The 72089-nt window shown below is 30.1% G+C and overlaps 5 protein-coding genes across 6 annotated transcripts; 2 read left to right on the top strand and 3 right to left on the bottom strand.

The window, feature by feature from the left end:
- Window positions 1–10522: 10522 nt before the first annotated feature.
- LOC133689804 (trimethyltridecatetraene synthase-like) lies at window positions 10523–13117 on the top strand. Its single transcript, XM_062109856.1, has 2 exons — window positions 10523–11479; window positions 12337–13117. The coding sequence occupies exons 1-2, from the start codon at window positions 10574–10576 to the stop codon at window positions 12961–12963; spliced, it is 1533 nt and encodes a 510-aa protein (XP_061965840.1). The 5' UTR covers window positions 10523–10573; the 3' UTR covers window positions 12964–13117.
- Window positions 13118–26776: 13659 nt separating this feature from the next.
- Window positions 26777–29193, bottom strand: LOC133688386 (serine/threonine-protein kinase RIPK-like). Its single transcript, XM_062107857.1, has 5 exons — window positions 28452–29193; window positions 28147–28282; window positions 27901–28037; window positions 27680–27803; window positions 26777–27522 (listed from the first exon to the last, which is right to left on the bottom strand). The coding sequence occupies exons 1-5, from the start codon at window positions 28836–28838 to the stop codon at window positions 26936–26938; spliced, it is 1371 nt and encodes a 456-aa protein (XP_061963841.1). The 5' UTR covers window positions 28839–29193; the 3' UTR covers window positions 26777–26935.
- Window positions 29194–46373: 17180 nt separating this feature from the next.
- Window positions 46374–49157, top strand: LOC133687875 (thiol protease aleurain-like). Its single transcript, XM_062107213.1, has 8 exons — window positions 46374–46613; window positions 46707–46828; window positions 46919–47034; window positions 47128–47201; window positions 47276–47540; window positions 48029–48160; window positions 48533–48668; window positions 48870–49157. Exons 1-8 carry the CDS (start codon window positions 46423–46425, stop codon window positions 48908–48910), a joined length of 1077 nt encoding a protein of 358 aa, XP_061963197.1. The 5' UTR covers window positions 46374–46422; the 3' UTR covers window positions 48911–49157.
- Window positions 49158–49265: 108 nt separating this feature from the next.
- LOC133687874 (pentatricopeptide repeat-containing protein At2g06000) lies at window positions 49266–53017 on the bottom strand. 2 transcript variants are annotated; one of them, XM_062107211.1, is made up of 2 exons: window positions 50846–53017; window positions 49266–49592 (listed from the first exon to the last, which is right to left on the bottom strand). In XM_062107211.1, exon 1 carries the CDS (start codon window positions 52599–52601, stop codon window positions 50964–50966), a length of 1638 nt encoding a protein of 545 aa, XP_061963195.1. In that variant the 5' UTR covers window positions 52602–53017; the 3' UTR covers window positions 49266–49592; window positions 50846–50963. The 2 variants fall into 2 exon arrangements, with proteins under 2 accessions (XP_061963195.1, XP_061963196.1); XM_062107212.1 differs by lacking the exon at window positions 49266–49592 and adding an exon at window positions 49670–50104.
- Window positions 53018–55131: 2114 nt separating this feature from the next.
- On the bottom strand, window positions 55132–63167 carry LOC133687871 (uncharacterized). Its single transcript, XM_062107207.1, has 15 exons — window positions 62737–63167; window positions 61993–62253; window positions 61614–61738; window positions 61301–61517; window positions 60911–61036; window positions 60560–60816; window positions 59671–59778; window positions 59253–59394; window positions 58990–59155; window positions 56945–57102; window positions 56410–56733; window positions 56221–56295; window positions 55910–55979; window positions 55636–55793; window positions 55132–55442 (listed from the first exon to the last, which is right to left on the bottom strand). Exons 1-15 carry the CDS (start codon window positions 63004–63006, stop codon window positions 55293–55295), a joined length of 2607 nt encoding a protein of 868 aa, XP_061963191.1. The 5' UTR covers window positions 63007–63167; the 3' UTR covers window positions 55132–55292.
- Between the last annotated feature and the right edge of the window lie 8922 nt (window positions 63168–72089).

The raw sequence follows: 72089 nt of genomic DNA, 5'->3' as shown, positions 1-72089 counted from the left end.
TTGTGAAAATACATTAAAAATAGGGACGTTACATTGAGAAAGTTTGTAGTATCAAAGTTGTATAATTCCCTTTTATATTTCTTTTGACACCAAAGTCGCTTAATTTAGATATCTGTAGATAAATTTATTCTTAATTTATTGAGACATGTTCGTGAAATTTCTATTAAAGAAATTTCTTATTCATATAAGAGAAAATTTCACTGTTCTCTTTCCTTTCTTTCCAAAATATATGCACAAGTCCAACCAAACCTTTTCAAGGTGAATTTTCTCATATAGTTGGCTTCTAAACATGCTTTCTCGATACCATAATCCTAAATCCAACTAGGATCAATGGTTAGCTAGAATTCAAGGATTGAATATTAATTTTTCTCTCCAAAGTACATAATTTCATGAATTTATTTCTTGCTACATAAAATAGATAAAATAAATAAAAACTATATATAAAAAAAACTAAAGATAAAGTAGCACAAAATTAAGGGTTAGAATACAGTAAAAATCACATAAAAATTAAGTATATAAGTTGTGTTGGTTGTTTTGATTTGGGATTATGGTAGCAACATTTTATTTATAGGACAATGATGTATCGATGGCTTTCATTATGGTGAGCATATGCTTCGTGATGGGTTCAATTATGATGGATGTTTAGGTATGGTTCGTGTTGTATGGTCACCAAAAAGGATAATTTGGTGAAAAAAGGATTTGTAGTGTGGAGGCTTGTGGGTTGTTGTGATGGCTATTTGATGGAGAGGGAAGAACGATAGAAGAGAAAGATGGTGGTGGTGGTGGTGTGGCTTGTTTTGAGATTTAAAAAAAATATAAAATATGTTTTAAGATGAAAATAGAAAAAAAAAAAAGTGTTGTGGCAAAGAAGCAATATATGAACAAAAAATAAAAAAAAGGTTAAAAGTGAGGACCACTATGAATTGAACAAAGCAGCAATCCACAATAATTTTGAGTTTGGCATTACAGTAAATTAAATAGTGTTTTTTCTATTTTCTTTTAGCTTTGTTTATAATTTATGATTTACATAACCTATAATGAGATGTTTTAGTAATAAACAAACAAAAAAAAGGGGTGAAGTTTGTTTTTGAGGTCATCGTTAAACCCTAGAAAACACTCAAAATTAATAAAAAAATCCATATTTGAGTTGTGTACTTTGCAATCTTATGGTAGTGTTTGGTTACTGTCCTAAGAAAGAATAGACAAATACAATAAAGACAAAAATATATTCAGTTAAAAAGACAAAAACCTATATATTAAAATAAATCTGTCTCTAAAACAATTTTGAAGTGAATTTCTGTATTCCAAAATAAGAGTTATAGAGGGTACATGTCTTTGAGGATAATATTTTTTTTTTATTTCTAAAATATCCTTGTAAAAAAAATTTAATTTCAAAATTATTCTTTAAAGACATGTAAGAATAAAAAAGATTATTATCATAGTTTTAAAACCTAACTCAATGGTTGATTTGGGGCTAAGCCCGGGTCAAGAGTCAAGTTGACCCGGGTTTACCCAAGTTAGCATAAGAATAAAAATAATTATTATCATAATTTTAAAACTCAATTTGAGGGTTGACCCAAACTCGGGTTAACCCAAGTCAGCATAAGAATAAAAGTAATTATTATCATAATTTAAAACTCAATTTGAGAGTTGGCCCAAACCTAAGTTAACCCAAGTAAATGTAAGAATAAAAGTAATTATTATCATAGTTTTTAAACTCGTTTCAGGATCGGCCTAGACTCGGGTTGACCCAAGTCAGCGTAAGAATAAAAATGATTATTATCATAGTTTTAAAACTCAATTTAGAGGTTAGTCCGAGGCAAGGCCCGAGTCACGAGTGTGGTTAACCATTAACCCGAATTAACATAAGGACAAAAATAATTATTATCATAGTTTTAAAACCTAACTTGAGGGTCAATCAAGGCAACGACCATATAACAAGTCAAGAGGGTCAACACAGGTTGACTCAAGTCAACATATGAATAAAAATAATTATTATCATAGTTTTAAAACTTGACTAGAGAGTCGACCCGAGACAAGGTTTAAGTCATGGATTGGGAGATCAACCTGTCAAGTCGGTCCTGATTTTATAATTAGGATTATTATAATATTATTAATTTCAACACTCAATATAAACTAAACTAAAATAAATATCTAATTATTTTTTAAAATATGTAAGTTTGACAACAATACATATTAATGGTAAAATGAATTTTATTTTATTTTATTCTGTCTTATCCACTATAACCAAACAGGATACAAAAACAGTCACTTTATTTTATACATCACTACTAATCACAATTATGTTTGCCTTCTTTTCTATCTTGTTTATGTTGATTCCATTATTTTTGTTTTTTTATTTTGAAATAGCAACTAAACGCTAACTATAAATCCTTAATTATATCTTGATTTTGGGTGATCTTTGCTACAAGGAAAGCTGAGATTACATGCAATCAAAAGCAACAAGGATTTGATAACAATAATATAGTATAAAAGGCTTTATATGCCTCCAAACAACACCCATCTTGGTAAAAAAAAAAAATTATTATAAAATTTTCTCAACTTATAACTCTGAAAAGTATAGAAAAACTTTGAAGAAATTTTTTTTTTTACAAATTTGGTACAAATTTCATGCTATTTGATTTACTCTATATGAGAGTCAAAATTCAGATATAAATATGTTTGAATATCTTTTTAAAATAAAAAAGCAATATAGGCATAAAAAAAAATACACAAGACATCCAATAAATAAATAAGCACTCATGTAACTTAAAGATCCCACTAGGTGTATTAGAAGTGAGGATTGGATCAAATAGTTTGGTTGGACCAAAAAATGTATCTAAACAATTTTTTTTAAAAAAAATTAAACCAAACTATATAAAAGAACTAAACAAACTGGTTTGGCTTAGTTTTATATTTGTTAAAACTGAATAATTTCAATTTAAATTAATGTTCCTTTTGTTAGGCTATTTTTTTTATAGACTTTAATTTAATGTTACTTTATTTCATAATGATTTTTTTTATTTGGTTTTTTTTGATTTGATAGAGTTGTTTTTTAAAAGAACATTTAAAATCAAAACGAATTGAACCATGGAGGAAATTATATATTTTCTATAACTTATATACCTTTAACAACTGTCTGAGTTTTTATTTTGGAGAGATTTTGTTATTTAGGATGAACACTTTCCTAATCTAAAAGGGTGTTTGGTTTGGAAGTGGCTTTAGTTTTTATTTTTATAGGATACATGCAAAAAACATGTATTTTTAGTTTTTGAAGACGTGATTTATACTTTAAAAATATTATATTTTTAAAAAATAACTATTATACCTTCAAACCAAACACTCTCTAAATCTGACCATAACCAATGACTCGAAAACCATTGTTGCAAGCATCCTGGTGGTACTTTTCTCAGAAACAACACTGGTAGTCTAGTGGGTCATTTGGAATTTTTATGAGTTTTTTTTAATAAATAAAAAATAAAACAAGTGATAAAAATAATTTGCAAAATTGCTATGCTAAGAGTATACTGAGGGCAGCGCAATCTTTAAGATTTTAAAAGGTTACGCTAACATTAAAAAATTAGAAGTCATGAAGATTGTGCTACTGATATAGTGTCATCTTCACATTCTAAAAAATATTGTGAAGGTTGCCTTACCAGGTGTTTTTAATTTTTATTTTATATTTTTAAAGGATGTGCTATTTTTAATAACACGATTCTTTATTTATTTATTAAGATTTTATCAGGTTGTTGTTCTACTAATCAAAAATTTAATTTTTGTTTTTGCTAAAAAAATTTTTGTGTTTTGGTTCGTTTTGATACGCTGATCTTAAAAATAATTTTTAAAAAATAAAAAAAATATATTATTTTGAAGCATTTCAGAACGAAAAGCACTGTGAAAAGCAACCGCAACTATACTCCCAAACAGACTACTATTCCCCCATTCCTTCTTTTTTTTTAATGGTGCTTATTTGCGAAAAAAAATTCTCATTTGCTCTCTTTAAATAAAAAAAACTATTAGTTAGACCTTAACTAATAATTTGAACTATTATTAAATAGAAATAATTATTAATATAATATCAGAAACTTATTGATCATAAAATATTATAAACTTGTATAAATTTTAAATTTAAAAGACTTTCGTTCAAATAAGTGTGTTAGCCCAAAAGAGTTTTTATTCAAATAAATAAATTAGAAAATAATATAAAATTATTATTAAAACCAAAACTAAAAACTTAAATCTGTGACCATAGTTATTTGACATGTTGGCAACTTGTTTTATGGAAAAAAAAAAAAACATTTTAGACTAGCGGTGCTCGCTTGTTCGCGATCTGCGGATGAGAAACTGGTGGCGAAGCCAGTCTAGCCATTTATATTTGGAGAGTCGGTACCACATGCCTTTAAAAGAAAAGAAAAGGAAAGAAAGCTAGAAGCCAAATTGAAGGTTGGTGTGTTCATTTAATGACAATATACAATAGGCTTCCCATTTATTGCCATCATCGCCGACCGGCACAAAAATGAATTCGGTAGGGTCATCCTTCACGTCAAGATGTATGTATGGTTCACTAATCGATGCGATGCAGGTTTTTATTTATTTATTTTTTAAAAATAAAATCAAATCAAATCAAATAACAATTACACTGGGAAATACAAGCTCTCACTCTCGACACGTGTGTGATGAAATCCTGAAGAATTAATTATATGCTAAAGACTTTTATGTAATGTGTGACGAATTAGTGTTGATTATTTGCACTGTCGCCGTATATTCTAGATTCTATTTCTCGAACGAAGAGAATTCTTAAGAGATTTTGGAATCAATGGTTTAAAATTTATTTTTAATATTCTTGATTTAAAATAATATTAAATAAAATAATTCAAATATTTTCGAGATTTTATTCCTTGAACAAAGAGAACTTTTGAGAGATTTTGGAATTGAGGTTTAAAATTATATCTTATGTCTCTATATTAAAAAAATTAAAAATTTTAAAAAAACATATTTTGAATGAAAAAAAAAACAAACAGGTTTTTCGATTATTCATTTTAACTCTTGTCGGATCTTGAAGATTCTACTTCCCTACTAAAGAGAACTCTTAAGAGTTTTTTGGAATTGAAGATAGTTGAGTTCTTCATGATCACTGATGTAGAATTTATTTGGAATTGTGGTAATGATAGTGATTCAAAATACTTTTCGTTTAAAAATATATTAAAATAAAAAAATATTTAATTTTTTAAAAGTTATTTTTAATATCAGCACATTAAAACGATCTAAAAACAAAAAAAAATATTTTAAACAAAAACTAAATTTAAAATTTGTAAGAACACGGTTTGGTCCACATTCAAAACATATCCATAATTGATTTGTATGTTACTTGGAAGGTTGCTGTTGGCGGCAGAGTATTCGATTGAATGGTAAAAAATTCGTTTTCTTTATCTTTTTTCCTTAAATTCTGCGATCAATATTCAGAAGATTTCTTAAATTTTTTGAAATATATCTTAATGATACGCAGTGTGCTTTTAGAATTATTGAGGGAAAAATTAATTTTCGAATGGACACGAAAATTATCAGGAGAACACCCTTTATTATTAAATAAAAAACAAAACATAAAAAAAACATGGCAAATTAAGTTACAAGTAGAGCCAGACATGCATCCATGTCAAGAATTGAATGTTGGTTGAGTTGAGTTGAGTTGAGTTTGGTAAGGCTTTTTGTATATTAAGACTACCATTAGTGCTGACTTCTTGTTAAGCCTAACGGCCACGCTTCTTCGACCTTCGGTTTCTCTTATCTTATGACAGGAACCCTTCTTTTTCTTTCTTTTTATTTAAGAATAGAAGAGCATGTTTTTTTCAAAAGTTGTGAGACGTTTTTAATATTGTAATAATCTATAAATCTGCTGTCGTTGAATTTTTTATATTTTATTAATATGGGTATCCGGGTTAGCTTGCGCCTACTTCGACTAATCTCACAGGTCCTGAAGTTAACGGCCATATAAGTCTCTAGTGATCATTATATTAACAACTATAGGGTTCGAATCTGAAACCACAGAAAAAATAAATTTTTTAATCTTAAATTTTTATCATTGAACCCTTAGTGATGTTCCCTTGTTGCTTTCTAATCACATAATGTAAATGCCAGCTAAAATAAAATAGCTAAAAAAAGGATGGTCCATCAGAATTTTCAGCTACATAACACTCTTGCGAGTAAGGCCACGAGCGGGGTTGTTGAATTAAGTCTGACAGCCAAACAACTACTTCCTCTTTCCAGGGGAGTTTGTGGGTATAACAGCCCTTTTTTTAGATAGTTTTAGTTTAAAAATATATTAAAATTATTTTTTTAATTTTTTTTTTTTAAAATTTAATATTTCAACATCAAAATAATATTAATTTGAAAAAAAATAAAAAATTTAATTTTTTTTAAAACACAAAAACAAACAATATTTCAATTAAAGATGAGAATCAACCAGTACAGAGAGCCGGGCTTAAGAAAGAAACTCTACTACCCACAGTGTATATATTGAGAGTCTAAAATCTATAACAAAACAAGATTCTCGTAATGTTTTGGTGAGAGCAGCGTGCATGATAAACAAAGTATGTAATCTTTTTTTAAATGTACGGTTGAAATGGTGTTTTTTAAATATTTATGTTTTTTTCTTTTAAATTAATTTATTATATATATTTTTAAATTATTTTGGTGTACCGATATCAAAGATAATTTTTAAAAATAAAAATTATTATTATTTTGATGTATTTTTAAGTGAGAAGTAATTTAAAAAACAAGATTTAAAAAATTATTTTACTCTTTCAAGAAAAGAAATAATGAAATGTTGAGAAACAATTCTTTTGATCATCCAATGGTTTTAACTAAGCAAAAATGAGAAAGTTATATTGATATGAGTTTGGTAATGTTATGTTTTTTCACCGGAGTAATTTTTAATTAAAAATATATTAAAATTATATTTATTTTAGATTTTGTTTTATATAAAAATATTTAAATTATTGAAAAACATGTAAAAATATTAATTTGATATTTTTTCAAGCAAAATTCTATTTAAAAAGTAGTATAAACCGCGTTACCAAATAGAAAATACTATTAATTTCTTACCAAAGTGAAAATACTCTCTCTTTCTCTCTTCATTTTCCTTTCTTCTCCATCCCCTAAACAAACATCAACCCTCTCTTTATTGTTTACACAAATAAAATACCACTAAATTTTTTATACTTCTATTAAATATTTTTTTCACTAGAAAATTAAATCACCATTTGTTTTTTTGAGCAAAAATATTTTTGAAAAATATATATTTTTTTACTTTAAATATTTTTTTATTTTTAAATTGTTTTGATGTACTTATATTAAAAATAAATTAAAAAAATATTTTAATATATTTTAAAATAAAAAAATACTCCTTGAATCATAGTAATAAACGCACTCTAAGTTATGCATTCTTTTTTAAAAAAAAAAAAAAAAAAAAATCTTACTACCTTTCCTCTGACATTTACCAAACCCAAAAGTGTTTTCTTTTGCTCGTGTTGTCTGGTTCGTTCCGTCACTTCAAAAAAAAAAAAAGTATTTTTTTCTCCTTTTGTCTCTCAGTGTCTCGACAAACTATAAGTATTACAGGCGAATGATTCCGGTGATTGCTTGCTTCTGTAATAAAGTGCTTCCTTATATTTTTAAAGGAGATTTACTGTTCTGGTTTGGTACGTAATTGCATCTCGAATACTAAAATCTTGATCGGATTCGGTTAATGTAAAGATTCTCTCAAATAAATTTCTTGGGGATTATAAATTATATAGATTCATTATTTTCTTATGTTTAATTTTCAACTTAATTAAAAACTAATAATGAGATTTTTTATTTTTGGTCACAAGCTTAAAAAATACTACTTTTTTAATATATCCTTACATATTTAATTATATTAACTATATATTTTTATTTAATTTACCAAATAAGTTTTTTTTTTGTTACAAGGTGTATAATTATTCAATTTATCAGTTTAAATTTCTTAAGAGTCATTAAAAATTTATATAACTGTTAACTTTAAAATTCATAAAATTAATTAAAATATTTATAAAATTTAGCTACACATTCATATTAATTTTTTTTAAAAAATACACGTTTCTAGTAATTGTTGCCATAATTAAAGTACTGTTTAGTGTTGACTAAGGGTCTGTTTGGCTGTGCATTTCAACCTGCATTTCATTAAATTTTGATTTGTTTTTGTTAAAATTGAGTGCGGTTTGTACTTTTTGGATCGTTTTGATGTGCTGATGTTAAAAATAATTTTTAAAAAATAAAAAAAATACTATTGGCATGTATTTCAGCACGAAAAGTTATTTGAAAAGCAATCACTTCCACACTTTCATACACACTCTAAAATTACATGGCATGGATGTTAAAAACATCAACTTCGGAATTTCCTATATATATATATTTGGGTCCTCGAATTGACATCGCTCAATCAAACACCTGTAAAAGGAGAGTTCTTCAAAAAGGCCCTCCTCCCTCGAATGAGTGATGCTTTACGCACAAACCTTTTATGATAAATTTGTATACAAAAACATGTACGTACCAGTTACTTTTCTTTTTCATATGAAATGAATTATTTATACTCATATTTGATTATTTATAAATTAACACATCAGCTTGTACGAAAATTTAATCTGTATGTCTTTCTCTCCTTAAAAATGGTCGCGTTTCACTAGTGTATTACACAATTTTAGGAATTACCTGGGATATAGTTTTATCAATAAATAAATTTATTTAGTTTAAATAAATTATGAATAAATAAAAAATTAATCTAAAAAAACCCTTAATTTTTTAGATTTAATTCTTCATTTATAATAACTAATCAAAGATCAATAATAATATGAATTAATTCTTATTAAATCTTTACCCTTTTAACTTTTAAAACTCACTATAAAACATAAATGAAGAGTTTCTAACTAATGTTTGTTAGATTTTTAAACACTCTTTCTCAACTTATATTTTAGTTTTTTTTTTCATTTTAAACTTTGATTTTCCTTTTAAATCTAGAGCTTTGGTTCATCTTGTTGAGAGGTATTTGAGTTATTTTATTTTGGTTCAATGATCTTATTTAAAAGTTCATCTAAATCAAGATGATGTTGTTGGAATCTTGAGAGACATATTGTAAGCATTCTAGTTGCATAAATGATGAGCAATAACATCTTAAGGATGAAAGAATCATTATTCACAACAACAAATGATTTATTTACTTTAACGTGTTTTAACAAATAAGTATTATTTTTTTTAAATTTAAACATGTTTATCTTGAGTTTATAGATTTAAACATATATAAACTCTGGTATTTTCTTGGACATCTATTATTTAGCATGTATTTGTAATAATAAACTAAGAAATCCATGTAATAAAGTTTTGATGTCCCTTTGTTAAATTTAAATTGTGGTAAGTTGTATGTGATTAGTTGAAAGAGATTGATATTTCATAGCAATTATTGATTAAATGTTCATTCCTTAATCTACGATGATGCTATGTTCGATTGTGAAGGTGATGTGAGAAAAACGTTTCCACTTTGGACGATCCTTGTTGGGTAGTTTCAACGTGCTTTTGATGATGTTCATGAAAAAACCTATCACTTTTGATAATATTATGTAGAATTTTATCAAATTGTTTTATTACGTAACAAGTTGAGATTTTGATCTTGGTATTTTCGATCATTATGCCACAAAGATGTTTATGTATTTGTGTAATTTAAATCATCGTTGAATTAATATCTAATTATAAAAATATTTTGAAACATAGACCTATTTTAAAATATAAGAATTTTGGAGAAAATTAATTAGGATATGTTTGAGAATGAGAAAATAATTTTGGAAAAATCATATAGGCTTGTAAAATTATATAAATAAAAGATTTATAGATTAACCCGTGAAATTAATAAAAATATCATTGAATTTTTATGTGGAGAGAAATAATAATAATAATAATTAAAAAAAACATATGTACAAAAATGTTGCAACTGCTGGTTTATGCTTTGCTGCAAACAAGGCAGTACTGAAAATCTATGTTTTGTGAATATATATGAAAACTTAATACAGGGCTAGCTATGCATGTCAGTATGTGCAGAAATGTGAGTATTTATTAATGGTTTGAATTTAGCTAGGTCAAGAGAATTTTATAAAATTATTGTAGAGATTGATTGGCTAGCTAATTATGGTTTATCCAAGAATTTATTTGATAAATATTCTTCTAGTATTTTTAATGATTTTCATATGATTTTTTAATTGTAGTTTGTATTATAATTTTATTGGATCAACGTTATCTTGTTTAATTTAGTTGGATTTTCAGCTCGAATTTAACCCAAAAACATTTTTGCAATTTTTTTTTCATAAATTGTAGTCACATATACTCTTTGCTTTTTTGTTCATTGCATTAAAAAAGAACGAATATAAAACACAAACTAGAAATTTACTGCCTTGACTCGGTAGTCTGGACCACTTGCCACCTATATTTGCAAAATTTATCTATAAATATCATGCAAAACCCAGTCTCAGTGACACCACCACCTAATACAACCACGAATTTGATCTCAACAATGGATGCTTTCTCGTTGGTTGTTTTGGTATTAGCATGGGTTTTTGCTCTTCTTTACCTCCCAAAGTTTTTCAAATCCTGGCGTAACCCATTGAAACTTCCACCAGGTCCTAAACCATGGCCAATTATCGGCAATTTCGACCTTCTTGGTCCTCTCCCTCACCAGTCTCTTCATCAATTGTCTCTCAAGTATGGTAAAACGATGCAGCTCCAATTTGGGTCCTACCCAGTTTTTGTTACCTCATCACTAGACATAGCAAAACAGATCTTGAAGACTTATGATCACATGTTTGCTAGCAGACCTCAAACTGCTGCTGGCAAGTACACAACTTATGAGTATTCCGATCTAGCTTGGGCACCCTATGGACCTTACTGGCGCCAAGGTCGTAAGATTTACCTCACTGAGCTGTTTAGTGCGAAAAGACTGGAGTCTTATGAGTATATGCGTATAGAGGAGATGAGGGAATTTACAAGACGTCTATATCGCGACTGTGGTAAGACTATTGAGCTTAAAGATTATCTCTCTCATTACACTCTTAGCATTATTAGCAGGATAGTGTTGGGAAAGAAGTACTTTAGCGCATCGGAATCCGATAAAGAAATAGTTACACTTGAGGAATTTCAAGAAATGCTCGATGAGTTGTTCTTGCTTAATGGTGTGTTGAACATTGGGGACTGGATCCCGTGGCTAGATTTCTTGGACTTGCAGGGGTATGTCAGGAGAATGAAGGAGCTCAAGGTAAGATTTGATAGGTTCCATGACCATGTCATTGATGAACACAACGCAAAGAGAAAAGCAACCAAAAATTGGCAGCCCAAAGACATGGTGGATCTGCTCTTGCAGCTTGCTGATGACCCTGAGCTTGAAGTTAAGCTAACTAGAGACAACATAAAGGGGCTGACACAGGTATTTTTTTGTTTTATATATATATATATATATATATATATATAAATATAATTTTTTTTTCTTTTAATTGTCTTTTCCTCTTCTTTTTGTTTCGTTTTCCTATAATTCATAATTCAAAAGTAACCTCGTTTTCTAAAAAAGAGAGAAAATCCTTCACTTTTTTAATCACATGGTCGTCTCTATTTCATACAAATTATGATTTGATGGGGATAAGCAGGAATCTACCTAATCTTCCTGCCATCTTACTGTTTCTGTGTCGATTTTTCATACACGAATGAGTTTCAAGACTGTAGAGTGGGCACTAAATTTAGGGAAAATTTCAAATAAGTCCTCCAATTATATAGGGATTCTTGATTAAGTTTCAAATAATTTTTTTTTGTCTCAATTAGGCTCTCAAAGTATTAGGAACCTTTCAGTTGAATCACCCATCCAAGCGTAATTTTTTCGTAAGAAATACTAACGTTATTTTGTATGGAGATTGATGTTTTGTGTCGAAACACTTCTGAAGAGTACATGCACAAGATGAGAATTTTTTAAAATCTAAACGAGAGAATTTTTTTTAAAGAACTCAATGAGAGATTGGTTAAAGATTGCGAGCTTAATTAATTTGGAGTTTGCACATCAATTGAACCTCAAAGAAGCAGCATCTTGACAGCTACTGGCACCCGCGCGAGCTAAAGTGGAATATAGATAGCAGTAATTGTTTACCACTAGCCAATTATTTATAGACCATATATCTTAAATACATCGAATTAGCTTTCAAAGACTTGCTTTATTGCCAAAAAAAGAAGAAAAAAAAACGATGTCAGAAACAAAAAAACAAAATGTTTATGGTTGTTGTTCATGTTGATGGCTAGGACCTGATTGCTGGAGGAACAGATACCGCTGCTACAATGGGGGATTGGTCAATGTCAGAACTCTTGAAAAAGCCCCAGTTATTCAAAAGAGTAACGGACGAACTGGATAGAGTTGTTGGGAGAGATAGATGGGTGGAGGAGAAGGACATCCCACAACTTCCTTACATAGAAGCAATAATGAAAGAGGCAATGAGGATGCATCCATCTGCTGTTATGCTTGCACCCCATTTGGCCCTTCAAGATAGCAAAGTTGGTGGCTATGACATCCCTAAAGGAACTAGAATCTTCATTAACACATGGAGCATGGGTAGAGACCCTGATCTGTGGGAAGATCCTGAAGATTTCAGGCCAGAAAGGTTCTTCGGTAAAGGAATTGATATTAAAGGACATAACTTTGAGTTGTTGCCGTTTGGTTCTGGGAGAAGAATGTGCCCTGGCTATCCCCTTGGGACGAAGATGATTCTTGTTAGCTTGGCCAACATGCTGCATGGATTCACCTGGGAATTGCCTCCGGGAATGAAACCAGAAGATGTGAAAAGAGATGAGGTTTTTGGATTGGCAACACAAAGAAAGTACCCAACTGTTGCAGTGGCAAAGCCTCGACTCCCCCTTCATCTTTATAATTAGCGTATAATATTATTGTAAACATGTTTTACTCTCATCAAGGGTCGCAGCCATAGTCTTTTCATCTACATATGCACTGTATCAATGTGGCAGTCGTTTGCGAGCCACTTTATCTCAATGGAACTCTATCAGAAAAATAAATGATTCATTAATGTTATGACCTTGTTGTTGTGTTATGTTTGCAATGAAGCAAGTCTCCAAGCTAGTTGCAGGAATAATATTGATGCTCCCAGTTAAGAAGCTGCAGGTTACAACAGCCCCACCTCAATGAATTCGCCGCATCAATATTTTGACTTCTCATTTCTTGTCCTTTCGTCGAGAAGGGGCTATTAACAAATCATCCCCGTAACAGTTAACTCTGAGTAGAGTAACTGTTAGCTTTTGAATTTATTTTTCAGAGGTTGTTAATTAAAATTTTATAAATTTTAGAATTATTGAAGTTTTATATTTTCATTAATTTTAAGGTTTTTAAAATTAGTTAAAAAATAAGCTGACATGGACACCCACATTAATAAAAAAAAATAATTTCTCACTGCTAGATATGAAAGGAAGTTATAAAAAGAGGCTTCTATTTTTTTTGGATTTTTTTTTATTGTGATTAAGATTTTAGTATATATTATTTTTTAAAGTATTTTTTATTTGAAAATGTATTAAAATAATATATTTTTTATTTTTTAAAATTTATTTTTGACAACAACACATTAAAACGATTCAACAACATTAAAAATATTAATTTAAAAATAAAAAATTGAAATTTTTTCAAAATAAATGATAAAATCACAATCCCAAACTCCCTATACTTAGAGTGACTTCACAATTCAAAATTTTTATCATACATTTAAATGTTAAAGCATTATTATTATTATTATTTTCATGAAAAAATCAAACTTTTTCATTAATTTTAACTTTAAGCAAATGAAAGAAACACATGTCAAATGTCAAATTTCTATGGACTCTAATTTTTTGAAAATAATTAAAATAAATACGAAACTAATTATATTTTTTGCTTTATTTATTTATTTTTCAATCTGAATTGAGATATTATTTTGTTTTTAAAAGCCAAAAAAGTTTTTTTTAAATTGCTCACTTCTTTTTTTAATTTTAGATGGCTAGATTTTTTTCTATTTTAAAAGGTCAAAATAAAAATGTTAAGAAAGAAATAAATTATATGTAAAAGATATTGAAAAACCTAAACAAGAAAAGTCATGCCTAAGAAATAACACATCTACCATCATCTTATCTTTCAATGAATATTATTGGATTATAGTTTTATTTACAAGACCCAAATAATCACTATGGTTAGCTAATTGATTTGTTAGTAATAAAAAATATATATTTATTTAAGAATCAGATCGGGTTTAAAAAAAATAAGAGAAAAAAAAAACTTAGCTGACCCCGCAACCCGGTTGACTTGGGAAAATCCGGTCAAAAACCTGGTTGCAACCTATTGACTATTTATTTTTGTTTATTTTTAAATAACTTTTCTTCTTCATGAATATATATATATATATATATATATATATATTTTAAACATGAAAAATGACTATCTTGCACATATATATTAAACAGAATATAATTTATTAATTAAAAATATTATGATTATCCATGTTACAAAATCCCTCATTGTATCTAAAATACTTTAATTTTTGGCTAGAAAATTCTTTATTATTAAAGAGGATCTCTTAAAAAGGATATTTTGGCTAGAAAAAGAAAATAATATTGTAATATTTATTTAAACAGAGTTTTTGTTAAATACTTTAATTTTTGAATAATTCATATAATTTTATAGTACTTAAAAAGATTTTTTTAAAATGTGCCCCTTTGATTACAAGTTGTCTATGTTAACTAGGTGACGACTCCTTTACACAATAAACAAAAAAAAACCTGAAACCAATTAAGGATCGTCGCGCTTCGCCGCGAGGGTGCGACAATACAGATCATTTTATTTTGTCTGTAAAGTAAAAGAACTCGACAGAAGTGAAAAACAAACCTGGCAGTGTAGATTATTTGCAGACTAAACCAAAATGGCTCGAGCAAAATCCAATTTTGTCTAAGGTGCAATGAAAAAAAGACAGTCTTGCAAAACATATAAAGAGTCCATTAAAACCAAGAAGAAGAAGAAAAAAACTAACTTTAAAAACACCGGATGAAAAGAAAACCAAAGAGCAATGAAATAAGCAGGCAATTTCGATCACCAGTAACTAAATGAACAACCCATGTGCACAGAAAAAAACAACATTAAAAAAAACAGCTGAAAAGAAAGACAAAAAGAAAGACAAAGAGCAATGAAATAACTTGGGAATTCTGATCACCAGGAGTCAAACAAAAAGCTACTGGAAACCGAGTGTTCTCTTGAGTGCAATGGAAGAAGCAAACCCTTCAAAACAATTAGAAAGAGGCCAAACATCCCGTGAGTTAAAATAAAATAAAATAAAGAAGCCACAAAAACCATAATAATTAAAAGAGAAAGAACAAATACACACCAATTAAAGAAGTTGCTGGAAAAACAAAACCAGAGCTAAAGGCAATGAAAAGTGCATGAAAAAAAAAGACAGTGGTAAATTGTCAAAGCATTTAAAGCATTTGATGCACCATCATGTTCTCGCTTGTGCAAGTAAAATTCTTTCCTACTGTAGATAAAAAGAAAAGACCCAATTGCAAAAAATAAAGAAAAAACAGTGTAAATTTTCAAAGCATTTAATACATAAATATGATGATGTCGATTTTGTAAATCAAATATTTTCCAAGTTACTGCTAGCTACAGTTCTTTTAATAATATAATAATAACTATGTAACACCCTCAAATTATAATTAATAAGCTTAAGGAAACATCTAAATCAAACATTAAATCCAAACTTATCATGCTTACCTATTGCTTTTCTTCCAATTTCTCTTCTCTTCCAAAGTTAGCTGAATTTCCTTTCTCAAATCCTCCTTCCTTCACTTGATTTAGTGTTTTATAGGTTGAACTTGCAAATTTATAAAGTTATTTTCTCAATTTTCTTATTGTTTTTCCTTACTTTTCTCTCTGTCTCTCACGTTATGCTTTGTTTTTTCCTTTCAACCTTTTGTTTCTGCCCATTTGGCAGTTAATAAAAGAGAAGGAGAGCTTATATGTTTTCTTTTCAATGGCAAATTACTATGATATCCTTACTGAATATGTTTGCCTCTATTTGACGGTCTTTATTTTTTTGCTAGCACTACTGAGCTCCATTCATTTTAAAATTTTAACCAGATTTTATTCAATATATTTTAGGGTTTCTCATAAAATTTCAGCTCAATCCGATGGTCAGATTGAAAATTACATCCAATAAAACGGTTGAATTGTGTTTTTTCGTCAAATTTCTGAATTTCTCTAAAATTTCTGAAATTTTAACCCAAGTTAAGGTATCATATTAGAAGGCTCCACGTAAATTTTCAAAAGTTTTTGATAACCCAATCAAGAGTTATGAATTTTTTTGTTTTATATAAAACTAGTCAATTTATAATTTTTCACTCGAAGATTTTACAAATTAACAAAGAAAATTGTTCTATCAGAAAGTACAGTACTTTCCCCATAAATTAACCAACAAAAAAAATTGTTTTGTGGGGGGAAAGCACACACATTTTAGAATTCTTTTAATAACCATATGATCGAGTCACTTATGTTAATTACTTTTAGATTCACAAGCCTATTTTTTTTCTTCAGATAAAAGAAAAATGATATAATAAACTTATAGCATTATTTGGCAGCCTGCAAATTATTATTGTTTTTATAAAAGGATATCAAGTATTCATCATGACTTCTGAGGTGATTTATTATGGATTGTAGCAGTTAATATTATTATTTATTTATTGTTTCATTGTTTTTAATTTTTCTTTAATTAAACCCAAAATTACATGCCCATATTATTTTATAACCAATTGTAAATTAAATCCTTTCCCGATTGTAGCCCAAAACTTTTTCTTCAAAATCTTTTGTTCAAGAATGATTTTTTAAAAAAAAAAGACAATTTTTTTTTGATAAATTTTGAGGGCTTAAAAATTGTGTTTTGACAACAGTTATATTTGATAATGGATTTAAGTTGTGATAAATTTTATATAGTGGTTGATGATAAATTTTAAAAAAAGACAATTTCATATTTAAATTGAATGTCAAGAGTTCGATAGGTTTGTTCCTTTCCTTCCATGTTTTTCTTCTTCTTCGCTTCCTTTGAAACTGCTTCTACAGTAAAAACATGGCTGCTTCATTGCTAATTATTACGCCTTTTTTAACTCACAGATTCTCCACTTTTTTCCCTTGTCTAGTTAGCATAAACTAGTGATATTTCCTGTAGTTCTTAATGAGTGTTTTTAATAATTTATTTTTTAATTATACAATGATAAAAATAGATATTTATAAGAAAAACAACAAATAATTATGAAAGAGAAATTTTTTTTCGTTAATTTTTCTTAAACTTTCTTTTTGTATTGACAATAAAATGATTTTGTTTTACTATTATTAGCATATTTCATTGAATAAAAAAACAAAATAAATAAAAAAAATATTCATAAAAATTATATTAAATATTTAATAAAAAAAACCTAATTTTCTCAATGCATTTCTTTTTTATTTCAATTAAAAATAATACATTTTTTATGAGAAGAATTGTTTTTCATTAAAAACTTATTATGACCATGAAAGAAGTTTTATTAAAAAATAAATCATGGATCGATTATCTTTACACATATATAGAAGAATATTTAAGAACAATAAATTTGAGAAAATTACATAAAATATTTACCATAAAAAGTTTAAAAAATTGATATTTTATTCTCATTAAATATTAATGAGAAATTTATTTTAAATTTGTTTCATAATTATTCATAAAACAATTGATAATATCCTCGTAAGAATATCGGTAATCTTCTTAAAAATAATGACATAATTAGTGGTCAATTAAATATTATTTTAATAAATTTATTTAAAAAAATTATTTTGTTAAAAATAAAAGGATATCTAAAACAAAGCCAAGAGAATTTGGCTCTGGCATTTCAGGATAGGCACATGTGTCTAGTTTTTTTTTAACATACATATGACACGTCGTCCAACCTTTTGTAAAGGACATCTCGACAAGCTATATCTAAAAAGGGTTAAAAAAAAAATGAGAACCTAGTTTTACGGTAACTAGAAAACCCTCACTGGTCTTTTAGAAGTTCTAGGTAAATGATTGTTTATGTAATAGAGAATATAACAATCACTATATACATCCTACCTATAGTAAGTTGCTTAATGTTTGTTTATAATGACAAATGTGCTTAATGCATTTAGACGTCAAGAGTTTGCCTAAATAGACATATGCGTGTTTATTGTTAAAGGTAAAAGGACTATTATGATCTAAGATAGTGATTTGGGACCTAAGCCATGTAACAAAGCCCAATCCTCACGTTCAAAATGCAAAAATGATATAACCTGATATAGAGTCTTGCTTTGATACCAACTGATATGAATCTCGTGGACATAAAGATCTAAAAACCCACAGTTAAATCGACTTTGTCCAAGAAAGCTAAGATCAGGTTTGAAATTGAGCTTGATACAATGATATCTTGTACCAAAACACCAAAACTTTAAGTAATTGAATCTCCACTCAATGCCTATAAAAAGAAAAGAATGAAAGTATAAAAAACACCATGAAGATTGATCAATTCTTTGATAAGTCAAAATAGTTCAATGAAGAATTAAAAAGTATGAGCACAACCTCACGCATACAATAATAATTGTTGAAAATCAGTGTTTATCCTAAAAAAACCTAATTACAAGCTAAATAACCATATTTATATTAGGTAAAAACATCTTCAACAATGCTAGAAAAATAATAAAATAGGAAAAATAATCATAAATCAATTAGGAGACTAATATAATTCTTGCACTGTAGCTTATAGACCTTATCACAAAGCCTTTCTAAGGTCCGATTAATTTGAAATTTTAACCTAATATAAAATAAAGCCTCTAGAATCTTATATTAAACTTTGAGCCTAATCTAATGGTTGGATAAAAAAAATATACTTGTTAAAGCAAATTTATGCATTAGGAAAAATAAGCTTCTAACTGCCAAAATTAATTAGCCCATAAAGTAGATAGATCAAACCTCTTTCGTATATAAATTAATTTGACTAAGGTTTGATCATTACTTGTTAAAGATGTAGCCTCCTTGAAATTTACATTGATCTAAATACTCTGAATAAGCTCATTGAATACATCTTTGAGCTTCTTTGACGTTGATCATGTAGTTGGCCTAACTAGAACTTCTAATGGATGCTTTGGTGAAGCTTGGATCACATCAAAGGTTTTTAAAAAGATTAAATAGAGAGATAACTAATGTGGTTAAGTTGCAATACTATGTTGAGTTTGAAGATATGGTTCATATGGTTAACAAAATAGAAAGGTAGTGGGAGAAAAAGAAAATACATGTGAAAGAGGTAATTCAAGTTCCTTTTCAGCTTAGAGGCTGAATTATAGAAGAGAGAGGGCTACCACATCAAAGTCGAATATTATGGGTAACAAAGCCAAATCATTTAAGGTTTGGAGGAAATATTCGGCCACTGAAACAAAAGATAAAGTCGAGACCTCATTTAATCATAATCATGATATTAAGTGTGTTAGGTGTTTGGAGAGTTGACATATAGCTTTATAATATCCAAACAAAAGAATTATGGTTATGATAGAGTATAGGGATATTGAATCTGAAAATGACAAATTTGAGGAGGATAGGATGCAACCATTTATAGATTGTAGTGATGTTGAGTATCCAGTTAATAGAGAGGCTATGGTGATTAAAAGATCAATTAATGTTAAAAAAATGATGTAAAGCAACAGAGGGACAAAATATTTCATGCTAGATGTCACATAAATAATAAGGTCTATAGTATGATTATTTATAGTGAGAGTTATCTTCATGTTGTTAGTACTATATTAGTTAGAAAATTGAATTTGAACAATATTAAACATAAAAAGTCTTATAGACTTCAATGGTTAAATGACTGTGAAGAAGTAAAAGCTATTAAACATGTTTTATGTGATGTTGTACCTATGCATGCTACTTGTTTATTATTGAGGAGACTTGGTATTTTGATAGAAAGGCCAAACATAATGGATTTAAGAACATGCATTCTATTGAGAATGATGGGAAAAAATTAACATTGTAACATTGTTTCATAAACAAGTGTATGAAGACCAATTGACATTGAAAAGAGAAAGTGAAGAAAAAAAAAAGATCAACCATGTGAGGATGTGAGGAAGAGTGAAAATAAAGTGGGCTATGAGAGAAGAAGGTTAGATTCGGCCAAAATAAAAATTAGTGTGGATTTTACCGAGAGAGGAGAGAAGCAAAGAGGAGAAATGAAGGATGAGTAAAGAATAGAGCGTGTAAAAGATAAAGAAACACGTTATTTTTTATGCAAATGAGAGTGAGAGTGAGATTAAGAATGCTTATTTTTTTCTAACATGCCTATGATTTTGCTTAGGTATAAGGAGACATATTTAAACACTAATGACCTTGATCATTATCTTCCTAATATTTGTGTTTTTTTATTACAAGATTTTAAAAACATCTTTCCTGATGAGATTCCTTATAGGTTGCCACCTATTAAGGAAATTGGGCACTAGATTAATCTTGTTTTTAAAGCATCTATACCTAATCGGCAAAACTATAAAATTAATCCCAAGAAAATAAAGGAACTTCAAAGGCTAGTGAATGAATTGATGATAAAAAAGATATATAAGAAAAAACATGAGTTCTTGTGTTGTTAGTATCGAAAAAGGATGAGACTTAGAGGATATGTGTTAATTTTTGTGCCATCAATAATATTATGGTAAAGTATAGACACTAAATTCCTAAACTTGATGATACGTTACATAAATTCCGAGGGTACTATATGTTTTCTAAGATTGATTTGAAAAGTGGATATCATCAAATAAAAATGAAAATGAGAGATAAATGGAAAACCATCTTATACTAAATACGGTTTGTATGAGTGGTTAGTATGTCTTTTGGACTTACTAATGTACCTGTTACTTTCATAAGAATAATTAAACATGTTTTGTGTAATTTTATAGGTAAATTTGTTATGGTTTATTTTAATGATATTTTGATTTATAGCAAGAATTTAGATGAATATGTTGAACATTTAAGAAATGTATTAGTTGTTTTGTGAAAATATATATATGCTAATCTAAAAAAGTATAACTTTTGCATGAAAAAAATTATATTTCTTGGATATATTATTAGTGAAAAAAGTAATGATATAGATGAGGAAAAAGTTAAGATTATCGAAGAATGGCCTAAGGTAAGAAGTTTCCATAGTTTTACTAATATTTATAGAATATTTATTAAGGATTTCAATACTTTAGCTACTCCTTTAACTAAGATAGTTAAGAAATCTATGGGTTTTTAAATGAGGCAAACAATAAAAGAATGCTTTAATTTATTAAAGGAAAAATTAATTTTAGCTTTATTGTTATCATTGTTTGGTTTTATAAAAACTTTTAAGATTATATGTGATGCCTCAATATAGGTATTTGAGCTGTTTTAATACAAGAAAAAAAAACTCATGGCTTATTTTAGTGAAAAGTTCAATGGTGCAACATTGGATTATCTTACTTACGATAAGGAGTTTTATGATTTGGTAAGAACTTTGGAGATTTATCAATATTATTTATGGTCTAAGGAGATTGTAATTCGTACTGAGCATGAATTATTGAAACATCTTACAGGTCAAGGAAAGCTGAATTGTTGGCATGCCAAGTGAGTATAGTTCATTGAAACATTCTCATATGTGATTAAGTACAAACAAGGTAATGAATGGTTGATGCACTATCGTGAAGGTAAAGCTCATGAGAGCAGATTAATGTGACACTTTAGGATTGTTAAAACTTTAGATGTTTTGTATGAGTACTTTTATTGACCTAAGATGAAAAGAGATGTGCAAAACATTTATGATAGATGCATAGTATATAGACAAGTTAAGTCTAAAGTGTTACCTCATGGTTTATATACTCCTTTCTTAGTGCCTAAGAAACCTTAGATTGATATATCTATAGATTTTGTGCTAGGTTTTTCTTGGTTAAAAAAGGTTAGGGATTCTATTTTTATAGTTGTGGATAGGTTTTTTAAGATAACACATTTCATATCTTGTCATGAAATTGAGGATGCAACTAACATATCAAATTTATTCTTTAAGGAGATAGTTTGACTCCATAAGGTATATAAAAGCATTTTGTCTAACCGTGATGTTAAGTTTCTTAACTACTTTTAAAAGGTTTTGTGAGGGAAATTAGGAATAAATTTTTTATTTTCTACTACTTGTTATCCACAAACAGAAGGTCAAACTGAAATAGTTAGTAGGACTTTAACTACATTATTAAAAACTATCATTTAAAATAATTTGAGAAATTAGGATGATTGTCGGCCATTTATTAAATTTGCTTATAATAGAATTGTGCATTTTACTACTAATTATTCAACTTTTGAAATTATCTATGAATTTAATCATTTAACTGCTTTAGGTTTGTTTTCTTTATCTATTGATGTCAGAGTTAGTCTTGATGGCAATATAAAAGCACAAGTAATAAAGGCTCTCCATGAAAATGTGAGGTGAAATAAAGAGCAATATGCATTCAAAGCTAATAAGAAAAAAGAAGGTTATTTTTAATCAGGTGATTAGGATTGAGTACATATGCAAAAAGATAGATTTCTTGAACAAAGAAGATCTAAGTTGATGCCAAGAGGAGATGAATCATTATAAATTCTTTAAAGAATTAATGATAATGCTTATAAAGTAAATCTACTAGGTGAGTATGGTGTTAGTGCTACTTTTAATGGGTTTTTTTCTTTCTTTGTTTAATGTATATGACAATTCAAGGTAAAATATATTTTAGGAGAGAGAGGATGATGTGATCCAAGCTTCACCAAATGATTCATTATACGTTCTAGTTGGGCCAATTATAAGATCAAAAGCAGATAAGCTTAAATATGCATTCAATAGGCTTATTCAAAGTATTTGAGCCAAAATAAATTTCAAGGAGGCTACATATTTACAAATGGTGATCATACTTTAGTCAATTTAATATATTTACAAGAGAGGCATGATCCATCTACTTCAAAGGCTAATTAATTTTGGTAGTTATAAGGTTACTTTTTCTGTTATATAGTTTTACTCTAACACGTATGATCTTCAATCCAACTGTTGAACTGAGTTGAAATTTTAATAGAAGCTTCTAGAGGCCTTGTTTTATATTAGGTTAAAATCCTAGGTCAATTAGAAATCAAGATGAACTCGAGCCATAATCTATTGTGCAAGAATTATATTAGTTTTCTAGTTGATTTAAGATTATTTTTCCTATTTGATTTAGAACTCTTTTATTATTTTTCCAACATTGTTTAGGACATTTTTACCTAGTATAAATGAGGTGTTTTTAGCTTGTAATTAGGTTTTTTAGGACAAACTTTGATTTTCAACCATTATTATTGTGTGTATGAGATTTTGCTCATACCTTTTGGTTCTTAATAGAACCACCCCAAATTATCAAATAATTAGTTCAGTTTTGTGGCATCTTCTATACTTCTCGTTCATGTCTTTTTATAGGAGTTGATTGAGGGTTCGGTTACTTATAATTTTGGTGTTCCAGTATAGGTTATTGTTGTGTAAAACTCAATTTCAAACCTTTCTTGGGAAAAGTCGATATGATTGTTATTTCCTGAATCTTTATATCCATGGGATTCACTTCACACATGGATAGTGAGCAATTAATGGGCAGAAGGCTATTCAAGATTATATAGATTAAAATTGATCTGAATGATACCACTAACACTTAATGAGCCTGAACAAGATCAATTTATCTCAATTCAAAGAGACCCTAATATATTAAACTCAACACAAACAATGATCGAATTAAAACTAAAATAATCACAAATTAACAACTAAACCTAATAAAATAAAAATAAAAATAAAAATAAAAATAGTGTTTATATATATTTCAAACAAACCCTAATATGTCAAACTCCATACAAATAATAAAAAAACTAACAAAATTAAAGGGTTATTTGAGAAAAAGTGTTGGTAGGGCCAACGTGGCACCAGTGTTTTTTGAAAAATTGCTAGTGCTATTAGAAGTTTTTGAAAAATTAAAGTATTTTTTCGCTTGTGTTAGTTTCTATTTAAAAAAAAATGTGTTAATTTTTTTAAAAAAATACTCACAATAAAGTATTTTTTTAAACGCATAAGTTGCCACGTATAATCGTCCAAAATAGCTAATCTAACTCAATTATTGGCTTGCACATGCTAGATTGTCTGTCGCATGTGCATGCCCGCCAAGTCACCCAAGCAACAATGCACATAATTGATGCATGTGGTGTGTTTTGGGCTCAATCATGGTCGGTATTTTTTAAAGTACTTTTCTTTTGAAAATATATCAAAATAATATTTTTATTTTTAACATTTATTTTTTATATTAACATATCAAAACAATCTAAAAACACAACAAAAAAAATTAATTTTTTACAAAAACGCTTTCCAACCGCAAAAACAAACAACAAGTTTTAATTAAGCTTTCATTTTGGTTTTGTAAGGCTAGTTGGTAATCAAGGTTGTCAAAAATATTTTTTTGATATAAAATGAAAAATACAATATAAAATCAGATTGTAAAATCATAAGTAATTTTTTAACTAATTATATATTGACAATTTTAGCCAAGAAATTAAATTATATTAAAATCTAATAAAGTGAGTTAACAATATTATAATTAATGAGTGATCTAAATAAAATTAGAGAGATAAATAGTATTCAAAATTAAATAAACCCTAAATAAAGTCTAATATGCTAGAAAAAATCAAATTAAAAATAATTTTTTAAAATTAAATAAATAAAAAAATAGAATAATAAAAAAAGTCTTCATGTGAAAATTCTTCAATGTAACTCGAATCTCCAATTTTCACATATTCTTAGCAGATTTGAATCTTGATTTCAAACATATTGTTCTCTCTCGTTTGGATGAATTACTAGGCCTATGATATATGGTTAGAAAGCTTCAAATGTCTAGTTTTCATCCCAACATTAATTGCAGAAACATTCCTCTGGTAGCTCCATATATGTCCTAAACAGTACACGAAGATCTAGTTTGATATATTTGATAAAATTCATATACTAACTTTGACCCTATGAAATATTATTTTTACAAACTTTGTTTGACTTGAAAATTTACCACAATATATTTTCATGTGATTAATATTTTCCTATAAAGTTTCAGCTCTATCCAATGTATAGTTTGAAAGATAGGTCTAATCTTGTAAAACTAGTCAGGTCAAATTTAGACTTGACTTGGTTCATATCTTAAATTTAGTAAACTTGTAAAATCTGTATTTTTTAATCTGATTTTACATTTTAAATATATATTAACTTGTAAATATAGTTTTACAAGTTAATTTATAATTTCAACACCGATGGTGGTAATTACTGGACAAATAATTGTAATTTACCTGTCGTGATCTACTATTATTTATTGCTCAGTTGTAGGCGAAAATATTGAAATTTTCAACAAAAAAAGAGAGGCTATGCTACAGGCAGTCAGTCTGTCTTGTATGGAAGTTCAATTAGCACACACCTCTTTTTCCTGATGAGGAGGGCATAAATTATATGTCCGAATCCAATGCTCCAACGTGGAGCATCAAGTTCTTTTAGACATTCAGGGCAATTCTTTGTCTGTTTGCTTGTTTAGTACGATAAATCACTGATTGAATTGTCCCATGTCGAAAAAGCAAATAAATTATACAGTTCAAGCTGATTGTTTATTGATATTAATTACTGGTAGGAGGCCTCCGCCTGCAAAATTTTAGACAATCAGCCAGCGAATATATAGCAGTGCTGGAAGTTCATTAGCTTATTATCGTTTTCTAAGCATGCGCTTGGCTAGCTCTCTTGTCTATAGTTGTGAGGGGTAGTTATGGTTATTTTAAAGTTTTTTTATATATATAAATATATTAAAATAATATTTTTTTATTTTAAAAAAATTATTTTCAATATTAACACATTAAAATAATATAAAAATTTACAAAAAAATTAAACTTTTAAAAAACACGGTTCTCAATACATTTCCAACCTCGCGCGTTTTCTTTTGCTTTGAAATGGAGGTAAGACACCAATGATAAAGATTTTGGATGTTCAGTCCTCATTTTAGTTAAAAGATGGAACTTGAAAAAAAAATAAACAAAAAAATCTCAAAAAAATAATTTTAAAAACAAAAATTCAAGTTTTTAAAAAACACCGGTACAAATACAATTACAACCTCACGTTTTTCGCTTTTGCTTTGAAATGGAGGTAAGACAGTAATGATAAAGATCTAGTCTTTAGTGTTTAATCAGTCTCTAAATAGAATAGTGGGTTATTGAGGAGGATTCTTGGTACAATTAGTCCTGTGGTCGTTTTGCTTTCCAGTGAAGAGATTTCTTATACAAATCAAAATTGATGGCACAGCTGTAAGCAGTCAATGTTCTCGACAAAAATTAATAATGCTTACAATAATGTAAACACAATTTGGATTAGTGGGAATTTAATCACAAATATTGTCAACGCGTTTTATATTTCAAATTGCTTAGCTGTTGTAAAGAATCTTTGAAAATCCTGCTCGGCAAAACTTGCGTATATCTAATTAGGTTGCTGCTTTTTTTTTTTTTTTTGAATTGGTCTCTTGCCTGGCTCAAAAAAGAAAACTGAAAGATCATGCGAGTCCCAGAGAAAAAAAAAAGAGAGAGGGTAGGTTGTCTTGTGTTTGAAAGAATCAATTTAAGGAAATGAAGAAGGTGTCTTGTGTTTGAAAGAATCAATTTAAGGAAATGAAGAAGTCCTCCCACAATAACTCTTACGCTTCAAACTAATGTTTGGGTGACAATATGGAACTCAAGGAAACTAGCGAGCTAGCTCAAAAAGGAAAATGCATTTACAGTAATCAAGATTTACAGTTTGACTAAATATTGTTTAGGCTCGATCCCCTGGCTTTATGGTGCAAAGGAGAGTGCAATCCATTTCCATGATTTTGGCTTAGAGCAGTTTCTGAGTGAATGGTCGGAGACCTCGGCCGGGATCTACCTTGACGCTTTTGGCCTCGATGGAGTTGATGCCTTTGGTGCTGCTGCCCGTTCTTCTCTTTCTTCGTCTGATCCCTCTTGGTTTCACACTCCTTGTTATCATCTTCTTTAAGATTTTCAGTTGGAACTGTGTACACAAAAGGTCCAATAGGAACGTCTTCAAAATCCTTGAGTGGATCCAAAGTGTTAACAACTATGCTCATTGTTGGTCTATGTTTTGGCCTGTGGCTCAGACATTGATAAGCCAATTCAGCTGCCTTTCGAGCTCCAGTTTCTGAGTATTGACCCTCCAGTCTCGGGTCCATTATCCGGCCGAGTTTCCGGGGATCATTCAACATGGGCCTTGCCCACTCTACCAGGTTCTGTTCTCTTTGGGGACGGCTTTTGTCCACAGACCTTCTCCCTGTAAGAAGCTCCAGTAGTACCACTCCAAAACTATACACATCACTCCTTGATGTCAAGTGACCTGAAACAATCAATGTCAAATTAGATTTCTATATGTATGCTGGCTGGGCAATCAAATGAATGCCAAGGTCAAATGCAACAATCACACAAACACACACACACACACACGTATGATTGAGTATTAGCTAGCTTAAAATTAAACATATATAATATATTACCTGTCATGATGTATTCAGGAGCGGCATAGCCTTGCGTTCCCATGACTCGGGTGGAAACGTGTGTGTCTGACCCTTCAGGACCATCTTTTGCTAGTCCAAAATCGGAAAGTTTCGGTGTATAATCCTGTGGAGAACATTCGGGGAAACATCATTATTAGAAGGTTAATTAATATTGCGTAAGCTAAGACGAGTCTTGGTTAAAGAAATTAAGAGATGCTTACCGAGTCCAGCAAAATGTTGGAAGCTTTGAAATCTCTGTATATGACAGGCTTTTCTGATTCGTGGAGGAAGGCTAGGCCCTTTGCAGCTCCAACTGCAATTTTCGTTCTTGCTGACCACGGTAATGATACCGAATATCCTAAAAATTCAAAGAATACCTGTCAGCTCTCAGATTGCTTTTCTTATTGTAAAATGATTATAGTTTATTTGCATAACAAATTAAACTTGGGATTTCCAAAGAAACATACTTCTAAATAACTGATTCTCTAAACTTCCCCGGGGCATGTATTCATAAACCAAAAGCCTATGCTCCTCCTCGCAACAATAACCAATCAACTTCACAAGATGTGGATGCCTCAGTTGCCCTAGAAAGATCACTTCCGCCTAACAAAAAAATTATTAAAAGAGAAAGAGACAGAGTTAGTTAATCATCTTACAGCTTGGATAGTGGAAGCCCACTTTAATTAAAAGTAGCAAGGATATTTTAAAAATATATACGAATGTAGGTATAATACACAATACATGCTAGAAATGATAAGTTCAAAGCGCTCACCAACCACTCCCTGTGTCCCTGCGAGCCATCCAAGTCCAAAAGCTTAACGGCCACAGGCTGAGCCTTCAAGCCAGGCCTAAGCTTGTCATCGATGAAACCTTTGTGCACCGGTCCAAACCCTCCTTCACCGAGAAAGTTGCTTGCAGCGAAATTCTGTGTGATCACCTTCAACTCGGGGAGTGTAAAGACGTGAAGGTTAGAACCAGCGAGAGATATTGAGAGATCCTCAGATAGTGTGCTGGGATTGCTCAAATCGGACATTGAAAGCCTCTGGAATGAAGTTTGTTTCGTAACTATTTTCTTGGGTTTGGATGGTGAGATCTCATTAGGCTTGAAACAGCTTGAAACCATCGATCTCCATGTGGTTTTTTCGACCGTCATTATCATCAAGCTAACGATGCTTCAGCTTGTAATGATATCCGTTTTCTGGGATCAACAGGAAAATGATGATATCCTCGTTGTTGTCGAAGGGATATATATATAGAAAGAAAAGCAATAAGTGTTCTTCCCAAGAGCAGAAGGAGGATTGGGAAGGAGTTAGGTAGGAAGAGGAGAAGAGATGTTGGAGATAGGGTGATGGGGTAATGGCTTAAAAGGGGGAGGCAATCGGGACCTAAACAATAATATTCAAATTAATCAGCAATAGGTAGCTCTCAAAACGCGGACATGGAGAAAGAAGTTATCAACTCCTTTCTCCGCACACACGTTTGATTCTTTCTTTTATCTCCATGTCCATTTCTCAAAGCATGGAATTAAAAATATAATATAATGTGGAATAAATCAAGATTTATTCATATTAAGTATACCATATAGTATTATTAGAATCAATCTACATAGTTGGTTGAAGAGAAAATGACATGGATACCCCGCCTGACATTTCTTCTTCCTCTGACAACCAAGTTTTCAAGCCAATCATGCGCACCAGCTATACACCACAAGCACAAAGTCAGTAAAGTCAGAGGGCACTTTCGTCCAAACAAGAGATGGGTGATTTTGACAAAGGAAGCTAGGTTTGGTCGGATAGCAAAATAGCCCGTAAGCTTCTAGAAAGAATATCTTAGAACTAAAGAATTGTATTAACAGCGAATGACATGCACAAAACAGCCTCTGAATACATCATTGTAAGCTAAGAATATCATCACGATCGCCGATTATCTGACGTGGACTTTTCTAATCTTCCCTAATATCAAATGGTCGTCAATCTCCCATCCAAGTTGACCCTTCGGTGGGGCCGTAAGCTAGTTGTTGAGCAGTCATCTCAACCATCTTGTTTACGGGATGTTGGAGTGTAGTAATCTTTATTTTTTTAAAAAAAATTATTTTAAAATATATTAAAATAATATTTTTTTATTTTTTAAAAATTAATTTTAATATCAATATATCAAAATGATTTAAAAATATAAAAAATATATTAATTTAAAAATAAAAAATAAAAAATATATTAAAAAAAACACTTTCCAACACAGTATTTGCTTTTAATATTTTTGGGATGGTGATGATCATCATCATGAATATTGATAATGTGAGAGACATCAGTATAAAGATGGAAAAGATCATGTATATATTTTCAAATTCAAATTATAATTAGGGTGTCTGTGAATGTGATATTAGTTATTTTTTAAAATATTTTTTAGTTGAAAATATATCAAAATAATATTTTTTATTTTAAAAATATTATTTTTGATATTAGTATATTAATATGATATAAAAATATAAAAAATTAATTTTAAATAAATTGTTTATATTTCCCTTTTGAAAGGCAATAGAAAAGGTGGCTTAATCTCAATCATCCTATTTGTTATGTTTTGAGTACCATGAAAGAAACTACTCTCATAAGGGGTAGTTTTGTCAATGAGGGAGTAGGTAAGGTGGGGTTCAATTTGATATTGTCGTCACTTATCAAAAGTCAATGAGTGTTGTTGTCATTTTGCGAAATAAATCGACCACATCGTCAATTTTCGTGTCTTTTTATACGGGTGTTTATACCAAGCTAGTTATTATTTCTAAAAGTATTTTTTAAAATTAAATTTATATAAAATGTCATTTCAACCATGTTCTTCAATTATGCGAGTGTGAGTTTGGTAACCATGGTGTAGTTAAAAATATTTTTAAATAAATATTTTTTAAAAAAATAAAAATATATTAAATAAATATTTTTTAAATTTTTTTTATATCAGTATATTAAAATCATTGAAAAGTATATAAAAATATTAATTTAATATTCTTTGAATATAAAAAAATAATTAAAAAATAAGTTGAACTATATTATCAAATATACCCAGAATGAATGGTATTTATGTGAGAATAAATTCCTATAATTGTAATATCATCTTGTAATTAATATGGGGCAAGTTGAAACAATCACTTTCATTGAAAACTTCTGATGAAGATTTCAGCAACTCTCCTTAATTTCTTAATTTAAGTAATGCAAAAGTCTCAAAGGATAACAAATATTACTTTGGTAGCGTTTTAATTGTCAACAATATTATTAATTAATTAATTAATTAATTATATGGTTAATTTAATTATGGTCAAAATAAGGGTGGACAATTCAATCAAAGCACAACTTCCTTACCCTCTCCATGGTATTTTACCAAACAAATACCAAATATCAATATTGTTGAAAACATTGATGTTACATTGACTAATGTCTTCTAAAAGGTTTTGGTAATTATTAATTATTCGAGAGATTAACTAGCTAATACAATGAATATGAATAATTAGGTATTATTGAAGGATGAAAAGTCTTGAGTTGGTACCACACAGATGACTGCTCCTGCGTATTCTTATGAAAAATACTTAAAACCTTGTATGCTACTAGCTATATGATCATTTAATTTAGTTTGGAAAATTAATTAGATACTATAGATTTATAATGCAGCACCTGATTTAATATTATGTATAGTTAAAGAGCGTTTGTAAATGTGGGTTAACTTTAATTTTTTTTTTATTTTGATAAGTTGATTTTAAAAAATAAAAAAAATATTATTTTAATATAAAAAGCATTTTAAAATCCATGTATTTACACGGTGCGTTGAATTAAGAAAATAAAATAATGTAGGGAGATAGTTGTAGACAAGTGGAAAGGGATGATACGCTCACAGCGTGGCGTGTGAAATGGAAGACAATTAACCGAACCGGCAGCGGCGTGTACACAGAGAACATTCTACATAAGCGTGTCATGCAGTGAAGAAATCGTACTAAAATAAATAAGACTTTTTATGGGGTCAAGGTCTAATCTTCTGTTGGCCTATTTTCTTTGAAAAAACGAGGCTTGATTGATTATGGTAGTGAAACTCTTGCAGAATCAACTTCTCTCTTGATTTGATTATAGGTGTGAGACTAGCACCTTTTGTTTTTTTTTTTTTTAAAAAAAAAAGAGCTGTTTTTTAAAAAAATTAATTTTTTTTATTTGTTTCAAATTAATTAAAAAAATATTTTGATATATTTTCAAGTAAAAAATACTTTAAAAAACAATCACTACTATAATATTAAATACGCTATAAAGCTCGTTTGGAGAAAAAAAAAATTGGTTTTTGCAGCTTTTAAACCTCATACAAACCATCCTATTTAAATTGGGAATGTTATTAAATTTATCTAAAGTTGGTAGGTTAATATGGTGAGTTGGGTTCTTAAGTAAATTATGTGAAAATTAACCTAGTTTAACCTCATAAATCTAAAAAATATATTTTCAACTCAGTCAACTTAGTAAGAACTTATTTAACTTTAAAAGAAAAAAAAGCAATATTATTATAATGATTTTTACAAAAAAATTATTAAAATAAAAATGGTTTGAATTAACCTCAGTTAAACTGAGTTAACTTGTCTAACTATGATCTAGGTCATAGCTTTCAAAGATTTTAGCGGACTTGTTTTTTAAATTTTATTTTTTTTAATTAAATAATTATAAAAAAAATGATTGAAGAGAAATGTATTTTTTCTCATCAAAATTATTTTTTATGATTCATGTAATGTTTTTCGACAACAAATTAATTTTGAATTCTATCCCACCCAATTAAATGCCATCGCTTCCGTATATATATGGTTTTTTAAATTTTATATTTTTAATTAAATAATTATTAAAAAAATGATTGAAGAGAAATGTATTTTTTCTCATCAAAATTATCTTTTATGATTCATGTAATGTTTTTCGACAACAAATTAATTCTGAATTCTATCCCACCCAATTAAATGCGTGTTAGTGGAAGCAATGGCTATATATATATATATATATATATATATATATATATATATATAATCTGATCCTGATTGAATTATTTATACAATCGAATAGTCAAACCCAATTCGAATCTTTGACCAACCGTTTGAATCAATCCATCATAGGTGACAGCTAAATAGAAATACGTGTATAAAATATATTTAGATTTAATATATAAGACATAAATTGGAAGAATTTGTACCTACTCTTGATTTCCGCGGACAAGTGATTAATAATAATAAATTCTATCATTGATTTCTTAATAATTAATAAATATTATAATTTAAAAAAGAAAAGTGTATATATATATATATATATGCTTATTGCTCATAGTTAGTTTACTATTTTTATTTATTTTTATATTTTATTAAATTTTAAAAGTAATAACTAAGATTATGAATAAGAAGTAATAAAAAATAAACTCATATTAAACATCTATTTTAAAATTATATATAACGTTTTATGATGAAACACTTATGATACTTGAATTCATACCTTATTGAGTATGTAATTTTAATTTTAAATTGATTTATTCCATAACAATAAATAATAATCACAATATAAATTTGGATATAGCTATTTTAATCATAAGTAAAGATAACATCATCAAAGATATTGTTATGAAAAATTAAATCTTAAACTTAGGACGGAGTTATGTGATAAAAAAATCATCTTACCATATAAGTATTTCATTGAAATGTATATCATATGAAGAATATGAAAAATATAACATATTCTTCAAAAAAAAAAACCAAGATATATAGGGATTAGTTTATTTGATGATATATATATAGTGGGGGGATTATAGGGAAAAAAATAAATCATATGAGTGCATTATTACACCTTGTTTAGGGAAAAAAAAAAGACGAATATTCCTTGGTATCAAGACAATTACATATTTACAAACGTGGGTGAATAGTTTTCATTTACCATCTTAGAAAACCCTCTTTGCAATTTTTTATATTAAAGGAAGCTTCTCTGTATAATCTATTTCTACAGATATAAATTATCTGCATGGGGGCCCATTTCGAAATTGAATCACATGGGCCCTTTTAATGCAGTAAATAAAGTCCAAGCGTGCATTTGCCTAGGCTTGGGTGCCCAACATTATTATTATTATTATTATTATTATTAAGGGTGGATGGTGTAATTGTCTTTAATAATACAGACGACTCTTCGATGTGTCTGCTAGGTCAGATTTCCATAATTTCTGGTGACTGAAAAGTGAGGGTCCAAGTTTTTGGAATCCAAGCCCATTTTTAACTTGTGTTTCACATGTTAACACCTAGAAAGTGTCCGAGGGATCTTATTAATTTATTTTAACCTAAAAAACAACATTCATCTTGTCTAAAAACTCGGCTTTCTCCGTATCAAAAATATTTTTTAAAAAGTTTAAATTTTATTTTATTTTTTTATTTACTTCAAATTAATATATTTTTAGTATTTTCAAATCATTTTGATGTACTGATATTAAAATTAATTTTAAAAACATAAAAAAATTATTGGCATGTATTTTAACATGAAAAATTATTTAAAAAATAACTGCAACTATACTCTCATACAAGCTAAATACCTAAAACTCTATCTTCTTTTTCTTTATTATTAAGATGAAGAGCTTGTTTGTCAGTGTGGTTGCAGGTGCTTTTCAAATAACTTTTCGTGCCAAAATGCATGTCAATGATTTTTTTTATTTTTAAAAAATTATTTTTGATATCAGCACATCAAAACGATTCAAAACGTATAAATTATATTAAATTTTAATAAAAAAAAATCAAATTTTTTAAAAACACGGGTTGAACCGCGTTTCCATACACTGCCGAAGTATTCCAACCACATTCATTTAAAAAGGAATTTAAAAAACATATTGTTATAAAAAAACAAATACTAAAAAACTGTTCATGGTTAATAATTTGCCAAAGGCCTGGCCTACACGTCTACGTCCCTATTGCAATTATAATGTCATAGATTTTATCAGAACTTTTGTTCTTTTCCCAATAAGAATCCTAAATATCTACTATTCTTGCCAAATTAACAAGTTACATCAATGATGGAAATGAAGCAAAGAAGACGAAGACACAAACTAATTGTTAAAGTCACCAAATAAATATCCTTCGACGTTGATTGAAATCCACAGTAATGCTGTCAGGTTAATGAATTGCTGGCATTTGCTTCCAAGCCAGTCAATAATAAATTTTTAAAATATTAAAAAAATATATAAAAATAAATTAAGTGTTTTGAGTTTAATAATAATATCAGGAATAAAATAACCTTGGATTTAACTATAGAAACAAGCATAATAATAGAGCCCAAGCATCGTAATAAACAACAAGACCCAACTCGATTAGGTCCTGCTAGGCACTTCTTGTTGGTAGCAGGGCTCAAATCGATTGGGTCTTGCTGAAAAGCTGAGACCAACACTCTTGTGTTATGTTGGTAACTGGACTCAATATTATTGGGTTTTGCTAAGCAGCAAGGCTAAAAAAACATTAAGTCTAGCAATAGAGCTAGATCTAATATTCTAAAAAAATAAAATTAAAAATATCTTAAAATATTTTTTTAAAATGTATATTGAGATAATATTTTTTTTCATTTTATAAAATCTATTTTTTATATAATCACGTTAAAATAATATAAAAATATCAAAAAAATATTTATTTAAAGTAAAGAAAAAAATAAAAATAAAATTAGAATTGTTTAAAAGCATTTTTGAAAAGCAAAAAATAAACATGCATTAATAAAAAAACTCAACTAAACCTCAAATGAAAAAAATTATCATCACTCAAATTTTATAAAATATAAAAAAAGTCACATCAATTTATTTTCTCTTTACAGTATGGAAAAAAATAAGAGAAAGGAAAAACAATTAGAGGAAAAAAACTAAAATTTGAAATATCTTAAAAGAAAAAATAAAGGGAAAGAAATTAGTTGCCTCTGCTATGTACTATTCATGATATTGCTGTTAAAAATACTTTATTTGAAGATAATGATCGTGCAAATACATTCTATGTTTTTAACCTAACTCAAGTATTTTTACATTTGAAAAAATAATTGTTATTAACCCGCTATAGAGCACAAGCCAATATGCTAGTTATTATATTATTATATATGATTACTTTTAAAAATATATATTTAGATAATATTTTTTTTAAAATTGATTTTTTATATCATCACATCAAAATAATACAAAAACATAAAAAAATATTAATTTCAATTAAAGAAAAAAATAAAACATTTTCAAATTTTTAAAAAAACATTTTTGAAACGCAAAAACAAACATGCTTTAATAAGAAAATTCAACCCAACCTCAAATTAAAAAAAATTATCATTACCCAATTTTTGTACAATATAAAAAAAGTCTCATCAATTTATTTCTTCTTTACTATATGGAAAAAAATTAAATAAGAGAAAAGAAAAAAAATCTAAAGATGCCAAAAAAAAAATTGGAAATATTTGTTGGCTTAGCCAGACCCAAAAGTGTTGGGTCTGGTTGCAACGCGAGACCCTATAGCATTTGGTTTGGCTGTCCAGCCATACCCAAAACCGGTGGGTCTGGCTGTCAAGCCAAACCCATCAGCACCTTTTGACTTATAAACAAAAAACACAATGCCTTCTGGTGTTACAATATTATCAACAATGCAAGCACTATATATCTACAGTGTGGTCCACAGTGCAATGAGTCTATGCCCACAATCTTATTTTTTAAAATATATTTCTTAAAAAATATATTGAGATAATATTTTTTATTTTTAAAAATTTATTTTTTATATCACAACATCAAAATAATACAAAAATATCAAAAAAATATTAATCTGAAGTTAAGAAAAAAAAATTTAATTTTTTTAAAATATTTTTGAAACGCAAAAACAAACATGCTTTAATAAGAAAATTCAACACAACCTGAAATGAAAAACAATCATCACCACCTAACTTTCGTACAATATAAAAAAAGTCCATCAATTTATTTCCTCTTTACAGCATGAAAAAAAATCAATAAGAGAAAAGAAAAAAAATTAAAGAGGAAAAAAAATCAAATTGGAAATATCTTAAAAGAAAAAAAATTAAAGGAAAAGAAATTGGTTGCCGGTGTATTGGGCGCTGCTCTGCTATGCGCTATTCAAGGTGCTACTATACAAAATACTTTATTTGAAGATGGTGATTGTGCAAATATATTCCGTGCTTTTAACCTAACTCAAGTATTTTTACATTTGAGAAAAAATTTGTTATTGACCCACTGCGGAGCGCAGACCAATATATTAGCTTATATTATTACGTAGTGGTTATTTGTTGAAATATTTTTAAAAAAAATATATTGAGATAATATTTTTTTTAATTTTTTTAACCTTGATTTTTTATATCATCACATAAAAAAATATTAATTTTAATTTAAAAAATAAAAAAATTTCAAATTTTTTTAAAGCGTTTTTGAAATACAAAAACAAGCATGTTTTAATAAGGATATTCAACTTAACTTCAAATGAAAAAAAAAATTATCATCACACAACTTTTGTACAATATAAAAAAAGTCTCAACAATTTATTTTCTCTTTACCGTACAAAAAAAAAATTAAATAAGTTGGAGATCTCTCTCATCGCTTTGTTTGGTACTAGAAATCTTTCTTACTTGAGTAGTTGGATCTTGATATTTAAAATAGGCAAAGCCGGCATGAGGGCTCAATGTTATTGGGTCCTGCTAGGCAGTAGCCCCATTCTATTGGATTCTACCAAGCAACAAGGTCTACCTCTATTGGGTCTTGCTGGCAACAGGTCCCAGTGCTAAGAGAAAAGAAATTCAACCAACCAAACCTTAAATGAAAAAAAAAATTGTTATCACTCAAATTTTGTATAATATAAAAAAAAATCTCATCAATTTATTTCCTCTTCACAGTATGAAAAAAAATCAATAAAAAAAAGAAAAAAATCTACAGAGGCAAAAAGACTAAAATTGGACATATATGGGTTTGGCTCAAAGCCAAACTTAATAGCCTTGAGTCTAGCTACCATGCCAGACTCAGCACCTATTGGAAGCGATTTGGGTCTTACTGCCTAGCCAAACCTAATAGGGCTAGGTTTGGCTGTTAAACCAGACCCATCAGCTTTTGACACAAAACACATAAAAGACAACGCCTCCTAATAGCATTTTTTGACTAAAAAATAGCAAAGACAACGCCCCCCATGGCATTACAGTGTCGTCTATAATGCAAACACTTTATGTCTATAGTGTGATTCACAGTACAATGAGTCTATGTCCACAATAAGGACTATCCATAATGAGATTTTTTTCATATGTATTGACTATGAAAATCTCCTTCTAGTACTTATTTATTAGGGAATGGGTCGCATTACCGCCCGAGCTCTATTCATGGAGAAAACCTCTTTCAATTGACAAAGTCGATAACAACACCTTCATAAATCCACTTAAAATTATAAGTTCATGGCTTGATCCACTATAGATCCTAAGTTCATGGCTTGATCCACTATAGATCCTTGAATGAACATGCATATAGTCAATACAAATTAAAAAGAAAAACAACTGATAATTTAAGGGTAATAAATCGAAAAAAATAATAAATCTTAAATCATAAAAATTTAAATTCATGATTATTTAGACTTCTACGAGATCAAGTTCAGAAAATATAGCTATAATTAGTTTTTTTTTAAAAAAAAGGAAGAAGAATATGAGGAGGAAATAAAGAAGGGCTACATTCTGTGAAATAAGTGACTGCCCAAATAGTAATTTTTTTTTAGGGAGAGGTTTTTTAGAGAGAGACAAAGTGGTTTTTCTTTCTAGCAGATAAAACATTGGATCTATTTTTAAAAGATTAAAAAGTACATGTAAAAGTTTCCTACAACATCACAAATAATTGATTTAAGAATATTGAAGTCACAAGCTAGGCATTGGAATGATACATGGATATGTTATGGGATTTTTAGTGTTAGGTACATGAAAACAAGCTTTCTCATATTGGAATATTAATAAGTTTACCTCTTTAGTTTTGTTAAAAAAAACTTATATAAAACATCATGTCAAGAACTTAGATTCATTTATTCGACCAACTTTTTCAGATGACCATTATAATCCATATGTTTCAAACCCGGTTTGGCTTGGTGGGTTCATTCTGGGGTCGAGCCTAGTTTGAAATATGCAAAACTCATGCCTGTAATTGACCTGGTAAAACTCAGACAACTCGTCAGGTCAACTCGTAAATTAGGTGACCCAACATAACCTAGGTGAAACCTATTTTTATGTTTCTATTTTAAAAAATAAAAAATAAAAAATAGTTTATGAATATATAGTCTCACATTTTTTATAGCATGTTTTTTAACTTTTCTATGTGGAACAAAATATTTATGGGTTATGTTATCTAAAACAAAGAGTGCACGAGTGTTAGTATTTAATAGAATCTTTATAATTGTGACACTAGTTAATAATAATAATAATAAAAACAGAATCGGAGGAGTTAAAGTGGTGGTTTCAGTTTAAGGGACAAAACATAAAGCATAAGTTTTGCCTTGTGTATAGAGGGCAATCAAATGGTTTTCTTGATAGGACAATCAAATGGTTTTCTCTCACTTGGCTCAATCTTATATGTACAAGCTTATTATCATTTCTTTGTTGGTTACTAGCCTATATCAAAGTTCACTATATAAACACCAGAAGAAAAAATTATTTTTCTAATGTGGGATTGAAACCCCATTAGTATATTAATTATATGTTCTCAAGAAAAAAATTGTGTTTCTCCAATGTGGATAAGAAATATTTTTGGTTTAAATACTTTAACATAAAAGTAAAAAAAAAATATCTTTCGAATGTAAAAAAAAAATCTTTTGAAAAAATCTTTTAAATTTTATTATTTACAGCATATATAGTATATATCCACATGAATTGTTTTTTAACTTTTTCATATGGGATATTAAAACCTCAAGTATTTTTTTTTTAGTTTTCTAGGGTTGACTTAGGTCAACCCGTGTGACCTAGAACCCGACCTCTTGGCCTAGTCAACCACCAAGCCGGATTTAATAACTATGGTTACAACAACCAATTTTTTTTTTTTTTTCATAAATACAAGTCCTAGTAAGTACACCAATCATATATTTCATTTGTTAATGCATATGCAATTTGATCATTAAATGGTAATGATGATAATAGATATTCAAAAGTTAGATTTCTTGGTATTCTTACTTGGTATGGCTCGTGAGTAGTTTCGCTATGGATTATAATAGTGAAGTGATGTTTTTTCCCTTACATCAAAGAATAATAAACTAGTTATTTAGAGCAAAATGGTCTTTTTCTTATTATTCATTTGTTATTATGATATTGATAGGAGACATATTGATCTTTTCACATTTTAGATGCACAATGAAATAACTTACATACCTTAATAGCAAAATGATCGGGGCCACCTATTTACTGCACTAACTAAACAAGGAAATATTTAAATTCATCCTTAACAAGCTAAAACTAATTCAAAAAAAAAAAATCTTCATTTGAGCATGAATTTAGAAGTAATTAACAAAAAAATCTAAAGTATGTGGCTTTTTATGTTGTGAATTACACGGTGGATGTAGATTCATTTTACTGTAGATTATGGCACTGTAGTGACAATCTTATTCTTAATGTGTTAGCAGGCTTAATCATCCTAAAAGGAGGGTTATTTATGTTTCTCACCTGGGTTTTTTTTTTCTCTTTTTTCTTCCTAGAAGATGTGGCTGAATAACATCCAAAAACTTTTATATTATCTTTTCTTTATGACATAAATACAAGCTTATCTTTTTTTTTTTTAATTTTTTTTGCTTTTCTTTTTTTTCTTTCTTTTTTGCACTAGCCACTTGTGGGCTTTACACTCAAGGATTGTTTTGTTAAAGTAATTGTGCGCGCAAGGTGTGGCCATAAAGAGGTTAAGGGGTTAGCTTGGATATTAAAAAAAAATGAACCTAAAATACTATTTTTTTGGATCATTTTGTAATTGATTTCATTTTGTTTTTTTAGTTTGATTTTGTCTATGTTGATTTTTTGGCTGATTAGGTTTATTTTCTTTCTTTATGATCATGTTATCTTCAACTTGGAGATTATGAATTTATGTCATTCTTAAACCCTAATCACTCATTAATTGTTGGGGTTTTCTTGGTTTTTTTGCTAATATTTGACTTGTTTGGTTACTGGTGGTATGGATGGAAAACTAGACAACTTCTTTTCTATTTTATTTTTGCTACCTTCTAGGATCATTTTTTTTTTCTTTCTCATTATTTGAATTGTCTGAAGGGTTTTGTAAAATCAATATTAATAGTTTTTATGGTAAAAATTAAGCATAGATAATTGGGCATCCTTAACTTCAACTTAAGCATCTGACCTCCTCTCAGCTAATTAAATTGTAGTTTATATCTTGCAGGAATTTTTTTATTCTCTCCTTTGATTGTTGTTATTGTTAAATTTCAAAAATTTGTTTTTTTTTCAAGTACGTGATGGCTAACAAATATATATATAAAACAATGAGGTTGAGAGGTGGAGAAGAAGATGAAAGAGAAATGGATTTGGGTAGATACATACTCATGTTGTTATTTTTTTTTACTAATTTTATGATTATTTTTTTACAGTATCAAAGCCCACCATATAACCTAGGCATTAACTCAAGTTTCTGAGCTAATAACCAGGGACAATGATGACTGTAGAGAAAGGGGGAAATTTCAAGTAACTTTCCTTCTTGTTTTCTGATTCTCTCTTTTTATCTTGCTCTTTCAAATTTTGATTTGTCTTTTCTTTGGATCTCTAAAATTCCTATATTTATTAGCTTCTAATTATGGTTTTTTAAAATCAAATAAGAATAAGTATAAGAATCAACTATGTTTATGCAAATTCTTTTTTTTTCCTTTACAAAGCCCTTTTACCCTTAATTTTTTTTCCTTTACAAAGCCCTCTTACCTTTTCATTTTTTTTTACTTAACCGTGCAAAAAACAAAACAAAAATTTACAAATCTGGTTGGTCTTTGTTACAATAGACTCCTCATCGTCATTGGCATCCATTCACTTGATTCCTCAGGTAAAGATAATTATGATATCTTTTTATTAAACATCGGTTCATTACATGATTAATTGTTTAATTTGTACTGGATGATTATTTTATTAGAATTGATTATCAGTATGCTAAATGGTTTCCAGTTGATATAGGTCAATGTCTTTCTTTTTTGTGTATGGATTACTAGCAATTATATGGACGATTGATGCTTGTATTGTCGGATTTTCTGAAAGGTGATTGCTTGAAAGAACATATTAAAGTTGATTTTGTGGTTTTTTATGAGGCTTTCCCCTTTTTTTATATAATCCACTAGGCTTGTTTTCAGACAATGTATTTACCTATTGTTCTTGCTTTGCTGGCCTTTCCTAATCTTTTATGTTTTTCCTAGGTTATTCCTCGCTTGGTTTTTCCATCGCTTTTAGTTTCCAATTTCTTCATACTTTTTCCTTACATATTCAGTGACATTTGCACTTGGTTTGATTCCTATTGTTTGCTATGCACTGACCTTTATCAATTTTATTTAAATTTATACATTTTCATTATAATTATATGAACTTCAATTGTTATGTGATAAAGATTAATTTGTTAGTTTATTTCATTTTATATGTTGTTTATTTCTTCAGTTTTGTATGTCTCTTTCATTTATTTGGAACCTTTCCTAGAATTAGTAAATGAATGTAATTTTGTTTTTCAATTTGGTTAGGTTGTAAAGCCAATACATTGCTTAAAGGAGTGAGATAAGTCTAATCAAGAGGAATTGAATGATGATGTATACTATGAAATTGATCCAAAAAAAGAAAAAAAAACAATTACACCTTTAGGTGAGAAACATTGTCTTCTCTTACTTTGTTGACTAAATTAACCAAGAAAACTCTAATTTTGAAGCTTTTAAAGCCGATGATGCAAACCTCAAGAAGACTTTGCTTGAGGAAAAGAAAAACGTGATTTTAAAAGGTTGCTTACCAAGCTTTTAACTCTTTCTAAGCATTTTCATTATTGGTTTGTTCTTTTTGCACTTATCCTCTTACTGTTGTGGATGATTTTAAAATCTTTGCTTGCTTTTGTTTATATTTGCTTTAGTTGAATTTCTATAAATTACTTGAATATTTAACATAAACAATAGGAGGGCACACAAGATGACTCCAAACAATATGCCAATGTATGCATATTCATTCATATGTGCTTTGTGCTTCAAAAAATTCAGAAATGGATGTTAAAATACACATTAAAAATGTAAGAATCTAGAAAGGCTAAGATTTGACTAGTTTTATTAGATTGTGTCTTACATGGATTGCAATAAAGGATCCAATTGCTAAGATTTTTAAAGGGTTTCTAGACTCTTAACATTCTTATATATAGTCAATTTATTATTACTATTGTTGTTCTATCACCCTTCTTAATAATTCATCTTTTTTTTTAACTTTTTTTTTATCTAGATAGATCTTACAATCCTTATTATAGATTTATTTTTGAAACCTCATCATCCTTTACAGACACAATGAAATGTGTTCACTGATATATTTGTTATTGTCATAGGTCGTCCAACAGTTTTAGAACTTGATGAATCTGTTGTCACGGCATTGGTAGACCTCACAAATGTTATCATTTTTTTTATAGTATATGCTTGTGTTTGTTTGTTTTCATTTTCAAGTCTTAAAGAATACATAGCTTGGTTGGTGGAAATGCAGCAAATTGACCCCTTCACAAATTTCATCTTAAATTGATAAGGAAAATGAATCTAACAAACTGTTTAAATCTTAACTTATGAAACCCAGATTTTTCCTTTTTGATTAATATTGCTTAGTCTCTAAATCTAAAATCCTAATTTTGATCAATTTTGGTTTGATATTTTTTTTGTTTAGTGATTAATGGTACTGCAGGGAATTTGATTATGCTAAAGTTTAATTTTTTGCTCTTCACCATCATGTCCCATATCTCTTTCTTTTAAAGGTAACTCCTTTTATATTGATATTTTGAGATACATTCCCTTATCCATATTGATATATTGCTAAAGTTTAACTCCTTTTTTGCTCTTCACCATCATGTCCCATATCTCTTTCTTTTAAAGGTAACTCCTTTTATATTGATATTTTGAGATACATTCCCTTATCCATATTTATATCCTTCTTTGGTGCCTAGAAAGTAATCCACTAGAATAGAAAAAAAAAGGCTTGATATAAACATTTGTTGTTAGTGTTCAATATAAAAAAAATCCATAACTGAATGTAACAAAAAAAAACATCTTTATTGAACCTCATAATTCTTTCTCTCTAATATTTAGTTATGATGTAAAAATGCCCATTATTTCTTTAGGATAATAAAAAAAGGGCTCACTTTTTTTTGTTTTTGTTATTCTTTATTAGTAACCATTTGAGATATATATATATATATATATATATATATATATATATATATATATATATATTGAAATGAGTGGTAAGAAAAGATTTAGGATTTAATAATTTTTTTTAAAAAAAATTAAACATAAATGTGCAGTTTGTAACCATCAAATTGTTCTTTTATTGAACTTCTCTTAGCAATCTAAAAACAATTATAGGTCTTTATATATTATATATAGCACCTTTAAAATTGAGATCCTGGCACAAAAAGCTTGGTGTCGATTTTATATTTCAACATTTTGCTTGGAGTGTTCTCAAGATCTATATATTTTAGCATTATTAATCCATTCATTTAAGAAGCACATGGTTTAGGTATAGAGTGCCACACTTCTATTTGACATACACTTCTATTTGACATGTAGATTGAGTTGGTCATCTTATTGACCTGCATCAAGATGCATCAAATGATTAATATTACATCATCATCATTATTATTTACGTTATGTCAATTGTTAAGATTTTAAAATAGTTATGAGAATCATAAATAGATAGAGCCACTATTATAAAATAAAAAATATTATTCTTTAAATAAAATCAAATGTTTACAAAAACATGACTGCTCAGCTAACTTGCATAACTTAAAGTCAGATTTCAATGTAGATTTAGTTATTTGTGGGTTAAACCAAAGTGAAGTTGTTGTTCAGTGCTTCCATTTCATGAAGTATCAATGCTTCTACATGTAGTTTATGCTTGTGTGAACACATTTTCAAACAACTCAAAAGTTTATTTTGTCAATTCTATTCTCAATAAAAAAAAATTGTCTTCACATATTTATCATGGGTTTTCACTATTTAGTAATTTTCAAGTGTCAATGGCTGATTAATTTTGTTTTTAGTTTTTAATCTATTATGGATATTTAACTTAAAAACATTCATATGAGATATTGTCGTAACCTCTCATATTTCTTTTCTTTTTTACCTCCTTTGTTTATATCCTTTTCCTCCAAATCTCACCTTTTGCACAACATAAACAAGAGGTTGAAACCACCATTTGTATAATTAATATCTTTTAGTAATACAACCCTGAGTGGTATAACTCAACCGATCAGGTTCTAAGTTGTTCCCTAAAGATCATCAGTTCGAATCTCATGAACCTCAAGGCCAATGGAGACTTACATGGTCATTAATTTCAAGGTCCGTGAAATTAGTCAAAGTGCGAGTAAGCTAACCCAGACAACCACATTATATATATATATATATATATATATATATATATATATAACAACTTTTTTTACCATATATTTTATTTTTTTAATATAATCCACGAGACTTCTTTAATTGCTCTCAACAACTTAGCTAATTTAATTAGAAAATAACTAATGTAGTTGTCATCACTCAAGATTTTATGCAATTCTTTTACCAAATATTTTTAAAAAATCATTAACCTCAATCTCTATTTTTATCTCACAAGTCAAACATAGAACATTGATAATTATGAGGTTAAAATTGTTAAACCCGGCTTGCAAGGTTGGACTTGAAAAATCTATATCCTTAAACTTGACCTGAGCTAGGTATTAAATTGAATGAACTAGCATAGCCGATTTATGATTTAATTGGCCGACCAAACTCCATATGGTATCAAATTAAAAAAACATTTCTATATAAAAAAAAAAACAGTAACTTTGTAATAATAATAAATTGACCCGATCCAGTGCTTCGATTTCTTTTCATATCAGTCTAAGTTTTGTATGTTTTAAAAATTTTCTTGAAAAAATTAAATTTTTTTTTTAAAATTAAAAATTTTTGATATTTTTAAATATATTTATAGTGCTATTATAAAAAATGTTTTAATTTATTTTTAAATAAAAAACAGTTTAAAAATAAAGAAACCATCAAATCGACATGGACATCTATGATTTGAAAAGTTACAACGACGGGGAGCCGTTAAGCGTCACCATGTGCGTCACAGTAAGCGATAACGGAACTTGCGTGTTCTAGTAGAGGAGGAGAGGATTCTGTTCCACAAACTTCCACAAAACAATTCAAAGAAGGAAAGGCCCACCAACAAAACAAAAGATTCTTCGGAAAAGGACATATTTGTCCCCCAATTATCAATAAGGTCACCAAACAAAACAAAATAGAAATTGAGCCCCTTAATTATTTAGTATTATCCAATTAACCCTCATCTTAAGGCTTTACTATGAATTTTAATAGTGGGGTGATGTTTGATCGGTGAGGACCCAATTGGGAGTATATTTTTCTTGGAGACCTAACCTAGAATCACATGATAGTCGAGGAGTAAAAATGTACTTTGCTCCTTGCCCAGAGATTCTCAAAGCCAATAAAATCCTCCACCTCTCGCTCCCATTATTTATCATCGACCACCCACCAAAACAAGTAAATCATGGCTCGTGTCACTGGGTTGGTGGTCTCATCGATCTTGTTCCTGCTATGCTGCGTTGCAGCGGGGTCAAGTTTCGATGAATCCAATCTAATCAAACTCGTATCTGACCGTCTCCATGACTTCGAATCTTCTGTTGTTAAGGTCTTAGGCCAATCTCGTCGGGCTCTCTCCTTTGCTCGTTTTGCTCACAGGTACGTTTCTGTTAAATATGATGATCATACAATAATCAGATGGTTATGTTTGTTTGTTTTTCTTATCCCACCGGATGTTTGGCTTGTTTGAAGGCATGGAAAGAGGTATGAGACAGAGGGGGAGATGAAGTTGAGGTTTGCAATATTCTCGGAGAGTTTGGATTTGATTAGATCCACCAATAAAAAGGGCTTGCCTTACACTCTTGGTCTTAATCGTAAGTCTTATTAGTTAATTAGATTAGATCCACTTATTACTGTTTAGTGGTTGAAGGTAGCATAATCCAAACGTTTTCATGATTTTGCAGAATTTGCTGATTGGACATGGCAAGAGTTCCAAAAGTACAGACTGGGAGCTGCCCAAAATTGCTCTGCAACCACAAGGGGCAATCACAAGCTTACCAACGCTGTTCTTCCTGAAACGGTACTACTTTTCTTTATATATATATATGATCTTTATTGCTTAATTAGTAAATACTAGTAAATATTTATCATGGGCTGTGTTCTGTGTGTATAGAAAGACTGGAGGGAAGAAGGCATAGTCAGTCCCGTTAAGAATCAAGGTCACTGTGGATCTTGCTGGACTTTCAGGTTAAAAAAATTGAAATTTGCTGGTTTTAACTATATGTTTCATGCTTGTTAACTTGAGTATTTTTCTACTGCAGTACCACTGGAGCTCTAGAGGCTGCTTACCACCAGGCTTTTGGGAAAGGAATCTCTCTGTCTGAACAGCAGCTTGTGGACTGTGCTAGAGCATTTAATAACTTTGGCTGCAATGGTGGATTGCCATCCCAAGCCTTTGAATACATTAAATTCAATGGTGGCCTTGACACCGAAGAAGCATATCCTTACACTGGAAAAGATGAAGCCTGCAAGTTCTCATCGGAGAACGTTGGTGTCCGAGTTGTCGAATCAGTGAACATTACACTGGTAAGTAGCGTGCACAATTCCCCTAAATAATATTTTGTATGCATATTCTTTCTGGCCCCTCTTGAGCAGGAAATTTCTCACTCGAGCTGTTGAGTTGGCAAACCTTGGTGTGCATATTTTGTTTTTGGGTTGGTTATTGTAGATGTACTTGTTTTCGGCATATGAGCATTCTTATACCTCTAATATTAGCATTGAGAGTAATTACTTCATTTGATCCATGTTGCAGCTTGAAGAAGCTGTGTTTTTCTAGCCCAAATACTCTAGAGATCTAATAGTATACAATCCCCTTTGTGGAGAGTAGAGACTCTTCATTTCCTAGTTTGAATATCTGTTCATTCTCCATTTGCTACAAGAGGCTGTTATAGTTAAACATGGTCTCTTGGGGGGTTCAGAATCTGGCCATTGATCATTTGCTACTCTCAAAACTTCAATGCTAGTATGCGTTATTAATATCATTTGAGGTTCCCTAATCTTATACTCAAATACAGGGTGCTGAAGACGAATTGAAGCATGCAGTTGCATTTGTTCGTCCAGTTAGCGTTGCATTCGAGGTAGTAGGTAGTTTCCGTCTGTACAAGGAAGGAGTTTACACCACCAACACTTGTGGCAGTACTCCCATGGTGAGTTCAACTGTTTTTAGGGCGATAATCTTATTCAATGGAATCGGTCAGATGGTATTGTTTCAATAAAATTTTGGGGGACATTGCTCCTTTTTAAACTTTTAGAAACATCTAGTTTACATTCGAGATTCGAAATGTCAAGTGACTGCATAAGTCAACAACCTTTAAGTAACGCCTCTCATGATCTCTTATTGATGTTATATTAGTTCAGTTACTTGTCCCGGCTAGATGGGCATGTTGAGATAGGTAGCTTGAATGGATGTAAACCATCAAACACATAAATATTCTTCCCGCTTGCGTACTTGAACGCTTATTAGTTATAACCTTTATATATGACGATTTCTTTCTGACATTCTCTTGGGTTTGTGGCAGGATGTGAACCATGCTGTTCTTGCAGTTGGTTATGGAGTTGAGAATGGTATCCCATATTGGCTGATCAAGAACTCTTGGGGAGAAGACTGGGGCGACAACGGTTACTTTAAGATGGAGATGGGGAAGAACATGTGTGGTAAGTCCCAACCTATATATAGATCGACTGTGAAACCACTTGAGGGAATATTTGATGCATTAGCAAACTGTTGAACTAACTGTGAACGGGCCCCATTGAAATGTGATGCCAAGATAATAGGGATTTCGACTGGTTTCGTACTTGAGCAATTGTTGACTTGCCTTTATGTTCAGAATGCTTATCCTGATTTTATTTTTGCAGGTATTGCAACCTGTGCATCATATCCTGTCGTGGCAGCTTGATTGTGAAGATTTGATGAGCTCTTGGATGAGTGGTTTGTGGTGTGCGATACTAGTTTCAGTAATGTAATAGGAATTTGCATCCAAGGTGCATGCCCATGTGTATTGATGTACGAAAATAATACGCCCTATTTCCCAATATAATGTATAGACCTTTGTGCTACGAGTACCGTGATGTGGTACCATTTGCAGTCATGTAGAACACAATGCCTTGTTTAAATCAATTGCAGCATATATTTTTATTTGAGAATGGATCTGTTACCCAAAAAACCAACCCCACTGAGGAATTCAGTACTATGCAAAGCAAAATGGCGATCAGAGACAACAAATCAAAACAGTGCTGAACGCTACCAAGATCAAACTGAAAGTGAAATTGATTAAAATTGGCCACATTGCTTGATTCTTCCATGCCCTTGGATCCGTTTTGATATCATATCAGACATGAAAGGCATTGTTGATGTACATGGGAAAAGTTACTGCTCTTGACTACCTGCCCACCTGCTTGACTTGTGTACACTGGAAACCCCAAAACCGCCTTTCCCCAATTTCTATCCAAGATCGTAAAAAAAGGACACAGGTCATGACCCTGTATGTTCAGATCAGATATAAACAATTTTAACCTCAAAACTGTATTGTATACAATTCGTGATCCACCAATGCCTTGAAACATGCAAACGCTGCCAGCCTGCAAAGTCCATTAAGCAAGACAGACATCAAGAACTCACATACAAGTAGATGAATAATAATGCGCAACAAAAAAAATGACCACCAAGAATTCGAATTGATAGCAACTAAGATAAGCTTTTGATAGTTGTGAGCCTGAACAGATACATGACCACTTGGCATCAAATAAGAATGCTAAGTTCAAGACGTTACCACTTCACTCTCACATGTTTTATCCAGACATGAACTTTACCAACATTTTGGATATACATCTTTGACTATGCTGGACACTCTTGTGAGATGTTCACTGGTAGAGATGCAAATGTTAACGCAAGTTGTCAGTTTGTCTCCCTTGCATGATGTGATAAAATTGCAAGTACCGCGATCCACTCCAACACCATAGTGTTCTACTTCATAAAAGGACTCGGGCCACTATTATTGTGGTGATCCCTATAGTTAGATTGGATGCAGTATTTCTCCACTTAAACTTGATATTAACTGATGCTCTCTCTTATTCTTCATCCTCCTCACATCCTAGAAGTAACATTGCAGTTTCAGCAAACAAAATTCCTTCCAAATCATTCATGCATCCCCAACTTACAAGCTACAACCAGTAGACAGCTAGAATACATGTTGGTCATGGACATGCCCACTTCTCAATTCTCTTCATGGAGATTATTGTTGTTGCTAGTCATTATGAAGAATTTTAACAATAAACTGAGGCCTTCTACAACCAAAGTCACAAACTTAAAAATCCTAAGACGCACCTGGTCTATCATACTGCTTTTTTGGTTCCTCTTTTTCTATTTATTTCTGCATAAATTCTGCCTTATTCATGCTATTTTATACATTAGAACTCAGTACCTCAATGTCCACACTGACATTTGAGCTATCTAGCATCAGTTAAACATGTCACAACTCCAGTCACCAGAGCAACCACTTTCCTCCATTAGATTTGGTAATGCCATTAAACAATAGGACATGGCTAATAACAGACATCACCACAATAAAACTAGCTGCATTTCATATTAAGCAATATAGAGCATAATTAAGAAGTTTACGGGAAAAAAATATATAATTACTGTCAACGTTATAAATATGTGAGAGGAAGTAACCAAATTAATTATCCACATCAGAAGTGCAAAGATGCTTTGAAGGTCAAGAAGACAAATGCATACAAGTAGAGAAAAATAGAAATTCAACAAAGGCAGCATATTTGAAGTAATATTTGATTTGCTGATCTCACTGAAAAGTTAAAAACAACAAAGAACTTACTGTTTGAAACCGTCTCGTAGCTCATTTATGCTAAAAGGTAGAGATGCGAGATGATGGAAAAGCCCTTTTCATTTGACAGCTCCAACAAGCCGATTTTAATTTTGCACCACACCCTCTTTCAAACTGCCACTGGGATGTCTGTATTTGTCCTCAAAGGAATAGCTTTCTCAAAAGATGACAAACCCAAGTTACGATCCTCTAATGCCATTTTCCTAATGCGATAGGCTTCATTAGGCATCCCAGCCTTCAAAAGGCAGGATATCAAAGAATTAACTGTGATGTTATCAGGGGCACACCTGGTTGCCAACATTCTATTAAAAATATTAATTGCTTCAAACATTCTTCCTTTCACGCAATGCCCGATAATAAGAATGGTAAATGTCACCTTATCAGGGTCACATCTCTTCTCTTCCATCTCTTTTAGAATCACATTCCCCTCATCCACATTGCCAGCCTTGCAGAACCCATCAATCACAGGATTGTACATAAATGGTTTTGGAATTATACTACTATTCTTTATTTGCCCCAGAAAATCACGAGCTTCATTAAGTCTATTCTCCTTGCAAAGAGCATTAATGAGAACAGCATAAGTATAAACAGTTGGAGATACATTTCTTGTTTTCATCACATTCCAAAACTTCAAGCCGTGGTTCACTTGACCAGCTCGACAGTAGCCATCAATCAAGGAAGTGAAGGTGACTACATCAGCTGAGCAATCAAAATATGCCATCTTTCTGTACATTGCTTCTGCTTCAGCTATGTTCCCAATCTTGCCAAAGCCATCAATAAGAACATTAAAAGTGATTACATTGGGCTGAATCCCAGACCTCATCATCTCCTCAAATAAATTCAAGGCCTCCTTCATCTTACCTGACTTGCAAAACCCCGATATAATTGATGTATAAGTCACAATGTCTGGTGAACAATCACTTCTAGACTGAATTTCCTTGAACAATTCACACCCTCTCTGTACTTCATTTGCCTTGCACAATCCATTTATAAGAGTATTATATGTGACAACATCAGGTAAACATCCAAAACTCTCCATATCCTTGAAAAATTCAAAAGCTCTATCCACACCCCCTACTCTGCAAAGACCTCGGATAAGAATATTAAAAGTCCAAGTGTCAGGAGGAGATTGCATTACCAAATACTCTTTAAACAGGTAAATGGCCTCGTGCACTTGATTCTGCTTAACCAACACACTCAACAAATTATTATAGACAAATGAATTAATGCGAACCTCCTTACCCTGAACCTCAGCAAGCAATTTCTTAACCATATCAAAATCGCTCGCCTGCGCCATCCAAGTTACCATAAATCCTAAAAGTTTACTATCAGGCAAATGCCCATCACTTCCCATGTAATCAAACACAATATTCACCAAATCATGGTGACCCATTTGACATAAGGACCTCATAAGCAAATTATAAGTGGAATAGCAATGATTGACATTCAAATTCAATCTACTGAACTCCAAAAACTTGAAACCCACTTTTGGATTATTAAACCTTTTGATTACCTCAAATGCAATCAAAGGTGTCAACTTTTCACACAAGTAATTCAAACAAGCATCCAAAGAATGTGAATTGACAAAAAGTGTGGAAACTACTTTGACAAACCAAGATTCTGGGTTTTGAATTACCTGTCTATCAGGGTAAAAGCGAGATCCTCCTTGAGTTTGACCGTGAAAACGGGCAATGGCAATAGTGGATGCTCGAACCCTGAAAGGTCCAGTTAAAGAAAAGAGGGTCATATGCAACCCCACTCCACTACTGTAATTTAAAGCAATGACTCCTCTTTGAATACAGCCAGATTTTCTATTGGGTCTCCCAGTTTATGTGGGTTTTTTTTGTTAAAATCTCTGCACGTCATGGAGATAACGAAAAACCCACAAAGAGTCCCATAGCAAACCAAAATATGGTGACCCCAAAAAGAGAATTTCAATCAATTAACAACAAAAGTGGACTTTAAAGCAGAAATTATACATTTGAAGTTGAAATTTGGTGTATTTGAATCAGTGAATGGAATGGAAATTTGCGGGGGGTTTTCAAAGGTATGAAGAAGACGCTGGTGATTGGGGAAGGGGCTCATGAATGGAACCCCATGTCATTCTGTGTTAGGGTTTTTCAGGGACTTGGAGTTACGTCACTTGTCTGTCAACGTAGCGAGGACAACCCAGGTTTAAAATTATATTTTCATAGTTTTATGCGCTTAAATATATTTTGATTTGTTTTATCTATCTTACCTTATGCCGTTAAATACATGTTAAATTAACGAGTAATTTTATATAAAAAAAACTTTAACTTCTATTTAAAAAACAAATTAAAAGATAAAAGATTAAAATTTACATAAATAAAATTTTTTTTTCATAAAATGCATATAAAAGTTCCATTTAATTATTAAAATTTTAATTCTCTCATCTTTTATTTTTATTTTTTTAAGTTATTATATTTTAATTCTAAACTCTATTTTTATTATATTTGTAGAGAGATGAGAAAATTAAAACAAAATTGAGGAAAAAAAAGTTTTTAGATGCTGGATTTCAGCTATTAATAACTTTAATTTTAATATTTAGAGTTTTTAATTCTTTAAATTTTTTAAATCCGATAAGCAAATAAAATTTTAATACTAAATTAAGGATGAATCATAACTCTAATACTTTGTTTATTTAGTAAACTTTAAAAGAAAAATTTAATAAATAGAGATGATTTTTACCTTCAATAATGCCTATATATATATATACTTGGACAGTTTTTTTTCAATTTGATTTTAAGATATTACACATATTGGAAGGCTTTTTGGGTTGTTAGAAAGGTTATTCAGCTTTTTAAGATGATTTTTTTTAGGTATTTTAAGTGAATATAATACAACACTTAGTGTTTAGGGTTCAAATGCTCTAGAACCCTATTTTGTAGCCATTGAACATGGTTGAAGCTTGAATGAGACGATGACAAGTTATTTGTCCAGGTAGACAAAATTCACTACTAGGATTTAAAAAAAAAAAACAGGTAAAATATGTGTCATTTGCTTACTTTAACAAAGTAAAATAGGTATTTGGCCTGGCTTGAGTATTGAAGGCCTATCCTTTTACTATTTTTATTTTATATTAAAATTATTTTTTAATTAGGATTAATACAATAAAATTTAGAAATATCCAATTATGCCTTATTTTTTAAATAAAAATTGAATTTATTATGGTAATGTTGTTCCTTAATTTATATAAAAAATTACATAAATCTAATATGCAGGATTTTGTTTTTAAAAACAAATTTCTCATAAATATTCATTTAGAATACTTTTTTTTTAAATCATGTTAATTTTTTATATAGTTTTATTAAATTAATTATTTTTTTTAGTTCTTTGATACTTCTTCATCAAAATTATTACTAACATTATTTCTTTTATTGAGATTTCCTTCTCATATGATGCCAAATTTTAATCACAAAAAATATTTTTCTAATAAAAAAGACCTATTTTCACTAGAGAAAAAAAAAAGATGTACAAGGAAGTAGGGTTTTGGCTGAAGAAATTTTTTCTGGTTTCCAAGTGTTTTTGGGATTTTGCTTTGATTGATGAAATGCTGGAATTGTACGTGCAAGAGGATGAAAGGCTGAGTGCCATTTTAGGGGAATGGAGTTCCCTGGCAGCTACGTACCCCTTGTGCTTGTGATTTACCTCATAAATTTGTCATTTTACAGCTCGAGCGAGCATTCGAAGCTGAGCGAATGTCAAATCTTGAATTGCAAAAGAAGCTTCCGACATCAATAAATCAATCACATTCATCAACTGAAACAACTGAGCACCACAGAACTTAGTTGCCCCTGAATTTTACCACCATTCTTTTGTGATACTCTGTTCGTGCAGCATACAAACGCCATCCATAAAAAGCATGAATGGGCGCCACCCTTCAGTCGTCGATTGCTGGATGGGCATAACAATTCATCATGAAGTTTTTTTTGCTGTCCATAGCAGTTCATTGTTTTGCCTTCTCTGGTTTTACAGAATTTGCTGGGAAGTATTAAATGTAATTCCTTACCAGCAGAAGCACATGACAGATTTATGTTATTTCCTTTTCTTGAAAAAAAAACAAAAAAAAAAACGTAGATATAGGTGGTGCATCAACAAAATTATGGGGGAGGGGAAAGGAAAAGGGAAATAATCAGACGACAGGATACTAAAGAAACTGGAACAATGCTAATATAGGGCTACCTCTTTTGATAGGATACTCTGATGATTAGGAATGTCAATTTGAAGATATGCTGGGTTTTAATTGTCACAAAACAGAACAAAAAAAGAAGTGACTAAATCCAAGCTGAAAATAGTATTCTTAAACATACAAGGATACACTCATCTATGACAACTATAGTGAACAAAAAAGAAAAACAAAACAAAACTAAGTCTTCATGAATACAATTGTATACATAAGAAAATCCTTAAAGCTAAATTACAATGGGCACACATGTCTAGTTTCATCAAGAAAGAGACAACCAAACACATAATTGTAGAAATCACTACCTTTCAATAATTCTCCCCCTCCACCTATAGCTTGTGTATCATACTTGCATGCTCTTGTACAGTCTGGACAGTAAGTGACCTGCATACAGAAAATGAACACTTCATCTTCAAAAGGCCAGGGAAAGCTACCTTGCAGCAATCATATTGAACAATGAACAAAAAGCTAAATACGATTCCTATCTTGTTGTGCTTAAGGTTTGATTTCAAACTATACATTGACCACATGATGCTAGGAGAGCATCAGAGAAAGAAACACATTGGCAACTACAAACCTCCAATAACTTTGGCTGGAAAGAGCTATCAAGCATGACATCCACGCCATACATTGCCCTGGACATTGGACTATGCATCTCTGGATGTACTGTTGCAGCTGCCTCGAAAACAGATCGAATCATATTTCTCACTCTCTCATGGATATCCAACCATTTAACTGCAACAGACACAGGAATCTACATTTAGTAAATGCTGTTATCCAATGGATAAGTTTCTGGTTGTGAATAACCATTCTCTTCAGGAAGGAAAGCAATAAGTGATGGAGGCTGTTACCTTGGTGCTCCTGTTCAAATTCCTTCACAAACTCTGGAGTGTTCTTGTGATTCAATATTCCACGATAGTTCTGCAAGCCATTCCCAATTACATCAAAGTCAAGAAACAAATCTCGCTAAGCAGAAATGTACGTTAAAATCCCAGCCAATTATGACAATGTGAAGGAAAAAATCCCCATTTAACAAAACTGGATGGCAAGATGCTTTTTTTTCTTTCTTTCTTCTACATCCCATTTTCAACCTCTTGAAGCACGTTTATGACCAAAATATTTCAGATTTTGCAACTTCAATGCAAAAATGGTTAACACATACCATAACAGTAAAGTGGGTCTCGTACTCAAAAAGGCTGTGCTTGTCAAGAGTGTATTGGTTGTTTGCCAACCTAACCTGAAAATAAAGATGAAATAACTATTTCAAGATAGGAATCCTAAAAGAAGGAATTTGAAAATCTGTTCCATATCATTTGGCATCTTAGCAAATCAACAAAGAAAAGCTGCATACCCAGAAAACATCTGCAAGGAACAGTTCCAGAGGCTTCACACTGCGAACCAGTACTACATAACGGAGATCAAATTTCTTGCCTTGGAACAAAGCAGGATGCTCTATATATTTCTGGCATATTTTTGGACCAGTTTCCATCAGGCGGATAATAGCAGACAAATTATCTGTTACAGTTGTATCAATAGTCCGGGCCATGTTCCATGGTTTTAAGATCCATAGGTTGTTCATTCCATCTCTTTTGCGTGCATAATAGTCTCCAATAAGTTGAGAGAGATGTGATTCTAAATTGTAAGTAGGATGCAACCAATCAGGAGATCCATGTGCCTGTTGGATAAATGGAACTAAAAAAGTCAGTTATTATTGCAAAACAAATGCAAACCCTGGTTGTATGTTCTGATACTCATGCAAAGATACTGAATTATTAGTTTAATTAAAAACTATCTGGAGGAAAAGAATGATATTTTGGGGACAAAGCAGGTTCATCCAAGAGTGTACATGCTTGAATTTATACATACATTAGACATCCTGTCTTTACCTTTTGAATAGTCTCTGCCAAATGATGTTTCATGACAAGACAAGCTTCGAAAGGAAATTGGTTTATATATTGCTGATCTGTAATTCCAGCAGCTCTTTTGACATCATCATCCACCTGCATACTTGTCCATATAATGTCTGCATCCTTCAACTCAGTGGCTGTTAACAAAACAAATTATAAGAGAAGCTTTGTCAGAGCATGAGAAAGAGATTCCAAACTTCTATATGTTTTGAGGGAAGGGAATAAAAAATGTGAGTAATGTAAAGGAAATTAAGCAAGTTTCCTTTGTTTGGATCCTAAAATTAGGAACAGAAAAGAAATTTCTAAATTTTCTTTTTGGTTCATAAAAACTCTCCACCCAAATTGGGAGGACAGCAACCTTCCTTGAACCAAACCAAAGAAATTCAATTGCACTTCTTACATTTCACTTGTTTTCCCTCACATCTTTAGATTTCCGTACAAGTTTCAAAATACATTCAAGTCTTCCCTTATTAATATGCACACATTCTATATTCATATAAAAGAAACCTCGATAAAACTAAGTTTCAAAACTAGGTGAGTGTTTGTTTTTGCAGTAGTTTTTTGCTTTTCAAATTGCTTTTCTACTGAAAATGCATAAAATTGATGCCTTTTAGGGTGTTTTTGGATGGTTTTGATGTGCTAATGTCAAAAATTAAATAACAAATATATGAAAAAACATCATTTTGATGCATTTTTAATTGATAAGCACCCTGCACCAAGGTTGTCAAAAACGCTTTCTTGACACAACACAAAAAATATAATGTAAACTCAGATCATAAAATCGGATCATAAAATCATAAGTAATTTTTTTTTAACTAATTATATATTGATAGTTCCATCCTAGTAAATAACAGTATAACACAATTAAAATAAAAGTAAAATAAACAATAAAAAAGTTTAAGCACCTTAAAATACATAATTCAAATAAAAATTCATATATAGTTTAAGTAACATGAAAATTATGCTAGTTCTATAATTGGTGCATGAGTTTAATATATTTCTTCATGATATGCCATCATTTCTTCTTTTCCTTTTTCAAAATTTTAACTTGGCTTAGCATGAGTTTGTCTGACATTTATTTACTCATGGCTATCAAGGAATAACAGTGTGTGTGTGTGTGTGTGTGTACACGCGAAACAAAAGCGGAGTCATGATGAAAATGGCGTAGTTGGAGGACAAAGACAGCACAACCTAGGATACATAATTATTAACAGAAACAATAAAAGAGGCGTCGCTTAATTACTGTGTGCCTAGACTCTAGACACATGGTACTATCAATTGTGGACTCACACAGGGTCATTTTAAAAAAAAATTCTGTTTTTGGGAGATGTTGAAGCATGCCAACCATATTTTTTCCTTCCTTTCTCATTCACCTCTCCTTTTTTAAACATAACACAAAGGAGAGAGAAGAGTACCGAGCATATAGAATGAGAAAGGTGCAAAAACATAAACTCGGGTGATTTTGCACGATTTTGACAAAGTTTACCAATTTTGCACGAGTCAAGTCTGATTTTACTGGTTTTCGAGTTTTTAGTCCGAGTTTGCACATTAGATACATGTTGACTCGTGTTTTTTACAACAATTCCCTGCACCACAATACCAAACACACACTAGGTTGGTTACACCAATCCTTTTGCCCCTACAATCCATATGATGAGATCCTGCAAAGGTTCCATGGTCTCCCTAGCATCTGCAACCTCCCTTATTTTTCCAAACTAAATTCAAGTTGATATAAACATATATAACAATGGCATGGTTAGCATTCCTTCAGAGAAAGGAGGACATACTGTACCATTCAGCTTTAGGAAGTAAACTGAATATCTATCACGAATCTAGAAAATACGAGATGCAGTCACTGAAATGCAATATTTCACACTAATACCCATATTTCACAAGCATGAATATTCTCGTAGATCTCAGAATTAATTGCATAGCACATCTAAATCAAACAAGTACTAGATAGAAGCTACCAATCAAATGAGATTCAAACAAAAAAAAATCGGAGGATGGATCATAACACTTACTGATTATAAATTCAGGACGTGTCAAAAATCCTTCCACTTGAGGTAAGTCAGTGTACACACGCAAAGCACATCCATCAGTACGACGTAAGGTTCTGCTGGAAGATGACTTCACTGGCAAGGGAGTTGAACTTTTTGATTGCAACTTCTGATGGAATTTCTCATACTCCTGAAGGAAATGGTGCAATTAATACCAATCCAAATAGCAAGTTTGAGTTTATATTCAAAAAAGAAAAAACAGTTAATACAAAACTAGGAGATAATACCTGAATAAAATAATATTGTGGTGTATGGAAATATGCTGTAAGCCTGGCAGAACGTTGCTTGTCCTCCCCAATACCAAATAGGAAATCACGAGTGCATTCATCTCCATTTTGAACATTCTGGATTGGCCATAATATGGAATAGCTGAAATAAAAATTTTCATGTTAACGGTAGGATTGCATCATAGAGTAATAATGCATGGAACCTTTCCACAAGCCTTTTCCATGACCAGCATTAAAACAAGTTGGAACAAGGCACATCATTTTATCTTTTAATTTCATGATTCCAGCTTATTTTTAGCATGAAAAGACTTTGTTTAATTTCAGTATAAGGCACTAAAGAATTGCAAATGCCAAGTAAAATTAGAGAACAAATACACAAAATCAGTGAAAGAAAGGTAAAAAAAAGTTGCAGGACAACCTCACAGCAGATTCCAGATTTCCCTCTGGCATGAAGAGAAAAGGAGCCACCCTGAAATTTGGTTCATCACTGTGCCTTAAAGCTGAACCTAGTTCATCCATTACATACCTACAAGGAACTCCAAAATAAAACACTTCACTATGCCAGATCACTGAACAGACATGTGCATGTTCCCTAAGTGAGAGCAAAAGAACACTTAATTAAGAAAAATTGATCTCAAAAAGTTTGAGTGCGCTTCCCAACTCCAAAAAAATTACCCAGCAGTATTTTTTGGCATTTAAAAGAGTGTGGAGCAATTTGTGCACAAAATAAATGTCAACGGAAAGGATTTTGGACAACTTTAGAACTAGCACCAGAGACATAACTATTCTTATTGACTGCTATGCATACCATCATCACCATTCGCATAAAACCATAAAGTACAATGTCCTTCAGCCTAGCTTCTTGATATTTCTAAAATATTTCGACTTTCCAATCCTAAAAAATAGTACATAATTTTTTTTTATGAAGTATAGTACATGCCAAGTGATATCTATTTACAGTTGCATCAAAATTCTCTACCTTCATTGACTTCTTTGCTCTTTCTTAAGCATTCTTCATCATTCTGGATAATAAGAAGAATATACAACTGTCCCCATACCTTGAGTTCAGATTTTCCACAATTCAACATCTATTTACAAGTTTTATGCTAGTGTAATTATATTCCTTCTCTCATGACAAACAGATGAACACAAAGCTCTTTTGTAACTTAAGCTTTTAAACATAAAAAAGCCACATGCCAAAACTTTTAAGCTTGTGAAGATATTTAAGCAGCCAAAGCTGATAGCATGTCAACAAAGTAAGCCAAATAGGTACTGAATTATCACTTGCTAAACGCAAAAACACATACCACACAGAGGTTTCATCAATCTTTTCCTCGTCTGCAAGTCTATATGTCATCAAATATAACCACATTGCATTAATAACACGATCAGCAAGAGGTTCTTCAGCTGTCCATTCAGGAAGGCGTGGCTGAAGTACAGCATCGATTACATGGTTTCCAGTTTCTAATATTTTTGATACATCGACGCCATTCAACTGAGAAAGATTTGGAACAGATTCAAGAATTTCTATAGCACTCTCTCCTAGGGGTCCAGGTAAATCCACCTGCAAAAAGAAGAAACAAGCATCTTAAACCATACCATCCATTGCTAATTTCAAGCATTATTTACTTTTCATTGAGTTACTGTAACAAGAGTACCTCTAAAGTTTGCAAACTAGTAAACCCCTTCAATACTTTGAACAGTTCACTAACTGAATTCTGCTTCAGAGGATTTCCTCGAATATTCAGATGTAAAAGAGAAGGCATCTCAACAGGAGAAAATGCCTGAAGGAAAGTGGAACACAATTGCATCAGCAGTGAAATTCTGTCGGATTATCGATTCATAAGTAAGAATGCAGGTGATTTGTAACAATCAAAAAATTTCAGCAAAGAGGGAGAAAAGCCCGCATTTTGGCATGTGAATTTTTTTTACATTTCAGAACAGAGAATACAGAGAAAGCAAATGGAAAGATCAAGTCTATTGATGAGCTATAACTCCAACAAATGAAGTACGAAGCAACAACTTAGAATAGAAAGAAAATTCAGGACCTTGTTAATGAGAGAATGAATACTTCTGTTTGAAAGGTCAAGAGATGTCACACTCTGCAATGGATGGTTGTCCTGATGGATAGGGCAAGGATTATCCTTCTCATAAACTCCTCCGCAAAATCCCAAGGCCCACTCACCAAAATTACTAGTGAAACATGAGTTGTAGATTTCAAGCCCTGGACATCCCTTGAAAATCGTATCTGCCATACAACCATCACTGAGATAAAAATATATCAGTCATCCTTCAGTGGAAAAAGACTAAGGGCAGCTTCAAAGACTGAAGATTGTCTTTTCCACACATCAGCATACATACCAGTTTTCTAGAACTGGATTGTTATTCAGCCAGAGAGCTTTTAGGTTTTTCAATTTGGTAACTTCCTGCACAACTATTTCAACATTCTCGAGCTTGTTTCCATATAGGCTAAGTGCTAGTAAATCCTAATAAAACAAAAGCAAGGAGTAGATATTGAGCTTTGCATGATCAAAAAGATTCTAAGAACAAATTAAAAAGAAAAACCCAAAACAGAAACTGCCACCTCCTAAGCTACTATAACAATGTACTGCTTTAAATAAGATCATCATATCTAGAGTATTTTTTAAAACCAGAGATATTGTTTCTCAAACAATTTCAGTAATAAATGTGTTTTCCCATAGTAACATACAAATAAAAAAGGACAATAATGGTGACAGACCGGAAATTTACTAGACAAATCAAGAGAGAGAAGCATGTCATCGTCAATGTCAAGTTCCTCAAGCTCCAACCACTTAACAGTGTCATAGCCTCTCTCTTTCGCATAACCAATTTCATTCTCAACAATGCCAGTGACATTCAATTTTGAATAGTTGTCTCGTGAAACTCCATCCCCATCTATCTCTTCAGCATCGGAATTTGAATCAATATCCACACACATCAAAGCAGCCATTCTCTGGGCTAACCCTGGCACTTCTTGAAGCTGCAAAAAATCACAGATTGTCAACTTTCAGCAACGATAACTAGCAGAAACCATATCCTAGCACAAAAACAAGAAATTTTTCCAGACCAGATAAAATAAAAGCTAGGATTTTTAGCTGCAACCTTCAAAAGAGAAACTTCTATCAAGCAAACATCAGTAGGCAAAAACACCGGATGAGCTTGAGTGTACAAAACTCTTAGCAAAACCTTCAATCACAAGTTTTTAGTACCCAAAACCCACAAAACAATACCACGGGATGATCATAATTTCTCAAAACCATCACATTTCAAATGACTCAATTTTAAAAAAACTTAAACAATTGCTATATCATTTTCTCTGGGTTGGTTCGTTCTCTAACAACACCAGCAAATCAAAGCATCCAATAAACAAAGAAACCTCTCAAAACTGAAAAACCTTTGCATTAAATTGAACTCACTTGACTAAAAGAATACAATAAAAGTACAAAAATTTAGTAGATAGTACCTGTTTATAAGCATCGGAGAGGCGAAAAGTCCAGGCGTGGTCAATGAGAAAAACGTTGGAATCTTTGGGCATGGAGGCGGCAGAGGTAAGGAGGAGGCGCCTCTGACGGCCATCCTGGCATGGGTCGACTTGGAAGTAGGCGCCCCCATCGAAAGTCTCCGAAGTAAGTTTGTCGAATAGTTTGCGGTGCAGTGTACGAGGTAGTCCTGAGGCTGCTAAAAGAATGCCGTGGACCTTCACGAAGTCCTCGTAAGCTTGTATTTTGGTCATTTTAGGAGTTTTTCTGTGTGTAGTTCTCTAGTAGTGGACTGGAGAGTGAGTGAGTGAGTGAGTGCGGTGCCTACGCTACTTGTCTAGGAGGTCTTTGCCTTTGGGTGGTGGCGTTTTGACTTTTGACTGTAGGGCTTTCTGAGGGTTTGGCTCCTAAAGTCCGAAATGGTGAAAGAAGCTATGAATGGTACATTTTCTTTACTCTTTTTTTTTAATAATTAAAATACCATCAATTATTTTCTATTAACATTAACAAATAAAAAACAAACAAACTAAAAAAGAAGGGATTTTTAATATTAACCCTTGTTTTTTTAATTTTCCCTTGAAAAGTTTTTTATTTTTTTTAAAAAATTATCTCGATATCATAATTAAAGTCATGATTTTTTTAACATTAAATTTATTTTTTATTGGATTATCCTCATCTTATAACTTGAATTACGAATTTAGCATGTGAACTCAAATGACTCAGTTTTTTTCTCTGTTTTTTAATTGATTTTTTTTCTAATTTAACATTTAATATTATATTTGATTGGGAATTATGTTTCATGTTTTGTTTTAGTTTGCTTTTTTATTATGTTATCTCTGCTTTATGACCCGAAATAGTGCATAATAGATTAATCCAGGTTAATTTGGCTTATTTTTTGTATTCTTTTTATAAATTTCATCACTCAACACTGGGTCTAATATGTTTGATTCGGAATTGAGGTTCATAATTTATTTTGATTTACTCTCTATAGAGTTATCTCAATTTCATAACCAAGAGTCATGGATTTGGTAGGTTAACATGAGTTAAATCATGTTGTTTTTTACTTTTTATATGGTGTTATCTCAGTCTCATTACCCCAGGTCATGAATTTGACAGAATAACTTAATTTGTTTTTTTTGTTTTTTTTAATCACATCCTTGAACATTAGACTGATTGAGAATTGGACTTCGTAATTTGTTTTGAATTGCTTTCTATGGGGTTATCTTGATTTTATGATTTAGATCACAGGTTAACTTAAGTAATTTTTTATGTCATTTTTTAATTGATTTTTTTCAATTTTATCCTTCAACACTAGGTTGATTAAGAATTAGGTTTCATAATTGGTTTTGATTTGCTTTTTATGAGGTTATCATAGTTTTATAACCCGAGTCGAGAATTTGACATATTAATCCAGATTGATCCAAGCCAATCCAATATATTGCTATCTTAATATTAAAAAAAGATGTTATCTTGAAAATTTTTTGAGACAAACTATGTTTTTACGAGTTGTCCAGATTGCTTTTGAACCTGCAAAGTCAACTATATCACATCAAGTCAGTCACCATATAGTTTTCCACTAGAAAAAAAATGTTAGCAACATTTGAATATTTTTTTATGTTAAAAAAGAATTTGACCTGTCGCGGCATAGAGTGAATCAATAATCTAGTAAATACTATATCAAATATAGTTTTTATTGTTACTTTTAAACATGCTCTTAAAATCTAAACTTAATGTGCTAATAATATATATTTTGATATCGACATGTATAATCTATGCCTAATAGTAAATGTTATGACATCCTTAAATATATTTTATCATTTACAAGTAAAGTTTTTAAAAAGTTTTAATATTTTTATGATAATATTTAATGTAGAGATCATTTTGTATGTATTGTAATATATAGCAAAGTTCCGTTATCTTAGACAATAGTTTATCATTAGATAAGTAGTTATGTTGTGTATCATATCAAACTTTTTTATTGTAAAAAAATATCATGGTAATGCTAGAATTTTTAAAAAAGCAAGAAAAACTTGAGACCCGGGTTTTAACTTGATTGGGTTCAATAAGTTCATTTAATTTAATAATATGATTAAAAAAAGTATCGATGATAAATAAAGCTAAGAAAAAAAAGCAATAATTTACTATAAAAAAATTGAGTTGTCAATATCATATTCAGGAGGAGAAGAAAGAAAAATGCATTGGATATTCACCGTTGCTTTGTCATGAACATTGCTTCACTACCATAAATAGCTCATTAAGATGGTTCTAATGTCATTGTGAAAAGTTGTACAACAACATCGAAAAAGGTCGCACGTGTTGTCTGAGCAATAACATAGAAATCAAATCAAACAAAATATTATGAAGAGAAAATCTTATGCTTATATTCAATCAATTAATTTGATTTAATTCAAAAACAAAATTTCTTTTAAAATGATAAATTTAACAAAGAACAACACATAAGAAATTTGAGATAATCCGAGTTATTTTTAAAATCAATGAAAAACCCTATAGAAAGGAAATAAAAAAAATAATGGAGCCTAATCTCTAATGAAATAAATGTTGAATGGTGAAATTAAAAAGAAATATGAGTTTAAAAAAAAGGGAAACATGCAAACCTAGCAAATCTCCCAAACTTGGGTTAATCTCTCAAATTAGCTACCTATGAAATTTTAGACTCGGGCTTAATTAAAAAAGCTCAATTCCTAACCAATTTAATATTAAAGGATGAAATAAAAAAATTAATTTAAAAAAATTTTAAATGTAAAAAAATACCAATCAAAAGAATGAGGATCAAATTTGATAGGAAAGAAAACTGAAGAGGGATGAAATCATAAAAAAATTAAAACTTTTCTCAAATAAAACAAATAGTAATAAAAATAATAATTATCAAATTAGACATATAAAGAACAAATTGAATGACTACTTTGAAAATTTAGAGGGTCGGGCGCTAAGATTGAGAAGAAAAGATAAAAGAAGAGGGGACAATTTGTTATTGCCAAACAGAGGTCAGTAAGCCACATGTGTCGCCTAGGAAGGGATGGACATCACGACAATTACAACACCATTATGAAATACAATGTTTAGCAGCTGTAAGATGCCTCGTGGACTGTCTAAGAAGGCTTAGGCTCTCTACACGAAGGAGCATTTATTGTACGCGCTAGCCACTCTTGGTTTTTAACAATATTTTATATTTATTAAAATACGAAATTGTATCTCAATCAACTTGATTATCACTAAAAAAACAAGATGAAAATATGAAAAAGCCCCTAGATGCCAATTTAATGTTTTTTCTTTTAAGGGTAATTTAATTATTTTATTGTGTTTAAAAAGTGAAAAGTAAAAAAAAACCTTAGACACCAGTTAAATAAATTTTATTTTTAAAGGTAATTTGGTTATTCCATTGTTCTTTAAAAAGTTCAAAAGACTGATTATAAAAACCCAGATAAAAATATTAAAGTATTAGTAAAGTGTTGAAAATTTAAACTGATGATATATATATATATATATATATATATATATATATATATATATATAGAGAGAGAGAGAGAGAGTATTGATTTAAAACTTTAAAGATGGTGAACTTTAAGAGTAGGCTGAGACAATATATTTGGTTAGATGAAAAAATAATTGAATTAACATTATGCTTATAGTAAATAGTGCTGGGTAAAATTTAGTATGGCTATTCATCGTACCAAATATACTATAGATTATATTCATCTTAACCTTTAGGGTTTTTCTTCTATTATGTGAGCGTAGTATCTATTGATAGTTATCGATTACCACCTTATAAAGATATGGGTTTATTTTCTAAAAAGAAAGAGTGATGTGTTTATTACTTTCAAGCAGGGTAAAGTCTTGATTAAGAAACAAACTAGTAAAAAGATTAAATGTTTAAGAGCTAATAATGGTTTGAAGTTCCGTTTAGGTTAGTTTTTCAAGTTCCGCAAGAATAAAGGAATTGCTAGAAATCACACTATAAAAAATACACCATAATAAAATAAGATTGCAGAATGTATGAATATGAAACTCTTGAAAAAGCACGTTGTATGCTTTCACAAGTTGGATTATCAAAAGACTTTTAGGCAAAAGTAATTAATATGACTTGTTACTTTATAAATAGATATTCATCAATAGTTTTAAAGGTGAAGACTTTATATGAGGTATGGTCCGGTTCTCTTATTGATTACTCTAAACTGAGAGTATTTAGTTATCTTGTTTATGCTCATCTTAAGAAAGATAAACTTGCGTCGAGAGTAAGAAAATACAAATTCCTAGGCTAAATATATTTGGTGAAGGGGTATTGGTTGTGGTATGTTGATCCTAAATCATCTAAGTTTAATTACTAACAAGGATGTATGACCTTTGATGAGTTTGTAATGTTTCACAAGAAAAAAAAATGATCATTATTGGTGTACGATATTATTGTTAAAAATGCACCTGAAAAATAACCTTATATTGTTGCTGCAAGAAGACAAAGAAAATAGACAAAAGCACCAGTTAAGTGTGGTTATGCTGATCTAATTGATTTTACCTTGAATATTATAGAGAATCTTAATGATCATGAGCCTTATTCTTATAAAAAGGTAATCTCTTGCATAGAATCTTCTTAGTGGATATGTTATGAATGAAAAGATTAAGTTTATTTATAAAAATTGAAAATGAGAGCTTGTTAAACCACCATAAAAGCTAGAAGATTGTAGGGTGCAAATGAGTTTACAAGAGGAAAGATGGAGTCTCAAGGGTTGAGAATGCAAGGTTTAAAGCACATCTAATTACTAAGGGTTTTACATAAAGAAAAGGTGTTGACTGTAATGAAGTGTCCTCTCCAGTTCTGAAGCATAGTTTCATCTATGTATTATTTGCCATGGTTTTTTGTTTGACTGGGAACTTGAGTAAATGGATGTCAAAATAACTTTTTTACATAGTGAGTTGAGGGAAAGAATCTATATGTATCAGCTAGAGGGTTTCATTCCTCAAGGTAAAGAAACTATATATGTTTATTGAAGAAGTCATTGTATGGCTTGAAATAGCTACCAAGACAATGGTGTAAAAGGTTTAATACTTTTATGCTTAAACATGGTTACTTGATGAGTGACTATGATAATTTTGTATATTTTAGGAAGCTCTTAGATGATTTGTATGTACTTGTTATTGTATATTGATGACATATTGATTGTCTCCAAGAACATGTTTGAGATCAACAGTTTAAAGAATTAGTTAAGTGACGAGTTTAAGATAAAGGATTTGGGTGCAGCTAAGAATATTTTGGGTATAGAGATATGCATAGATCAAAGTTTTGGCAAGTTATACTTGTTATAGAATAAGTATCTTTAGAAGGTATTTGAGTGTTTTGGCATGCAAGACTGCAAGTCGGTGAGTACTCCACGTGCAGCCCACTTGAAAAGTTCACTGGTAGGCCATGAAATGGATACTTTATTATTTTAGAGGTATTATAAATGTTGGCTTGATATATGAAAAAAAGGTAATATCACTAGAAATAGTGTTGTAAGTTTTGTAAATTCATATTACGCTGGTGATTTGGGATGACGGAGATCGCTAACAGGTTATATTTTTCACTCTCTCGAGGGGTGCTATTAGTTAGGAAGCAAATTTATAATCCATTATTGTCTTGTCTACAACAAAGGCTGAATATATGACATTAACAAAGGCAGTGAATGAAGCTTTATGACTAAGAGGTTCGGTTGGTAATCTCGGTTTGTCACATGAGTTAATTATTATATATTGTCATAGCCAGAGTGTTATTCATCTAGCCAAGAACTAGATGTACCATGAAAGGACCAAACATATTAATGTCAAGTATCACTTCATTCTAGATATTATGTCACAGGTTGTTTTATTTGAGAAAAAAATTGCTACAGTTGAGAACCATGCAAATATGTTTGACGTCTATCTCTATAGTCAAGTTCAAGCATTGTTTGGACTTGATTGGTTTGTATAGTACTTGAAAGATGTTTGGTTAAGGTAATTAGAGAGGAGTTTAAGTTTTGTAAGTTGACTCAATTTAAACCAATATATAGATTTATTAGATTTATCTTAAATTATAGACCTTTGTGAGAAAATAAACATTCATGTACTTAGTCCATATATAAAAGCCTTAAGTTGTTATATTCTAGGGTTGATGATTTATTTTTAAATGACTTCAATCTCTACTATTTGCTGACTAGAGAGAAAAGAGAAAATGTGAGTTTTTTGTTGCTTTGGGATCTTGGATGAGAAAACAATTTTATGTGATACCTTGTAATTTTCTACTTTCTCATAGTAAATTTTCCTGATTGTTTTGCTCGTGGAGTAGGCCTAAGTTTTCAAACCATGTAAATTATGTGTGTGCTCTTATATGATTGATTGTGTTGGCTTCTTTTATTTTACTTTACTTATCAATTATTCTGAGATTCTAAGGCTATTTCCACAGCATCTAGGGAATCTAGAAAAATTTTAGAGAAAGAGAGAGGAAATGGATTTTGATTGAAGAGTAAAAAAAAATAATTATGTTTTTAGTGACATGAGTTATTGATATATAAGGGTTTTTTTTTAATCTTTTTATCATTATTTTAAATTAGCATTGACTAGATATGCAGTGTAATTTATAATAAAAAAATAGTAATCAAAGTGTTTCAATGCCAAATGACAAGATATTTTCAGCAATTTTTCTACTTAATTTCTTTTTTCTAATTTTTGGATTATCAACACTTTCTTCAAATCATTATTAAAGTTATAAATCAAAGGGAAAAAATAAGAGTATATCTACCACTGTATATTTATTGATATTAATATTTATAAGATGTATTAAAAAAATATTAATAGAATAAGATGTTTTTTCTCTTTACTTATTCATTTAGAACGAGGATCTTTCTTGTTTGAAAAATATCAATGCATAGAATGTACAAAATATAAAAATAATATTGTAGTTGATAATGAATATCATGTATAGTGGTGAATAGCTCTCAGGTTTTGTTACTCATTAGTCCAACATGCTTAAATATCCCACATGTTATTGAAGTTCTAAGAATTCAAGAATAAAAAATATATGGATTTAAGTTGATCATCGTTAGTAAATGATTGATCTTTATTTTTAATCTTGAGAAAAATGGGTAAATAATTTGTATTAAAATAGAGTATCATACATTTGTCTCAATTTGATTAATTTGTTATATTATCAATAAGAGAGAGATGACATGTAGATCGGTTTGAAACTTGAATTTGTCCTTTAATTCTTTTCTTGAATTTTGGTATCAAGTGATCACTTGCATAAATGTAAAAAGATTGATTAGATTAACTTGATTAAATATAGTAACTAATAATTTAGGATAAAATTAAAGTCTATTTATATAATACAAGGGATAAATACACATTAATATTAATTTAATATTAACAAAAAATTAATTCTTAAAAGAAAGTTACACTGCTTTTAGACACAAATTACTATTCATTATACTATTAAAATTATATAATTGCCCTTGTAAAATAAAACCATTAAACTAGGTTTTGGAGGCAATATTGTATTTTAACCATGACACAATTGTCTTTAGCATATTGTGCGGGGTTATATTTGTCATTTCAATTTTTTTACACAGTAAAATTACAACCTCAACCTTGGAAAAAAAATACTTATGCTTTTGTCTTAGAGGTATTTTAGTACTTTCATTTTATTAGGAATAGAGCAATTACTTTGGCAACCTTGCAAACAAAAACAAATTACTCTTTTATAAGGTTTTTTGGTCATTATACATTAGTTTTGTTGTAATTTTGGAGGTTGCTCAAGGATGTTATTGTAATTATCATATATTAAATATTATTTTAAAAAAAACTTGTTAGCATGTATAGGTGGCCCTTGTGTCGTCCAAGCGATATGTGTAAGGCCATCTAGCCACCAAACACCGCTTTTCAAGGTGTGTTTAGAAGATCTCGATGCCCTTTACACCGTGGTACGACACGCTTTTTAAGATTCATGACAGTTCGTTATTGGCATCCATTTCTCTTTTTCCTTTTTCTTCTCCCTCTCCTCCTCGAGTTTTGTGTCAACCTCTGCAAAATTTATTTTGTTTGGGGTTAGTTTTATATTTTTTTTCAAATTTCATACTCCTCAGGTTTTTTTCCTATCAAAGCGTGTTATATAAAAAATTTATATAAGTATCACATCATTCTTTTTTTATAACAAATATACTAAAAAACATGAAAGATTCATTGTAGCCCCCTTCAGATTTTCCTATTAACCACTAAAGTGTGGTGACCATTTTTTTCCCTCCAATCAAAAAAAGAATACCTTTGGATTAGGGGTGTTTTGATATTTTTCACAAGGTTTATAAGTCATTACTGATTTGTTTAAGGATATTTTTATCAATTCAATGTTTTTTATAAATAGTAAAAAAAATTACACATGTCCCCCAGGAGCAAAAAAAATTAAGTGGTGTCAGGTAAGGATATTTAGGTAATTTTATTTTTTTATTCACAATAGAATTACACATGTACCTTTAAATGCAAAACATTTAATTCATTGTTGTTAGAGGTATTTTGGTCTTTTCACCTTTTTTTTTTGTTAATTGTAAGTTTGGTTGAAGATAGTTACCTAATTTACCATTAAAATAATAATTTATTATTTGTTGGAATCAATGCACACACTACCCAAAGCATGAGGTAGTTTTCAATTGTCAATAATGGTAGTTCGCTGTCTCAGATTATTTCTTACCATCTTCTTTTTCATTATAGATGGCGAATGTGCTCCAAATTTAGTTGGTGTATCGCTGACGACCCTTTCTTTTTTTCCTTCCTTCATTTCTCTCTCCTACCCCCATAAATATACTATGGTCCTCATTATTTTTGTTATTTCAAATTTAGACCTTTTAGTTTTGATTGCTGTTTTTTAGTCATTTTCTCTTTTGTTGAAGTTTCGTTCGATTTTAATTTAATCCTTGGTTCTTAATTTGTATATATATAAGATATTTTAATTCGGTCCTTTTACTTTTAATTTCTTAATTTTTTTCTTTGCTTTTTTATCAAAGTTTTTATGGCTTGTAATTTAATCTTTCAAATCAAGTTTATGATTTTTGTTTTTTCAATGATAATAATGCTTTTAATTTGGTTCCTTTTCTTTTAATTTCTTATTATTTTTCTTTACTTTTTTGTCAGAGTTTTTATAATTTTCAATTCTATTCTTCAAATCAAGTTCATGGTTTTTATTTTTTCAATAATAATAATAATAATAATAATAATAATAAGTGAATATAATAATAATAGTAGTTGTTATGGAAAGAATGCCGAATTAATAATTGTACCTTACGATAAAAAAAGTTTTTTTTATTTCTTAAAATGGGATACTATC

The sequence above is a fragment of the Populus nigra genome, chromosome 3, assembly GCF_951802175.1.
Source record: "Populus nigra chromosome 3, ddPopNigr1.1, whole genome shotgun sequence".
Taxonomy (NCBI): domain Eukaryota; kingdom Viridiplantae; phylum Streptophyta; class Magnoliopsida; order Malpighiales; family Salicaceae; genus Populus; species Populus nigra.
This window is presented reverse-complemented; position numbering and strand designations above follow the sequence as displayed.

Coding starts and splice junctions, on each gene's coding strand:
- LOC133687874 (XM_062107211.1), bottom strand. CDS start 52,601: ATGACCCTCTTTTCTTTAACTGGACCTTTCAGGGTTCGAGCATCCACT.
- LOC133687871 (XM_062107207.1), bottom strand. CDS start 63,006: ATGACCAAAATACAAGCTTACGAGGACTTCGTGAAGGTCCACGGCATT. Junction 57,103..58,989: donor ACGTCCTGAATTTATAATCA/GTAAGTGTTATG, acceptor TTTTGTTAACAG/CCACTGAGTTGAAGGATGCA. Junction 56,734..56,944: donor TGGCAGAGACTATTCAAAAG/GTAAAGACAGGA, acceptor TTTATCCAACAG/GCACATGGATCTCCTGATTG.
- LOC133688386 (XM_062107857.1), bottom strand. CDS start 28,838: ATGATAATGACGGTCGAAAAAACCACATGGAGATCGATGGTTTCAAGC. Junction 27,804..27,900: donor CCAACATTTTGCTGGACTCG/GTAAGCATCTCT, acceptor TGTTCTCCACAG/GATTATACACCGAAACTTTC. Junction 27,523..27,679: donor TCCTGAATACATCATGACAG/GTAATATATTAT, acceptor TGATTGTTTCAG/GTCACTTGACATCAAGGAGT.
- LOC133689804 (XM_062109856.1), top strand. CDS start 10,574: ATGGATGCTTTCTCGTTGGTTGTTTTGGTATTAGCATGGGTTTTTGCT. Junction 11,480..12,336: donor ACATAAAGGGGCTGACACAG/GTATTTTTTTGT, acceptor GTTGATGGCTAG/GACCTGATTGCTGGAGGAAC.
- LOC133687875 (XM_062107213.1), top strand. CDS start 46,423: ATGGCTCGTGTCACTGGGTTGGTGGTCTCATCGATCTTGTTCCTGCTA. Junction 46,829..46,918: donor TTACACTCTTGGTCTTAATC/GTAAGTCTTATT, acceptor ATGATTTTGCAG/AATTTGCTGATTGGACATGG. Junction 48,161..48,532: donor CTTGTGGCAGTACTCCCATG/GTGAGTTCAACT, acceptor GGTTTGTGGCAG/GATGTGAACCATGCTGTTCT.